Source organism: Amblyomma americanum, chromosome 11 (assembly GCF_052857255.1).
Source record: "Amblyomma americanum isolate KBUSLIRL-KWMA chromosome 11, ASM5285725v1, whole genome shotgun sequence".
In the NCBI taxonomy this organism is placed as follows: domain Eukaryota; kingdom Metazoa; phylum Arthropoda; class Arachnida; order Ixodida; family Ixodidae; genus Amblyomma; species Amblyomma americanum.
Window position 1 is genome coordinate 91,729,019 of NC_135507.1, and position 72,089 is coordinate 91,801,107.

At 45.7% G+C, this 72,089-nt stretch overlaps 3 long non-coding RNA genes across 3 annotated transcripts in view; all 3 read right to left on the reverse strand.

Annotated features, from left to right (window-relative positions):
- Positions 1–847, reverse strand: part of LOC144110998 (uncharacterized) — a 1,812-nt gene extending 965 nt beyond the window's left edge. Inside the window, exon 1 of the long non-coding RNA XR_013309962.1 lies at positions 749–847. This is a non-coding gene — a long non-coding RNA (uncharacterized LOC144110998). The remainder of the gene's footprint in view (positions 1–748) is intronic.
- Positions 848–20,148: 19,301 nt separating this feature from the next.
- On the reverse strand, positions 20,149–21,981 carry LOC144110810 (uncharacterized). The gene is made up of 2 exons (XR_013309926.1): positions 21,862–21,981; positions 20,149–20,308 (listed from the first exon to the last, which is right to left on the reverse strand). It is a non-coding gene; the product is annotated as an uncharacterized LOC144110810 (long non-coding RNA).
- Positions 21,982–51,126: 29,145 nt separating this feature from the next.
- On the reverse strand, positions 51,127–52,959 carry LOC144110865 (uncharacterized). Its single transcript, XR_013309938.1, has 2 exons — positions 52,840–52,959; positions 51,127–51,286 (listed from the first exon to the last, which is right to left on the reverse strand). It is a non-coding gene; the product is annotated as an uncharacterized LOC144110865 (long non-coding RNA).
- Positions 52,960–72,089: the final 19,130 nt, after the last annotated feature.

The window sequence follows — 72,089 nt, forward strand, 5'->3', positions numbered from 1 at the left end:
GAACTACTTTTAAGCTGCAGTCGACCACTGGCAAAAAGATGGGTCAATCTTCCGGCAACGGTGAAAACGAGCTTTGCCGGCAGAATCATTGCCACAAAAAACTGCAGGAAAGCTGTTTTTGTGGCATCCTGAGTAGACAATGAGAAGGCGAATTTCTGCCCGGAATTTCAGCTGGCCGCCAGCAGAACATTCTATCTTTCCTTAACGCATGCTATAGAAGAGTTACAAATATTTCATTTGTCTGTATTACATGTTAGCTCGAACTTTTGCTCACCTTTACATCATCTGTTAACCTCATCCGCCCACCTAATTTTCTGCCGCCCCGTGCTACGCTTTTCTTCCTTAGGAATCAAAGAATTTAGCAGGGGTCAAGTGGATGCAGCTAGCATAGAACCGGGTTAATTGGAGGAATATGCGAGAGGCTTTCGCCGTGGAGTGGGTATAGTCCGGCTGATGACGATGATATTCCTTATCCGAGCGGTCACTCTGCTGTCGGTGTCGATGGTTAACCTCCACTCATCGCGATTTACTCGCTCCAGCCGTCAGGCAGTAGCAATGTTTTGTTCATCGTATGTCCACATTGCTTACCATTCCTGAAAAATAAAATGCTTGTCTACTTCCTTCAACATTGAATTTATGTTCTTTCTCAGGCAAGCACCATGCTTTGTTCGCCATATATTATAGCGTTAAAGGTTACCGAAGCAAAATAGGTGAAGAGAATGTTGGGGATAACGAAAACCACACTTACTTTTTGTCTCTTGGTTGGTGGCTGCGTTCCGCTCTCAGTCTCGGTCTCGGGAGTGTTCGGGACGGCGCCTACTTCTGCTTCCAGAGCAAGCCGCGTTCTTTGCCGCTCCATTCCGCGCTCCGTGCCTGCATTTCATGCGACGCACTCAATTATGACAGAGTCAATCACAAATGTGACCAAAAAGTAAATGATGACACTTACTGAAACCCGAAAGGGTTACCGACGCTGGTGGCTGGCTGGCTTCCCATTCAACCGTCACCATATTGCCCCGCAGTTCTTCTATGGCGCTTTCTTTTGCTACAAGCTGCATACCAACGTCAGCGTCTAAGGCGCGGATCGCGTACACATCCCATTTTTCTTTTGCTGTGCGATGTCAGTGCGCGTTAAAGATCCCCAGGTGGTCGAAATTATTCCGGAGCCCTCCACTACGGCACCTCTCCCTTTCTTCTTTAAATCCCTCCTTTATTCCTTCCCTTACGGCACAGTTCAGGTGTCCAACGATATATAGGACAGATACTGCGCCATTTCCTTTCGCTAAAAAAACCAATTATAATTATATATTTTACAAACACGTGCGCTATTTTGGAACGGGGGTGGCTGGACTCCAACTGAACTGTTGTCACTCTAGCAAACGAAGCATGGCTGGAAGAAAGGCGACGGAGTCACAATCACATGACGGGGGTGGCGTAGCGTGTCTAAGTGCGGGAGTGGGGAGGGGTTGATGCGCAGTCACATGACAAGAACTGCGGAGTACGAACTACTCTACCGGTTCTGGGAGCTCAGAGCGCCCTTTTTCTTTTTTTTTCTTTTAGAAAGGGGGTGGAAGGCGAGCGAGCTTTCTCCTCTCAAGGCTAGAAGCGAGAGGGGAGCTGTGTACACTTTCATGCTATCTGTTCCGGCTCCCGCTTTCCATTCACAACGACGTTCTCCAGACTCCCCACCAAACTAAGAAAACCGTAGCGTCACCGAACCGAAGCTTCTCGCATTGGTTTCCGAGACGTCCATGGGACCCGCCTGATTCTTCAGCGGGTCCGCGTCCACGGCCTATGCAGTACAACCTAACACGCGTACTGCCTGTGTGCATGCCGAGAGGAGCCTGCACCTAGAATGCTTGCAGCGATAGCAAGAAAAGCAACCCAGCTGAAGAAGCGCAGAAGGATATGCGGATATGCTTCAATGTGGAAGAAAAAGGAGGGGAGAGGTAGGAGGGTGGCTGTGAGCACGCAGGAGAGGACTTGGTCGGTCTGGCAATGATGGAAAGAAAGTATCAAAAAAGACAGATATAAGGGAAAAGGAAGATGTGTTGCTAGGTTTTATGGCACATAATGAAATATTAAAAAAGAAACAAAAGACGGAATAAACGCACATTGTAAGAGGTGCACGGCGAGGTCCGGGAACGAGATACAAGAACAGACATGCAATTAAAGTTAGCGACTACAGTATTTCCCGATCAGTTTAATCCAGACGCCAAGATATTTAATCCTAGTGCCGCTGAGTTATTATTATTAATAATAATAATAATAATAATAATAATAATAATAATAATAATAATAATAATAATAATAATAATAATAATAATAATGTGTTTTTCTTTTGTTGCACCGAACTGAGCAGCCGCTAAAAATCTGCTTCCAAGAGCAGCTTGACAGGGCAGCTGCCCTGATATTTGACAGCAGACAATAAGCCACGCTTACATAAATGAATAACTATTGAACATTAGTGGTTTATTTAAATGAATAAATAAAAAGTCAAAAAAACGAATGTTGCCGGCCACGGCAATTGCTATCTAATATCTTAACCACCGCAGCTGCAGCCGGCGGAGGTTGAACAGAATTGTAAAGGGGGGTACAAAAACACACCAAGGTAAGTCAGGGAAAATACTTAACAGTAACACGCAGGAACACGTCACAAGCGGGAATAGTGTTTCGCCAGGAATATATCCTCACATAAACATTTCACGGATTAATTTAAAGAGGGGAAGTGCGAAATTTTAGCTGCTATTGATTGAGTATTGATTTTATAAGTTAGGAAGCCTGAAGCGAAACATCTGCCCGCCACTGTTTGTCGCGGACCCCGTAACGTGCCAACACTCTGAGTTGTGGGTGTCGTATGTTTTTATGTAGTCTTGCAGCGCCGCTATGAGTGGTAATGTGTTCTTTTTAGTGATGCCTTGCTTTTATATTCGCAAAAGCCTGTACTTACAAAAAAGTGTCATTTTAATCATTTTAGCTGCTTAAACATTGATCCTGTATGGCTTACATATTAGTCCTGCATGCGCGAGCTATGATGTTTTATACATATAATCTGGTAGCTCTTTTTTGAAGCATTACTTTGTGCTGTCTTCTGCTGTTCTTGTTGCCCCTACTAATGAGCAATAGTTAAGAGATGAAAAGAGTGAATTATAATAGAAAATGTTAATGGAAAGCGGAAATACTGAACAGTCTCGGCGTAAGCAACCAATTGTCCGTGCTACTTTGTGTCGACTAAGTATTCTATGTGAATTTCCATCTGAGTTCCGCAGAGGATGCAGCTCCAGTGCTTTATTTCTGGTAGTGGAAGACAACGGCCTTTGCTTTAATGACATTAAGTTTGTGCTGTTTTGCAAGCCCAATGGTCAGTTTCGGCCAAAGTTGTGTTAGCAGTCTTAATGGCCCTATGCCTGAATGACCAGAAAAAAAACGGTCTGCTGTCGTCAGCAGAAATAATGTATTTCGCAGCTGGGTATATGCGGTACAATATCAATGATGTAGAGAATGAAAAGAAGGGGTCCTAAAAGACTGCCTTGTGGAACTCCCGAGATGACAGGCTTGACTACGGAGGAGAGACCATTCATTTCTACATACTGCGCCCTATTGGCTGTTTAAGAACATGTTAAAGAGTGGGCTGTGCCACGTATACCATACCTGTCTTGTTTATTGAATAACGTTTTGTAACTGATGTTGTCGAAGGCTTTCGAAAAATCCATGAATATGCCTATAAAGATTTTTTTTTCAAAATTATCCAGTATATGTACTCTTTTTGAGTGAAAAGGCCCAGTAGACAAAGATTCGTAAAACCGAATTGAGCGGAATTTAAAATATTTTGATTAAAGAATTACATGCAGGCACGCGTGAGAAGTGCCTTTTACAAACTCTTTTGAGAAGTTAGGTAGGATATATATTGGGCGATAATAAGGTCTTTTTATCGCTTTTTTTTAATAGTGCCAACCTCTCAGACTGTTCGTTGTGTTTGAATATGCCTTGATAAACATGAGTTGCAAATCTGCCAGGCAGTTCGATATATCGAGAATAACAAATTTTACTGGCTTTACCTGAACACCTGTACCTCCCTCAGATTTGCTATTGTTAAGACCGTTGCATGCGCCAAAACCTTGCCATCTGAAATTAGATTAAAAATTATGATTGGAGTTCCCGTGTGAATAATTCTTCACTAGTACCCCTTCCCAAGATATTGATGTCAGGGCAATAGAAGAAAAAAATTGTTGAAAACTTTATTTCCCTCAACTTCTACGCCACCGAAAGTTTGGTAATTGGTGGTGGTATATATTTCCTAGATTAGTTTACAATTTCTTACATGAGACCTGTGGCAGTTGTTTATGCTTGCTGACCTTGCGATAGCAAGGACGAGTATAAGTACAAGAGCTGCACAGTGTATTAGAAATTTAGGAACTTCAGAATGAGCTATTTGATGCCTGGGAGGACCAACAAAACTGCCAAAAAATAGTACTGTTGGCATCACTTTATCCTGATTCGCAGATATTCGCAAGGCACCAAGTCCTACGGCGCCGATCGTTATAGCACGACGAAACGATATGCCACTGAGTGACCACGCACTCCAGAACGTTGCAGACCTGGTTTCCCGTTTGCCTTTTTTGTTTGTTGCTGCTATATGAGTGCTATGTTAGCGGATTTACTTGAAGCTAACATTGAGCATATGTTATTGGAGCTCCATTCATTGTCTCCTGCTTGCGCCGCCAGGTTCCGCGTTGATTGGTGGATTCCTGAATGGTGCACAGTATGTGAAAGCTCTAACAACAAAGAAAAAACGTGTGATTAAAAAACATCCTGCGCAGTGTCTTTCCGTGCTACGGGGGAATGAAATAGCATCCTGTCAGATACGATAACGTTTGCAATGCACAGGAGCGTCGTTGATAATTGTTATTATTATTTTGCCTCGAATATAAGGAAGATGAGACAATTATTATTTAGTGCAGGAATTATTAAGCATGAAAACATGAAAGGTATTGATAAAAGCAGCCATCATATTGGCAGCCGTTTGCCTTAGAGAAGTCTGTCAATACGCCTGCCAGTATGGCGCACAATATTTTCTTGTGCGTGAAATCTGCGTCTGCGGCAAAGACGTCCTCCATCCTAGCAGGGTGGCTCTCAGAGAGATCTGGTTGGGCAGGTCGCATGCGCGCCGTCGACTCCACCGTTCACAACAAGTCCTCGGATATCTGTGGAGCTGCTGGCGGGAGAGTACAATCATTGCATGCCTTTCCTAACTGGGAACCCTTGGCATCTGTAATACACAATAGAAGATGCAGAAATAGATTTTCGCTGACGTCAAACCGCGCGGCGTCCTCATGTTACTCTTAAGCTGTTGACTGGAGCCCCACTATAAGCCCGCGAACACTCGCATTTCTAGTGAGCACAAGTGTAAAGGTCAAAGACACTGCGCTCAGGTCTTTGTCATACTTCATTCTTTTTTTGAGCTTTCACATACGCTGCCTTATAGCACTGAACGCATTGAACCACCGCCCGCATGATGAGCATTTGTATTAAAGGCAAGATGACTCGGCGATTAGCACTGAGGCCGGGCAGGCTGGCACTCTGGCCATCGAAACGGCTCAACAAACACCAAGGGAGCCGCGACAAACAGACCAACAGTAGGCGCTTAGTTCCTACCGCGATATTTGCAGAGTGTCGGCGGAATAAAAGTTCGTCGAGCGAAGGCCAGACACGTGTGAGTGGGTCACGCATTCTTGAACTACGTCTGCTTATAGTAAATGCGGGCAATGATTGGTAGGTGGGGCTGATTGTACCACCGGCAATGTACTCCCGTGTGATGTTTCACTTAAGCCGGTAGAACACACTTGGATTCAGGTATGTTCCTCTGAGCTGTCATACTAATGTGTAGCAGTAAGTTAAGGTCCCTAGATCTGCGCCTTGCTGACCAATATGGCGGAAAGCCTCCTGTATGCGAGCAAAATTTGTTGTATATCAGTTATGCATGAGCCTAAATCTGCAGCCCCTGACGATATAACTATACAGACGTAATGAACACCGAGCGCTGCATCCTTATTTGGATTTTTGGATGCGTCACACTCGATGTTCATAAGTACTTGTCGTCTACATAATAGGGTGGTTATACTGTGCACGGTATTTCTTTTTAAGAATTCGATTAACACGCGAATAAACTCTGTAGCGCTGAGCGCTGTTGACCACAGGTTGTTCTACCGTGTCATTCTGTCACCTCCAAAATTGGCCACATTAACTGGCCGAATCCCCAGGTAACTTACAAGCGTCGAATGCAGATGTCCGCCAGTTTCACATTCTTATAGGCCATCAATGCTGCGTCGCAGTGGACATTGTCAAATGCGCCTTTGATATCCAGGCTGTAGGTCTCCTCTTGTCATCTCCTTTGCGCTCTTCCGTCTGCATCGTAGCTTACATAACACTTTCGGAAACTACTATATATAGGATAGTGGAACGCAAAATATCTTCAGGAACAGCGTTTCAGCCGCATTGGTTATAATATTAAAACCATGACTAATTTGCTTCCAAATAACTTGCATATTGGCAGGGTGCATCCTTCGTCTTTGCGCGGTTCTTGAGCGCGTCTCCTCTCGAGGCGCGGAAGCTGATGTAAACGGTTGAGCTGCTGACGTTCAGCCAATCGCCACACCAAGCTCGGTGGTTCTGTGTCCTTTCTGGTCCACTGGTCCTCCCTGGTTCCGTGACATCTGATACAGGTGTTGGGTAACGCACCCCATGCTCCGGGCCCCACCATCAAGCCGACACTCGAGCACGCTGAAATCTCCTACCATCATATTACACCTACCCACGTTGAGAAAGGCTAATGCCACACGACGGCAGTGTCGTTTTTAAACAACAAATACCACTTCGCAGTTAGCGTGAGCACTATGGAAAGATACAATTTATGAAAACACCGGTTAACAGCTGCTGTATTACTCCGCTATATAATTGCAACAGCATACAAAAATCGGTATGGGTATGAAATTTGGGGAGCCTATATATTTTTGCTTCAGATCAGCTTCTTGCCACGGTAGCAACAAAAGTTTCAGAAACGGACTACTTTTTTGTCGTGAACGAATTCTGCGCTGTGGTCCTGCATGTGGGCGAAGCTCCACCGCAGACTTAAGTTGTATCCGCCTATAGTGTCCTTTATTCATTTATGCATTCTGGCACTTCCCAAAAGTCACATCGTTCAGACTGAATGGCTCTGTGTTCCCTCCCTGGTGAAAAGTAGGAGAGGTCTATGATGTGCTCAACATGCTCTTTGAAGTTAAAAGGGTGTGTCATTTTTGTGTGGTTTATAATAAAAATATTTCATGCATAGTGTCTATATGGGAATGCTTACTGATGGAAAAGCAGCCAAATTCCTTCTCAGTGCAAGCTCATTATAAAGATGCCCGTAAGGCATGCCGCGCAGCTCCAATTACGGTGAAAAACTATTTGCGTACATAGCTGCAAAAAGCTTTGTAAATGATCTTGTCTGTGTTTGTAATTGTGAAGTTTTGCATTTTATGTAAGCTCCGCTGTAGACAAATCCACAACACCTGCTTTTGTGTTACGCCACACAGCTCCCATATAATTTTTTTCCATGATCATACCATTTGAGTATTCTGCACAGCTCGAATATTGCCACACATGGTGGTGTTGCCTTTTTAGGCTCAAGGACGCGCTAACTAAAACAGGGAGAGTGTAAGAAGCAATATCAACAGATGCATGTCAGATGCAGGCGCATGATTGTAAACAGTATGCCCGTATCATGGGCACACTTAAACGTAGGTGCCTTATTCCGACAGCGTGCAAGTTTAATTAAACGAATACATGTCAGCCTTCTCGGATAGCACCCTTCAGAGCATGTGTGGCTTGTTATTCAGTACACAGGAGGCTGCGACAGCAAGTGCGCTTGGTAAGAGTTTTAAAACTGCTCGGCCGAAAAGAATAGCTACATGTGTCTAAACTTTTATCCAACAACACAAAAATGGGACATTACACGAGTGACAGATAATAGCGCTGTTTATCCAAAGAGTGCTTTTGCACATATTCTAAAATTTCAAACACTGAACACAAAACAACTTTTAGAAATTTTTTCTTGCATTAAATGTAGCTTTGCACTTAATCAAGCGCTATGAAACGATCGAAAAACTGATGCGTGCATTGGAATTATTGTACATGGGCCTTGTATAGCTTCTTGTAGGTCAATACGCTGCCATATCATGGCAGCTTAGGATATATCTCTACATATCCTGGCGCAATGGTAGTGGGTTTCTATTAAGCTGGCATGGGGCGTCTTTTATTGAACCTCCATATATCGCTTCTTCGCTGCATCGCCAGGTGCCGCACAGATTGGTTAATCAGTAGATAGTGGGCAATATGTATAAGTTCTCACAAAAAAGGAAAATGAAGGAAGAAAACACCTGCGCAATGTGTTTGCACATTGCAGTGCTACTCATGGGGAGTGAATGAGACAACATCCTGACAGACACAATCGCTGTTGCATAGCATAGGAGCGTTGTTCTTAAATTATTGCTTTTAATATTTTGCCTCTACATGTGGGAAGTTCCAGATAAAATTATTAGTGCAGGCAGGAATTATTAACCATGAAAAGAGAGAAAGGTATTGCTACGAGCAGACATCATATTGGCAGTCATTTGCTTTAGCGAAGTCTGGCAATATATATACCAGCACGACGAACAATAGCTGCTTGTGCGTAAAATCTCAGTCGGCGGCAATGAAGGCCTCCATTCTTGCTCGGCGGCTATGAGAGAGATGTGGTTGGGCAGGTCGCATGCCCGCCGTCGACTCCTGTGTTCAGTGATAGCTGCACACATCAAGTACTCGGATATCCTGTGGAGCTTCTGGAGAGTGCAATCATTCCAAGCCTTTCTTTATACGGAACCCATCTCATCTTTAATTCACAATGAAAGGTGCAGCAATAGCTTTTCGCCGATGTCAAGCCGCATGGCGTTCTCACGTCACTGTTAAGCCTTGTGCTGAAGCGCCTCTACTTGCCGACGAAGATTCGCGTTCCTCGCGAACATAAGTGTAAATGTCAAAGCACTGCGCGCATTGTTTTCTTACTTCATTCTTTCTTTTCTTGTTTGAGCTTTCACTTACTGCGCACCAGGCAAGTGAATGCGTTGCAGCACCACCCGCATGATGAGGATATGTACTGACGGCACGATGATTCTGCGACTAGCACCTGGAGAGGCCCAACAATCTCCATGGGTGCGGCGGCTTTTCCGCACACTTCGGCGATGACGCCATCTTCACCAGGTTCTCCGCTGCAAGGGACCGTTAACGCTACTGTTTTAAAAGACTGGCACTCGCAATGCCACTGCGTTCTGTTTTCTTTACTCTCTTTACTACTCGCGATATGAAGAGCGGTGACTTGTTCTCGAACAAACTCACGTCAACACTTCCTTCTGCAAAAAAGAACACCGACCTGGCGGCGAACAGAAACACAGGACTCAAGGTCGGGAGGTGGACGTTTGAAAGAGAGACAGAGAGAAAAACTTTATTTGGTCCATTAAGGGTTTAGCGTTCGGTCTTCGTCTTCACCGCTGCAGATTCTTCACCTTCAAAGCAGGGTTGGGCCCCTAGTCCAAGGCTCCACTGAGTTGCGCTGCTTCGCTTGCGTGCCGCACCATTGCCCTTTGGGCAGCGAGCTCGCAGCTGTTGAGCCGGCTCTCCAACTGCTCCGCACTCGGGGTTTTGTGTTGGTAGAACGTGTAGTTTCGCTTACACTCCCAGGTTATATGGTAAAGCGTGGGGGTTGCCCCGCACCACGGGCATGTGTTCCTATACTGGGTAGGATACATTTTGCTAAGTATATGTAGGTTAAAGAATGTTCCTGTTTGCAGGCTCCGCCAACTAGCTGCTTCTTGTGCTGTGAGGTCCTTATGTGGCGGGGAGTATCTAATTCCGCTGCCTGTTTGATAGTTTAGGTATTCTGAAAATCCGATCTCCATGGTGAAGTGCTGTCCCAGGGCATATGGCCGCTCGGCTCGGTACGTGATCTCTCGAGCCAAGCTGTCTGTCCTTTCGTTTCCTTCTATCCCCGTGTGTGCCGGAATCCAGATTAATTTGTGGGTTGCTGTTCTTCTGAGGTGTACTGCTTCGCGGAGTATAGCGAAGGCAGCCCTGCAGATTCTACCTTTCGTATAGTTTCTGCAGGTCTCTTGAGTCCGTTAGGATGACCAATCATTCTTTTCGATAGCCCTCAGCCGCTGCCAGCGCAACAGCGACCTCCTCCGCTTCCGCTATCCTGACGCTACGTGTAGTTGCACAGGTGATTAGATTGTCTGCGTTATCAACTACCACCGAAGCTGTCTTGTAGTAGCTTTCTCGTCTATTCCATGGATACATGGTTGCATTCGTGAAGACTGTGTTTTATAATATGGCTAAGTACCTCTCCACATAATCTGCCCGCGCCTGTCTCCTGGCCACGTGGAGATTCGGGTCCATGTTTTTTCTAAATGGGATTGACCAGCAAGGTTTTGTGGATCTCGTCGGCTATATCGGCGGTTCGATCGAAATGCCCCCTTGAGTCGCGACCCAACCTTGTCAGGAGCGCTCGACCTGCAGACGTGTTTCTGAGTCGTTGCAGCTGTGCTTCGTGCGGTGCTTTTGCCAGCTCCACAAAGGTGTTGATAATTCCTAGCTGTAGCAGCTTCTCAATCGATGTGTTTCTTGGTAGATGGAGTGCCGTCTTGTAGGCCTTCCATAGGAATGTCTCTGCCTGTTCCGTTTCACTTTTGATCATGGAATGGTATGGCAGCGAGTAGATGACCCTACTGACTATGAGGCTTCTTACTGGTTTTAGCGTGTCTTTCATTTCATGTCTTCCATTGGAGACTCTGGTTATCATTCTGTTTACCCGTTCGGCCGACTTGCCGAGCAGGCAGAGTGTGTGGCTGCATTTTCTGCTTGCTTGCAGCCACATCCCTAGGACTCTTATCATGTTTTTCTCCGGGATGTTTCGCCCCTCTAGTTTCACTTCGAGCGGCGCGTCGGTGGGATGTCTTCTTACCCTCAATAGTTCGGAATATTCTGTAGAGCAGGCTAGTCCTCTTTTCTTCACGTATCTTTCAACGCATTTTGCTGCTCGTTGTAGCAGTTCTTGCTCTTCCCCCGGTGATCCATGGTTCACCCAGACCGTGATGTCGTCTGCGTACATCGCGTGCTCGATGTTCTGGATTCTGCTGAGTCTTCTCGCTATGCCAATCATCGCCACATTAAAGGGTATGGGCGAGATGACCGAATCTTGGGGTGTTCCTTTGCTTGGGGTGGTGAAGACGTCACTCCTCAGCTCCCCTAGTTCCACCGTGGCCGTTCTGTTGGTCAAGAAGTCTTTGACATAGTCATGGATTCTTCTTCCGCAGTTGGTGTTGTTTAGCCCCTCCATTATAGCGGCGTGGTCGACGCTGTCAAAGGCACCTTTTATGTCGAGTGCCATGACTACGTTCTTTCTTTGTTTGGGCGTTGTCTCCGGGACTTCTTCTTTAAGCTGCAGAAGTACGTCCTGCGTCGAGAGGTTCGCCCTGAAGCCGAGCATGGTGTCCGGGTAGAGCCTCTTGTTTTCTAGGTGTTCCTGGATGCGTTTCATGACGATCCTCTCGTACAGTTTTCCCAGGAAAGAAGTGAGGGAGATTGGTTTGAGGTTCTCGATCTGCAGCTTCTTGCCTGGTTTGGGGATCATGGCTACTACGGCATGCTTCCACTCAGCTATTATCTTTCCTTTTTTCCATAGTCTGTTTAGGTAGGCCGTCAACTGGTCCACCGCTTCGTCGCTTAAATTTCTTATGAGACAGTTTCTAATTCTATCTGCTCCTGCCGCTGTGTTTTTCGTAATGGCCCTCATTGCCGCGGTGGTTTCCTCTCTGGTGATGGGATTGCCTATATTTGGATTTTCACTGCCACTGCCACTACCTCTTTATATGAGGTGCACCAGCTTTCTAGAGAGATACGAACTTAAGGAGAACGCGCATCAACGTACACCGCCGCGTTTCCCGGAGGGACAGAAGTGTGCACACGACTTTCGTTCATTGAAGGAGATATGTTTCGATTAAAGCCCGGAATGGTTGTAAGGCTTTGGTCTCCTGTAGTAGCAGGGCCCACACCTGGAGTTTGTTCAAGTCAAGATTTGAGCTCTCCGAGGTCCAGGTTTATCGAGATCCCTCTGCAGTTCCACTGGAGCACACCACAACAACGTGTACTCGACATTTTCGATTAGGCTTCCAAGCGTTGTAATAGAACTGATGTCAGGTTAGAAAACTGGTTTACCATGAATCGGAGAAGGGATGTTCTTGAGCTATCATGCAGTGCTGCAGAAGACCTGGCAGGGTCTGCGGAAAACGAATGAGGGCTGTACGTAGTCGAAGGCGCTGCAGCGTTGATTGGTGTCTAGTGGGATTCCGCTGGTTGTCTACGGCGAGCAAGCAGTTCACGGCGTTGCCGTAGCTTTGCGACCTCGGCTAAAAGGCGGGAAACTTGGTCGTAAACTGCTGCCATGTCCTCACGCGGAGGTTCCAGCATGCCGTGCTTTTGTGTAGATTGAAGGCAACGGCAATCCTTGCGCACTCTATCACTGTACGACTGATGGGCAGGGGCTGCAGGTGGAGTGGGCTCAGAAAGCTCCAGCCAATCGTCTTCATCCCACTGGAGAGCCAAAAACCTGTTGATGTCTGTATCGGGGCTCTGTTTTGGTTCAGAGGCACTTGCTTACGGATCTCACGCTGAACCTTCTCAGTTGCTTTCTTTTCGCTGGGAAAGTTGGAGGTGTGATCTCGTCATCGTCAGTCTTGCAAGGTGCGCACGTGCAAGACGATGTGCCTTGCGGCCGAGCCTCATCTTGCGTTGTAAAATGGCATGATCGGTGCATGTGGCCAGGCCTGAAACAGCTGTAGCAATAGACAGCACTCGGTTTGGAAGGGCGGGGCCGCAGAGTACAGCCATGTTAGTAAAGTCGTTCTAGTTGCTGGGCCTTGTAGTGTGACGAGGTACGAGCGTACCTTTCCCATATAGTGCCCTTGGATGACACGGTTGGTTGGACAGTATAACTCACTCTGGAGGGTCGTCTGGTCTTCGGCAACGTCGACGTTGTAAACAAGAAAGCGTTGTAGGTCCAAACCTTCTTCTAGGTACACCTGGACTGCACCGAGACTCGCTTGTAATCAATATGCACTTGAGCGTTTGCAGACGTTCGACAGCAGCCAAAGTCCGGAGCCACACAGTGATGGTATTAGACTTCGTTCTAGAAGTGAAGTCAAGAAAACCTTTGGTCACAAAACACTCCTCCAGGTTCACCTGAAGAATCCTGTCGGAATGTCTGGCAGCTTTTTGGCTGCCAGAGCTTTAATGGCCACTTTATACGATACCGATCCCGATGTCGACACAACCACCTGATTGGCATATGCTGGGGAGGAAAGATTGCCTTGTGAGCTGCAGTTGGCAGAAGACGAATCCTGTGCAATGTCCGCTGATGAACGCTTTTGAGAACTGCGGGATGCCGGTGGTACGAATGGAGGTGCTGAAGACAGGTCCATTGGAGAACTCTCCACCTCACGCTGCACGGTTGAAGCCCCATCCAGCAGTGGAGGCTGGGCAGCCATTGCCGAGTTCCGCCCAGAGGGCAGATCGCTGACCAGTTGAGGTGCATTCGGAGAATGGGGGATGTGCGCTGCCGCTGATGGACCTTGAGAAGGAGCCAAGAGCTGGGGCTCAGGCTCAGTTGTCAAAAGAATTGTGGCTGAATCTCAGTTGTCAAAAGAGGTGTCGCTGAAGCCATTGTGAACGACGCCGGCAAAGCCACCTCTGCCACCGCGTCACCGATGGCCCTAGGCCTAGCCTCGGAGCCTCGGGTGGACTCATCCCGGAAGCTTGTCTGGGCACATAGCGGTGACTTGTTCCGGAGCAAACGCACGTCAACACTTGCTTCTGCAAACAAGAACAGCGACCTGGCAGCGAATAGAAACACTGAATTCATGGTTGGCAGCCGGACGTTAACCTTATTAATGCCTGTAATGATTTATCTTAGTTGCACGGAAATTCTAAAACACTCCCTGAATCGGGTCATGCCTCTCAACGTTCACGTATTTCTACTCCATAATACGGCTCACCTCTTCTGCACATAAAGATGTTATGAGAAAAATACGTGCTCCAAGGAAAAGAAGCTAGTCGCAAGAATCATCTTGAGCAAATAGTGAGCACTGCTTTCTGAACAGAGCCTCCACTGACCGCGTGGGATCCTCCATGTGGATTTCGTAGAGGCGAAACAGTCCCATCAGCAGAAAATAACCACAAGAAGTTGTAGTCTATTAACCAAACACAAAAATCATTGGGCAGGGAGTGATTATGCCCCTATGTCCTTTTTATTCCCTGTTAAGTATTCCCTTGAAGAACACAGCATTATTATACGTAACTAATGCATGATCAGTGATCGTTGTTGACACACGCGTAGATTTACTGACCATGACAGAGGTGTTCTCTCTGAGCGCAGAAGCCTATTGATGGGTATTGTTGGGCTTTTGAAGTTCAACGAATGTTGCTGCTTACCACATAGCTTACTTCCGCTTATGCGAAATTTTTAAAAACTCTGGATGAAGCTGAATGTAGTACATGCTGGAAAGAGTTTATCTCGGCCGGGACCTTTTTATCTGCCTTTTGAAGACGACGTGCCCCTAAAAAAGCGACAAATCAAGAGCGACAGAATGGGGCGCGTCAGCAGTCCACTTTGGGAGAGATTTGAACGCTCCCTCACGGCAAGTTTACTCGATACGAATGGCAAGAAAATAAAACTGCAGTGCACTTAGTCGGCTAAAAACCGCCACTACGAGAAAGAGGCGGTTGTCTGATTTGAAGAAGAAACTAACAGTGAAAGAAGTAGGGAAATAAGATCTTAATAAGGCTGAATACGCCCAACTCAACAGGAAAAAACGAGTTTTCTCCTCATTCAAGCTCCATTCCGAACGCCACGCAACTGTAGTGCAATTTTTATGTAGCGCATGCATCGTTTTGTCAGGCTCAATGCACATGGACCAAGTTTATATCTGCAAAATGTGTAAAAATTGGACCCGATGAAACACGAGAAGCATCGAGGACCCAGCCGTCGTCTGACGCTTCAGAGGCGAAATTTTTCAGTACCTGCAGGCCGCACTGCTTGTAACGTGATGATAAAGAACTGCGGAGAACCGAACATCTTCTCATTTCTATGCTAATGTCACCGGAAATAGTGGCTTGTACCTTATTATCTTAACCGAAATACCTTTGACATATCTATGTGCCGTTTATACATCTAAATGAACACAGAAACGAGTCTATGAAATACCTTTATATAACAAAATACTTTTCATATATATATATATATACATATATATATATATATATATATATATATATATAGAGAGAGAGAGAGAGCTTTGCCCCAGCCCTCCACGAAATCAAATTGAATAAGAATCTTACCTACGCGTTTTTCAGCAAGGCAGAAATAGGCGACATCATCAAAATGGACCTGCATCATTATACAACTTTGAGGAAGGAAAAAGCACGAGCATATCTGCTTTGAACCGTACGCAAGCAAAGGGGCTCAAGGATAATGCATATACTAAAGGTGAAATTGGAAAGTATTGTCGGACAGACGATTTCATTAAAGTTGGCTGGCATAAGTTCTCCCTTTGTTATCAAACTTGCAGAGGAGTCTGCAGAATACTTATACTTCCCACCAATGTATCAATAATGTTAGCATGCCGCGAACAGTGAACGTGACAGTCTAGTTGACGCAGTTATGGACGCTACCGCTCATGCACTTGTAGTAGACCCTGCCTTCTAGCAGACTCTGCAGAATTCCTGTACCCCTGATCAAGCTTGGCACGAACTATGACTTTGACGTACTTGTTGATACAGATGGCGATAGTAAGGTCTTTTTTGTGACCACATTTGCAGGGCACTCTGCAGAATTCTTCTAACATGCAGCTGCACATTAATAATGCTAGCTTTCGACGAACAATGATTGTGACGTTGTTGTGAACGCATTGGCTTATCGTAAGCTCTTGTTTTGTCACAAGGTTTTCAGAAGACTGCAGAGTTCTTGCACCCCGCAGCACTACATCAAGGATGGTTGCTTGCCGCGAGCAATGATCGTGACGTTCTTCTTGTTTCTGTTGCTGATTGTAAGTTCTTCTTTTGGGGCCAGTGTTGCAGAGGACTGTGCAGAATTCTTGTACACCGCAACACATCAATAATCTTGACATGCCGCTAACAGTGATAGTGACGCTGTTCTGGTCTTCAGTTGTTATTTTACTTGAACGAAAACAGCTGAGGACCAGAGACAAGAAAGAGGACGGAACCGGTGCTTCTTATTTCGTTTACGTGTTCCTGCGCTGTTTTCGTTCAAGAATGCGCCAAGTCGCTCAACTCGCCGTTTTACTGGACTCCTTCTTTTAGGTTCAGCCTTGTAGGGGACTCTGCAAAATTCTTGTGCCCCTGAGTGATACGGTATCAGTGATGTTAGCATCTCACGAACAATGGTCGTGAAATTCGTGTTAACGCAGCCGTTTGCATGGGGTGGCTTGAATACTGAGACCGGGAATTATAACGAGAAACAAGGCAGATCATTGACTTTCCACTTTAATTCAGGTAGGCGCGACCAAACGAAATGAAAATCATCGGTCTAATCCCTGCTATGCCTAGATTATTCCACTGCACGAATTCATGCTTGCTGACATATCTTCAGTGGCTGTAAACAACGTACAGTTTTTGAGGAATCTTTAAATCACTAAATATTGGATTTTCAGCCACCTCGCATTTCTTGTTCAAAAAGTTGTGTGTACCGTGCGGCGGCTGTAATCCTTGGCGCCTGGGCGCATGCGATAGAAACTCTCCTAGACTAGAAACCGTTTGCCTTCGCAATGTCGTTATTGTAGGCAGTGATAAAAAAAAAAAACGTTCGCAGTTTTTACTGCTTCACTTGACAATGAAGTAATACAAGTAGTACTTCCATCGACACACGAGAATTTTTGAAACTCCTCTGAGCCTCACTAGGGCACCTGTGGAGGTCCTGTAGCCTTGGTTGGCGGAACCGTGACGGACAATGGGAGATGAAAATGTAGTTGTTAAATGCATTCCTGCATTAATACACATCAGTAAGTGATGACGCCAACCTATGCAAATGAGAGAAGTAGAACATAACAAGCACAGGGAATAAGCACGCATAAGAAAAATCCAATATGCGACATCACGGAACGCGAAACAGCAGTTAAAGAACGACAAAATAGTATTTCAGGATGACAACTCAAGCCGCACCACAAAGACGAGGTGCATACAAGAAACATGCTGAGTGGGAAAAAGCAAATACATAGAAATGAAAGCCTAGGCCACGTTGATGAACAAAAATCCAACAGGAAACCGTGGAGGGGACTTGTAAAATGCAGGTGGTGAGTTGCGAGAGCATGGTTTCCCGTGTATCCTCAGGGGTATCGCCGCTGAATGACGTTGGTCAGCATTGCTCCGCCACTCATCCAAGCAAGAACACTTAACCCGGGCATAGCTGAGCCGTGTCCTGGGAAAAGGAGATCCAAGTAGAGAGGATGTAAGGCCGTTGAAATTGCTTGCCGCCGTCCTTTGTGACTGTGCCAGGGCAGCCAAGGCGCGAAACTATGGCGATACGAGGGCCTGTGCAACACTTTCCGCGATAATGTCCGGAATGGGCACAGCTTCCGGCCAGTGAGTCAAGCGATCAATTATTGCTGAAGATCTACCGGGAGTGATGGGACGCCAGAAGTGGCCCAACCAGGTCGAGATGTACAGGTGTATGGGCGAAGCGATAGCTAGGTAGCAGAAAATGCTTTGCGGGAGACTTCGAATGGTGGATCACTTTGGCGGACTGGCAAGCGAGGCACGAGCTATTCCGCTGGATAACAACGGTTTTAATGCTCGGCCAGACGCTCCGCTGAGTGACCAGGTGCTACGTATCTCGGACGCTGGGATGACAGATGTCGTGAAGGGTGTGGTAAATAGCACAATGAAAAGCGTCCCGATTTAAAAGGTGTACAGGCATTTACGTGTCGTACCATAGTGATCCGTGCAGCGCTGTGTGAGGCACCATCTGCGGACCGAGGGAAAGGGATGGTTACGCAGCAATGCTTCCGGCTCAGGGTCTTCAAACTGCGCGCGCTAGACACATTCAATCTACGGCAGATGGATGAATGCCGATGGTGGCTAAATTTCGTTATATGTGTACATGCAAACACATATTCACTTCAGCTTGTGCCGTTGAAAAGATATCAACAGCTGATACATATTTGACCAAATGCGCGTATTACAAGTGCACGTTGTCACTGGCGATATGACAGTTTTCTACGAATAATAATATATATGATGGAACTCTCCCCTAGCCGATTGCCCTCACTGGTCTGACTGTCGACGAACCTATCAATTCTGCAGTGAATGCATGAGACCGCACATTAAATCTAGGATTTGCTTAACGCCAAAGTGGCACATCCTTGCAAGCGAGCGCCAGATTCCTTCCAGCACACCTCTCTGCTTACCCGGCGCTGTGTATGTCTACCTAGTTCACAGGCATTCGCCCTTCACGAACCTTATTCGGTATACAAGCACTTGTGTTGCGGTTTCCATTTCGGCCAATCGCCGTTCCCCCGCAGTCCACACGAAGGAAGTACGGGGTTTTTGTTTCAATTGCATAAATTTGGAGTCCAGCGAGCGGTCGTGTATGCGTACGATCGCTCAGCTGGCCCTTGTGGCCGTAACGCGCTTGGTCCAAGATTTTTGTGCGGCCAAAAAACTGAGTTATATATTACTTAATTAGACGCGAAGACTTTAGCGAGCCTGAAATGCGCTATGATCCCTTACAAAAAAATTATGGAGTTTCTGCAGAATCTTTATTGCTCATTCGCATCACACAAAACATAATTTCTGTGGTGTTCATGTTGATGTTTGTGTGGAGGCCTTGTCGAAATCTTCCAGAAAATTTGCCGCCGATTGTCTGATGTGCACGTGATGACTTATTGTCTGAAGGGGAATATGATGCATCCTCTGAGGAGTTTCTGGTGAAGACTTGTGATGATTTTTTGTGGAATGTTTCCAGAAAATTTGCCGCCGATTGTCTGATGTGCACGTGCCGACTAATTGTCTGATGAGGATATGATGCATCCTCTGAGGAGTTTCTGGTGAAGACTTGTGATGATGTTTTGTAGAATGTTTCCAGAAAATTTGCTGCCGATTGTCTGATGTGCACGTGCTGAATAAACGTCTGATGAGGATATGATGAATCCATTTGAGGGATTTTTGTTAACGATGTTTTGTGGAAAGTCTGCAGGTAATTTGAAGCCGATTTTGTGATGTGGATGTGATGTCTGATCTTGTGATGTGGATGTGAGGCCCGATTTTTTGATGCAGATGTGGTGTCTGATTTTGTGATGTGAATGTGATGTCTGATTTTGTGATGTGGATGTGATGTCCGATTTTATGATGTGGATGTGATGTCAGATTTTGTGATGTGGATGTAATGCCTGATTTTGTGATGTGGATGTGAGGTCCTATTTCCTGATGTGGTTGAGATGTCTGATTTCCTGAGGTGTATGTGATGTCCGATTTCCTGATGTGGATGTGAGGTCCGATTTCCTGATGTGGATGCGAGGTCCGGTTTCCTGATGTGGATGTGATGTCCAATTTTGTGATGTGAATGTGATGTCCGATTTTGTGATGTGGATGTGATGTCCGATTTTGTGATGTGATTTTCTGATGTGGTTGTGGTGTCCGGTTTCCTGATGCGGATGTGATGTCCGATTTCTTGATGTGGTTGTGATGTCTGATTTCCTGATATGGATTCACATCCGATTTTGTCCGATTTCTTGATGTGGATGTGATGTCCGATTTTTAGATTTGGATGTGATTTCCGATTTTGTGATGTGGATTTGAGGTCACATTTCCTAGTGTGGATGTAAGCTTCGATTTTGTGGCGTGGATGTGATATCTTATTTTGCGATGTGGATGTGATGTAAAATTTTGCGATGTGGATGTGATATAAGCGCATAACGGTAGTACTCGTGCGGATCTGTATCTTTAATCAACAGTAAAGTACTCCGTGAATGCATCCATATGATCACCACAAAATAGATTAATGCCGCAGAGTACATTGATCAGGTATGAGTTTTGAGAATTTATTTTAAAACGGTAACAAATATCGTTACAAACTGTCCACGATGTCATTTGATTTCTCGGGAGACCATGGAGGAAAGGCTGTATCTAAACGGTTGTCCCGACACTCCAGGAAACTTGGAGCATGTGTACCCTGAAAAAATAAAAGCAAAACCAAGTGTAGAGCAGTTGTAGCATTGCACAAGCTCTGAATTCAGTTTCAAGGAATCAGGTCCTTGCTTTTGGCTCGGATTGTGGTTCAAGACCACAAGCAACATCTATGCAAAGAGGTAATCATGAAAAAGAGTGGAAGAAGCAAAATGTTCATTTTACTGCCTTTACCATTTCACCCATTTAAGAGGAGCACAAAGGAACATAGAAACCTAACTGGTTAATGAGTGGAAGAACCAAATGTGCATTTCACATGCCATTACCACCTAATCCATTTACCACAAGTAAACATACAAACCTAACTGAATATTACGAAGACAATACGAAGACACAATTGTCTTCGTATTGCATGCGCCACAGCCGAGAGTTTTAAAGTTCCGATTATCACGAACTTTTCCAAAATGCAGCACGATACCCTGCAGGTTATAACATTTCGTGTGCTTTCTTTTAGCCACTTAATCTCTGACAAACAAGAGGAAAAATGGAGAACCTAATGTATGCAAAAAAATTTTACAATGTATCAATTACTTACATTCTTTAAATTTACTTGAGATGACAGTAAAATGCCCCAGTACACATTTTCGTCAGTGAAGTGTAAACTCTGAGCTTGCCTTAAGACTGCTCAACAATGCTCCAACCGCAGAGGCCACTATGCTGAACGTTTTGTGGTAGTTGGTGCAGACTATTATTCATTCTTTCTATCTTCGCTGCCTCCAGGCGCAATAGTAATTTAAACTTAGCAATCCGGTGTTCTCACTAGCCGCAGATAGCCGGAAGAAATAACGGTTGAACTACTTTTAAGCTGCAGTCGACCACTGGCAAAAAGATGGGTCAATCTTCCGGCAACGGTGAAAACGAGCTTTGCCGGCAGAATCATTGCCACAAAAAACTGCAGGAAAGCTGTTTTTGTGGCATCCTGAGTAGACAATGAGAAGGCGAATTTCTGCCCGGAATTTCAGCTGGCCGCCAGCAGAACATTCTATCTTTCCTTAACGCATGCTATAGAAGAGTTACAAATATTTCATTTGTCTGTATTACATGTTAGCTCGAACTTTTGCTCACCTTTACATCATCTGTTAACCTCATCCGCCCACCTAATTTTCTGCCGCCCCGTGCTACGCTTTTCTTCCTTAGGAATCAAAGAATTTAGCAGGGGTCAAGTGGATGCAGCTAGCATAGAACCGGGTTAATTGGAGGAATATGCGAGAGGCTTTCGCCGTGGAGTGGGTATAGTCCGGCTGATGACGATGATATTCCTTATCCGAGCGGTCACTCTGCTGTCGGTGTCGATTGTTAACCTCCACTCATCGCGATTTACTAGCTCCAGCCGTCAGGCAGTAGCAATGTTTTGTTCATCGTATGTCCACATTGCTTACCATTCCTGAAAAATAAAATGCTTGTCTACTTCCTTCAACATTGAATTTATGTTCTTTCTCAGGCAAGCACCATGCTTTGTTCGCCATATATTATAGCGTTAAAGGTTACCGAAGCAAAATAGGTGAAGAGAATGTTGGGGATAACGAAAACCACACTTACTTTTTGTCTCTTGGTTGGTGGCTGCGTTCCGCTCTCAGTCTCGGTCTCGGGAGTGTTCGGGACGGCGCCTACTTCTGCTTCCAGAGCAAGCCGCGTTCTTTGCCGCTCCATTGCGCGCTCCGTGCCTGCATTTCATGCGACGCACTCAATTATGACAGAGTCAATCACAAATGTGACCAAAAAGTAAATGATGACACTTACTGAAACCCGAAAGGGTTACCGACGCTGGTGGCTGGCTGGCTTCCCATTCAACCGTCACCATATTGCCCCGCAGTTCTTCTATGGCGCTTTCTTTTGCTACAAGCTGCATACCAACGTCAGCGTCTAAGGCGCGGATCGCGTACACATCCCATTTTTCTTTTGCTGTGCGATGTCAGTGCGCGTTAAAGATCCCCAGGTGGTCGAAATTATTCCGGAGCCCTCCACTACGGCACCTCTCCCTTTCTTCTTTAAATCCCTCCTTTATTCCTTCCCTTACGGCACAGTTCAGGTGTCCAACGATATATAGGACAGATACTGCGCCATTTCCTTTCGCTAAAAAAACCAATTATAATTATATATTTTACAAACACGTGCGCTATTTTGGAACGGGGGTGGCTGGACTCCAACTGAACTGTTGTCACTCTAGCAAACGAAGCATGGCTGGAAGAAAGGCGACGGAGTCACAATCACATGACGGGGGTGGCGTAGCGTGTCTAAGTGCGGGAGTGGGGAGGGGTTGATGCGCAGTCACATGACAAGAACTGCGGAGTACGAACTACTCTACCGGTTCTGGGAGCTCAGAGCGCCCTTTTTCTTTTTTTTTTCTTTTAGAAAGGGGGTGGAAGGCGAGCGAGCTTTCTCCTCTCAAGGCTAGAAGCGAGAGGGGAGCTGTGTACACTTTCATGCTATCTGTTCCGGCTCCCGCTTTCCATTCACAACGACGTTCTCCAGACTCCCCACCAAACTAAGAAAACCGTAGCGTCACCGAACCGAAGCTTCTCGCATTGGTTTCCGAGACGTCCATGGGACCCGCCTGATTCTTCAGCGGGTCCGCGTCCACGGCCTATGCAGTACAACCTAACACGCGTACTGCCTGTGTGCATGCCGAGAGGAGCCTGCACCTAGAATGCTTGCAGCGATAGCAAGAAAAGCAACCCAGCTGAAGAAGCGCAGAAGGATATGCGGATATGCTTCAAAGTGGAAGAAAAAGGAGGGGAGAGGTAGGAGGGTGGCTGTGAGCACGCAGGAGAGGACTTGGTCGGTCTGGCAATGATGGAAAGAAAGTATCAAAAAAGACAGATATAAGGGAAAAGGAAGATGTGTTGCTAGGTTTTATGGCACATAATGAAATATTAAAAAAGAAACAAAAGACGGAATAAACGCACATTGTAAGAGGTGCACGGCGAGGTCCGGGAACGAGATACAAGAACAGACATGCAATTAAAGTTAGCGACTACAGTATTTCCCGATCAGTTTAATCCAGACGCCAAGATATTTAATCCTAGTGCCGCTGAGTTATTATTAATAATAATAATAATAATAATAATAATAATAATAATAATAATAATAATAATAATAATAATAATAATAATAATAATAATAATAATAATAATAATAATAATAATGTGTTTTTCTTTTGTTGCACCGAACTGAGCAGCCGCTAAAAATCTGCTTCCAAGAGCAGCTTGACAGGGCAGCTGCCCTGATATTTGACAGCAGACAATAAGCCACGCTTACATAAATGAATAACTATTGAACATTAGTGGTTTATTTAAATGAATAAATAAAAAGTCAAAAAAACGAATGTTGCCGGCCACGGCAATTGCTATCTAATATCTTAACCACCGCAGCTGCAGCCGGCGGAGGTTGAACAGAATTGTAAAGGGGGGTACAAAAACACACCAAGGTAAGTCAGGGAAAATACTTAACAGTAACACGCAGGAACACGTCACAAGCGGGAATAGTGTTTCGCCAGGAATATATCCTCACATAAACATTTCACGGATTAATTTAAAGAGGGGAAGTGCGAAATTTTAGCTGCTATTGATTGAGTATTGATTTTATAAGTTAGGAAGCCTGAAGCGAAACATCTGCCCGCCACTGTTTGTCGCGGACCCCGTAACGTGCCAACACTCTGAGTTGTGGGTGTCGTATGTTTTTATGTAGTCTTGCAGCGCCGCTATGAGTGGTAATGTGTTCTTTTTAGTGATGCCTTGCTTTTATATTCGCAAAAGCCTGTACTTACAAAAAAGTGTCATTTTAATCATTTTAGCTGCTTAAACATTGATCCTGTATGGCTTACATATTAGTCCTGCATGCGCGAGCTATGATGTTTTATACATATAATCTGGTAGCTCTTTTTTGAAGCATTACTTTGTGCTGTCTTCTGCTGTTCTTGTTGCCCCTACTAATGAGCAATAGTTAAGAGATGAAAAGAGTGAATTATAATAGAAAATGTTAATGGAAAGCGGAAATACTGAACAGTCTCGGCGTAAGCAACCAATTGTCCGTGCTACTTTGTGTCGACTAAGTATTCTATGTGAATTTCCATCTGAGTTCCGCAGAGGATGCAGCTCCAGTGCTTTATTTCTGGTAGTGGAAGACAACGGCCTTTGCTTTAATGACATTAAGTTTGTGCTGTTTTGCAAGCCCAATGGTCAGTTTCGGCCAAAGTTGTGTTAGCAGTCTTAATGGCCCTATGCCTGAATGACCAGAAAAAAAACGGTCTGCTGTCGTCAGCAGAAATAATGTATTTCGCAGCTGGGTATATGCGGTACAATATCAATGATGTAGAGAATGAAAAGAAGGGGTCCTAAAAGACTGCCTTGTGGAACTCCCGAGATGACAGGCTTGACTACGGAGGAGAGACCATTCATTTCTACATACTGCGCCCTATTGGCTGTTTAAGAACATGTTAAAGAGTGGGCTGTGCCACGTATACCATACCTGTCTTGTTTATTGAATAACGTTTTGTAACTGATGTTGTCGAAGGCTTTCGAAAAATCCATGAATATGCCTATAAAGATTTTTTTTTCAAAATTATCCAGTATATGTACTCTTTTTGAGTGAAAAGGCCCAGTAGACAAAGATTCGTAAAACCGAATTGAGCGGAATTTAAAATATTTTGATTAAAGAATTACATGCAGGCACGCGTGAGAAGTGCCTTTTACAAACTCTTTTGAGAAGTTAGGTAGGATATATATTGGGCGATAATAAGGTCTTTTTATCGCTTTTTTTTAATAGTGCCAACCTCTCAGACTGTTCGTTGTGTTTGAATATGCCTTGATAAACATGAGTTGCAAATCTGCCAGGCAGTTCGATATATCGAGAATAACAAATTTTACTGGCTTTACCTGAACACCTGTACCTCCCTCAGATTTGCTATTGTTAAGACCGTTGCATGCGCCAAAACCTAGCCATCTGAAATTAGATTAAAAATTATGATTGGAGTTCCCGTGTGAATAATTCTTCAGTAGTACCCCTTCCCAAGATATTGATGTCAGGGCAATAGAAGAAAAAAATTGTTGAAAACTTTATTTCCCTCAACTTCTACGCCACCGAAAGTTTGGTAATTGGTGGTGGTATATATTTCCTAGATTAGTTTACAATTTCTTACATGAGACCTGTGGCAGTTGTTTATGCTTGCTGACCTTGCGATAGCAAGGACGAGTATAAGTACAAGAGCTGCACAGTGTATTAGAAATTTAGGAACTTCAGAATGAGCTATTTGATGCCTGGGAGGACCAACAAAACTGCCAAAAAGTAGTACTGTTGGCATCACTTTATCCTGATTCGCAGATATTCGCAAGGCACCAAGTCCTACGGCGCCGATCGTTATAGCACGACGAAACGATATGCCACTGAGTGACCACGCACTCCAGAACGTTGCAGACCTGGTTTCCCGTTTGCCTTTTTTGTTTGTTGCTGCTATATGAGTGCTATGTTAGCGGATTTACTTGAAGCTAACATTGAGCATATGTTATTGGAGCTCCATTCATTGTCTCCTGCTTGCGCCGCCAGGTTCCGCGTTGATTGGTGGATTCCTGAATGGTGCACAGTATGTGAAAGCTCTAACAACAAAGAAAAAACGTGTGATTAAAAAACATCCTGCGCAGTGTCTTTCCGTGCTACGGGGGAATGAAATAGCATCCTGTCAGATACGATAACGTTTGCAATGCACAGGAGCGTCGTTGATAATTGTTATTATTATTTTGCCTCGAATATAAGGAAGATGAGACAATTATTATTTAGTGCAGGAATTATTAAGCATGAAAACATGAAAGGTATTGATAAAAGCAGCCATCATATTGGCAGCCGTTTGCCTTAGAGAAGTCTGTCAATACGCCTGCCAGTATGGCGCACAATATTTTCTTGTGCGTGAAATCTGCGTCTGCGGCAAAGACGTCCTCCATCCTAGCAGGGTGGCTCACAGAGAGATCTGGTTGGGCAGGTCGCATGCGCGCCGTCGACTCCACCGTTCACAACAAGTCCTCGGATATCTGTGGAGCTGCTGGCGGGAGAGTACAATCATTGCATGCCTTTCCTAACTGGGAACCCTTGGCATCTGTAATACACAATAGAAGATGCAGAAATAGATTTTCGCTGACGTCAAACCGCGCGGCGTCCTCATGTTACTCTTAAGCTGTTGACTGGAGCCCCACTATAAGCCCGCGAACACTCGCATTTCTAGTGAGCACAAGTGTAAAGGTCCAAGACACTGCGCTCAGGTCTTTGTCATACTTCATTCTTTTTTTGAGCTTTCACATACGCTGCCTTATAGCACTGAACGCATTGAACCACCGCCCGCATGATGAGCATTTGTATTAAAGGCAAGATGACTCGGCGATTAGCACTGAGGCCGGGCAGGCTGGCACTCTGGCCATCGAAACGGCTCAACAAACACCAAGGGAGCCGCGACAAACAGACCAACAGTAGGCGCTTAGTTCCTACCGCGATATTTGCAGAGTGTCGGCGGAATAAAAGTTCGTCGAGCGAAGGCCAGACACGTGTGAGTGGGTCACGCATTCTTGAACTACGTCTGCTTATAGTAAATGCGGGCAATGATTGGTAGGTGGGGCTGATTGTACCACCGGCAATGTACTCCCGTGTGATGTTTCACTTAAGCCGGTAGAACACACTTGGATTCAGGTATGTTCCTCTGAGCTGTCATACTAATGTGTAGCAGTAAGTTAAGGTCCCTAGATCTGCGCCTTGCTGACCAATATGGCGGAAAGTCTCCTGTATGCGAGCAAAATTTGTTGTATATCAGTTATGCATGAGCCTAAATCTGCAGCCCCTGACGATATAACTATACAGACGTAATGAACACCGAGCGCTGCATCCTTATTTGGATTTTTGGATGCGTCACACTCGATGTTCATAAGTACTTGTCGTCTACATAATAGGGTGGTTATACTGTGCACGGTATTTCTTTTTAAGAATTTGATTAACACGCGAATAAACTCTGTAGCGCTGAGCGCTGTTGACCACAGGTTGTTCTACCGTGTCATTCTGTCACCTCCAAAATTGGCCACATTAACTGGCCGAATCCCCAGGTAACTTACAAGCGTCGAATGCAGATGTCCGCCAGTTTCACATTCTTATAGGCCATCAATGCTGCGTCGCAGTGGACATTGTCAAATGCGCCTTTGATATCCAGGCTGTAGGTCTCCTCTTGTCATCTCCTTTGCGCTCTTCCGTCTGCATCGTAGCTTACATAACACTTTCGGAAACTACTATATATAGGATAGTGGAACGCAAAATATCTTCAGGAACAGCGTTTCAGCCGCATTGGTTATAATATTAAAACCATGACTAATTTGCTTCCAAATAACTTGCATATTGGCAGGGTGCATCCTTCGTCTTTGCGCGGTTCTTGAGCGCGTCTCCTCTCGAGGCGCGGAAGCTGATGTAAACGGTTGAGCTGCTGACGTTCAGCCAATCGCCACACCAAGCTCGGTGGTTCTGTGTCCTTTCTGGTCCACTGGTCCTCCCTGGTTCCGTGACATCTGATACAGGTGTTGGGTAACGCACCCCATGCTCCGGGCCCCACCATCAAGCCGACACTCGAGCACGCTGAAATCTCCTACCATCATATTACACCTACCCACGTTGAGAAAGGCTAATGCCACACGACGGCAGTGTCGTTTTTAAACAACAAATACCACTTCGCAGTTAGCGTGAGCACTATGGAAAGATACAATTTATGAAAACACCGGTTAACAGCTGCTGTATTACTCCGCTATATAATTGCAACAGCATACAAAAATCGGTATAGGTATGAAATTTGGGGAGCCTATATATTTTTGCTTCAGATCAGCTTCTTGCCACGGTAGCAACAAAAGTTTCAGAAACGGACTACTTTTTTGTCGTGAACGAATTCTGCGCTGTGGTCCTGCATGTGGGCGAAGCTCCACCGCAGACTTAAGTTGTATCCGTCTATAGTGTCCTTTATTCATTTATGCATTCTGGCACTTCCCAAAAGTCACATCGTTCAGACTGAATGGCTCTGTGTTCCCTCCCTGGTGAAAAGTAGGAGAGGTCTATGATGTGCTCAACATGCTCTTTGAAGTTAAAAGGGTGTGTCATTTTTGTGTGGTTTATAATAAAAATATTTCATGCATAGTGTCTATATGGGAATGCTTACTGATGGAAAAGCAGCCAAATTCCTTCTCAGTGCAAGCTCATTATAAAGATGCCCTTAAGGCATGCCGCGCAGCTCCAATTACGGTGAAAAACTATTTGCGTACATAGCTGCAAAAAGCTTTGTAAATGATCTTGTCTGTGTTTGTAATTGTGAAGTTTTGCATTTTATGTAAGCTCCGCTGTAGACAAATCCACAACACCTGCTTTTGTGTTACGCCACACAGCTCCCATATAATTTTTTTCCATGATCATACCATTTGAGTATTCTGCACAGCTCGAATATTGCCACACATGGTGGTGTTGCCTTTTTAGGCTCAAGGACGCGCTAACTAAAACAGGGAGAGTGTAAGAAGCAATATCAACAGATGCATGTCAGATGCAGGCGCATGATTGTAAACAGTATGCCCGTATCATGGGCACACTTAAACGTAGGTGCCTTATTCCGACAGCGTGCAAGTTTAATTAAACGAATACATGTCAGCCTTCTCGGATAGCACCCTTCAGAGCATGTGTGGCTTGTTATTCAGTACACAGGAGGCTGCGACAGCAAGTGCGCTTGGTAAGAGTTTTAAAACTGCTCGGCCGAAAAGAATAGCTACATGTGTCTAAACTTTTATCCAACAACACAAAAATGGGACATTACACGAGTGACAGATAATAGCGCTGTTTATCCAAAGAGTGCTTTTGCACATATTCCAAAATTTCAAACACTGAACACAAAACAACTTTTAGAAATTTTTTCTTGCATTAAATGTAGCTTTGCACTTAATCAAGCGCTATGAAACGATCGAAAAACTGATGCGTGCATTGGAATTATTGTACATGGGCCTTGTATAGCTTCTTGTAGGTCAATACGCTGCCATATCATGGCAGCTTAGGATATATCTCTACATATCCTGGCGCAATGGTAGTGGGTTTCTATTAAGCTGGCATGGGGCGTCTTTTATTGAACCTCCATATATCGCTTCTTCGCTGCATCGCCAGGTGCCGCACAGATTGGTTAATCAGTAGATAGTGGGCAATATGTATAAGTTCTCACAAAAAAGGAAAATGAAGGAAGAAAACACCTGCGCAATGTGTTTGCACATTGCAGTGCTACTCATGGGGAGTGAATGAGACAACATCCTGACAGACACAATCGCTGTTGCATAGCATAGGAGCGTTGTTCTTAAATTATTGCTTTTAATATTTTGCCTCTACATGTGGGAAGTTCCAGATAAAATTATTAGTGCAGGCAGGAATTATTAACCATGAAAAGAGAGAAAGGTATTGCTACGAGCAGACATCATATTGGCAGTCATTTGCTTTAGCGAAGTCTGGCAATATATATACCAGCACGACGAACAATAGCTGCTTGTGCGTAAAATCTCAGTCGGCGGCAATGAAGGCCTCCATTCTTGCTCGGCGGCTATGAGAGAGATGTGGTTGGGCAGGTCGCATGCCCGCCGTCGACTCCTGTGTTCAGTGATAGCTGCACACATCAAGTACTCGGATATCCTGTGGAGCTTCTGGAGAGTGCAATCATTCCAAGCCTTTCTTTATACGGAACCCATCTCATCTTTAATTCACAATGAAAGGTGCAGCAATAGCTTTTCGCCGATGTCAAGCCGCATGGCGTTCTCACGTCACTGTTAAGCCTTGTGCTGAAGCGCCTCTACTTGCCGACGAAGATTCGCGTTCCTCGCGAACATAAGTGTAAATGTCAAAGCACTGCGCGCATTGTTTTCTTACTTCATTCTTTCTTTTCTTGTTTGAGCTTTCACTTACTGCGCACCAGGCAAGTGAATGCGTTGCAGCACCACCCGCATGATGAGGATATGTACTGACGGCACGATGATTCTGCGACTAGCACCTGGAGAGGCCCAACAATCTCCATGGGTGCGGCGGCTTTTCCGCACACTTCGGCGATGACGCCATCTTCACCAGGTTCTCCGCTGCAAGGGACCGTTAACGCTACTGTTTTAAAAGACTGGCACTCGCAATGCCACTGCGTTCTGTTTTCTTTACTCTCTTTACTACTCGCGATATGAAGAGCGGTGACTTGTTCTCGAACAAACTCACGTCAACACTTCCTTCTGCAAAAAAGAACACCGACCTGGCGGCGAACAGAAACACAGGACTCAAGGTCGGGAGGTGGACGTTTGAAAGAGAGACAGAGAGAAAAACTTTATTTGGTCCATTAAGGGTTTAGCGTTCGGTCTTCGTCTTCACCGCTGCAGATTCTTCACCTTCAAAGCAGGGTTGGGCCCCTAGTCCAAGGCTCCACTGAGTTGCGCTGCTTCGCTTGCGTGCCGCACCATTGCCCTTTGGGCAGCGAGCTCGCAGCTGTTGAGCCGGCTCTCCAACTGCTCCGCACTCGGGGTTTTGTGTTGGTAGAACGTGTAGTTTCGCTTACACTCCCAGGTTATATGGTAAAGCGTGGGGGTTGCCCCGCACCACGGGCATGTGTTCCTATACTGGGTAGGATACATTTTGCTAAGTATATGTAGGTTAAAGAATGTTCCTGTTTGCAGGCTCCGCCAACTAGCTGCTTCTTGTGCTGTGAGGTCCTTATGTGGCGGGGAGTATCTAATTCCGCTGCCTGTTTGATAGTTTAGGTATTCTGAAAATCCGATCTCCATGGTGAAGTGCTGTCCCAGGGCATATGGCCGCTCGGCTCGGTACGTGATCTCTCGAGCCAAGCTGTCTGTCCTTTCGTTTCCTTCTATCCCCGTGTGTGCCGGAATCCAGATTAATTTGTGGGTTGCTGTTCTTCTGAGGTGTACTGCTTCGCGGAGTATAGCGAAGGCAGGCCTGCAGATTCTACCTTTCGTATAGTTTCTGCAGGTCTCTTGAGTCCGTTAGGATGACCAATCATTCTTTTCGATAGCCCTCAGCCGCTGCCAGCGCAACAGCGACCTCCTCCGCTTCCGCTATCCTGACGCTACGTGTAGTTGCACAGGTGATTAGATTGTCTGCGTTATCAACTACCACCGAAGCTGTCTTGTAGTAGCTTTCTCGTCTATTCCATGGATACATGGTTGCATTCGTGAAGACTGTGTTTTATAATATGGCTAAGTACCTCTCCACATAATCTGCCCGCGCCTGTCTCCTGGCCACGTGGAGATTCGGGTCCATGTTTTTTCTAAATGGGATTGACCAGCAAGGTTTTGTGGATCTCGTCGGCTATATCGGCGGTTCGATCGAAATGCCCCCTTGAGTCGCGACCCAACCTTGTCAGGAGCGCTCGACCTGCAGACGTGTTTCTGAGTCGTTGCAGCTGTGCTTCGTGCGGTGCTTTTGCCAGCTCCACAAAGGTGTTGATAATTCCTAGCTGTAGCAGCTTCTCAATCGATGTGTTTCTTGGTAGATGGAGTGCCGTCTTGTAGGCCTTCCATAGGAATGTCTCTGCCTGTTCCGTTTCACTTTTGATCATGGAATGGTATGGCAGCGAGTAGATGACCCTACTGACTATGAGGCTTCTTACTGGTTTTAGCGTGTCTTTCATTTCATGTCTTCCATTGGAGACTCTGGTTATCATTCTGTTTACCCGTTCGGCCGACTTGCCGAGCAGGCAGAGTGTGTGGCTGCATTTTCTGCTTGCTTGCAGCCACATCCCTAGGACTCTTATCATGTTTTTCTCCGGGATGTTTCGCCCCTCTAGTTTCACTTCGAGCGGCGCGTCGGTGGGATGTCTTCTTACCCTCAATAGTTCGGAATATTCTGTAGAGCAGGCTAGTCCTCTTTTCTTCACGTATCTTTCAACGCATTTTGCTGCTCGTTGTAGCAGTTCTTGCTCTTCCCCCGGTGATCCATGGTTCACCCAGACCGTGATGTCGTCTGCGTACATCGCGTGCTCGATGTTCTGGATTCTGCTGAGTCTTCTCGCTATGCCAATCATCGCCACATTAAAGGGTATGGGCGAGATGACCGAATCTTGGGGTGTTCCTTTGCTTGGGGTGGTGAAGACGTCACTCCTCAGCTCCCCTAGTTCCACCGTGGCCGTTCTGTTGGTCAAGAAGTCTTTGACATAGTCATGGATTCTTCTTCCGCAGTTGGTGTTGTTTAGCCCCTCCATTATAGCGGCGTGGTCGACGCTGTCAAAGGCACCTTTTATGTCGAGTGCCATGACTACGTTCTTTCTTTGTTTGGGCGTTGTCTCCGGGACTTCTTCTTTAAGCTGCAGAAGTACGTCCTGCGTCCGAACCGAAGCTTCTCGCATTGGTTTCCGAGACGTCCATGGGACCCGCCTGATTCTTCAGCGGGTCCGCGTCCACGGCCTATGCAGTACAACCTAACACGCGTACTGCCTGTGTGCATGCCGAGAGGAGCCTGCACCTAGAATGCTTGCAGCGATAGCAAGAAAAGCAACCCAGCTGAAGAAGCGCAGAAGGATATGCGGATATGCTTCAAAGTGGAAGAAAAAGGAGGGGAGAGGTAGGAGGGTGGCTGTGAGCACGCAGGAGAGGACTTGGTCGGTCTGGCAATGATGGAAAGAAAGTATCAAAAAAGACAGATATAAGGGAAAAGGAAGATGTGTTGCTAGGTTTTATGGCACATAATGAAATATTAAAAAAGAAACAAAAGACGGAATAAACGCACATTGTAAGAGGTGCACGGCGAGGTCCGGGAACGAGATACAAGAACAGACATGCAATTAAAGTTAGCGACTACAGTATTTCCCGATCAGTTTAATCCAGACGCCAAGATATTTAATCCTAGTGCCGCTGAGTTATTATTAATAATAATAATAATAATAATAATAATAATAATAATAATAATAATAATAATAATAATAATAATAATAATAATAATAATAATAATAATAATAATAATAATAATAATAATAATGTGTTTTTCTTTTGTTGCACCGAACTGAGCAGCCGCTAAAAATCTGCTTCCAAGAGCAGCTTGACAGGGCAGCTGCCCTGATATTTGACAGCAGACAATAAGCCACGCTTACATAAATGAATAACTATTGAACATTAGTGGTTTATTTAAATGAATAAATAAAAAGTCAAAAAAACGAATGTTGCCGGCCACGGCAATTGCTATCTAATATCTTAACCACCGCAGCTGCAGCCGGCGGAGGTTGAACAGAATTGTAAAGGGGGGTACAAAAACACACCAAGGTAAGTCAGGGAAAATACTTAACAGTAACACGCAGGAACACGTCACAAGCGGGAATAGTGTTTCGCCAGGAATATATCCTCACATAAACATTTCACGGATTAATTTAAAGAGGGGAAGTGCGAAATTTTAGCTGCTATTGATTGAGTATTGATTTTATAAGTTAGGAAGCCTGAAGCGAAACATCTGCCCGCCACTGTTTGTCGCGGACCCCGTAACGTGCCAACACTCTGAGTTGTGGGTGTCGTATGTTTTTATGTAGTCTTGCAGCGCCGCTATGAGTGGTAATGTGTTCTTTTTAGTGATGCCTTGCTTTTATATTCGCAAAAGCCTGTACTTACAAAAAAGTGTCATTTTAATCATTTTAGCTGCTTAAACATTGATCCTGTATGGCTTACATATTAGTCCTGCATGCGCGAGCTATGATGTTTTATACATATAATCTGGTAGCTCTTTTTTGAAGCATTACTTTGTGCTGTCTTCTGCTGTTCTTGTTGCCCCTACTAATGAGCAATAGTTAAGAGATGAAAAGAGTGAATTATAATAGAAAATGTTAATGGAAAGCGGAAATACTGAACAGTCTCGGCGTAAGCAACCAATTGTCCGTGCTACTTTGTGTCGACTAAGTATTCTATGTGAATTTCCATCTGAGTTCCGCAGAGGATGCAGCTCCAGTGCTTTATTTCTGGTAGTGGAAGACAACGGCCTTTGCTTTAATGACATTAAGTTTGTGCTGTTTTGCAAGCCCAATGGTCAGTTTCGGCCAAAGTTGTGTTAGCAGTCTTAATGGCCCTATGCCTGAATGACCAGAAAAAAAACGGTCTGCTGTCGTCAGCAGAAATAATGTATTTCGCAGCTGGGTATATGCGGTACAATATCAATGATGTAGAGAATGAAAAGAAGGGGTCCTAAAAGACTGCCTTGTGGAACTCCCGAGATGACAGGCTTGACTACGGAGGAGAGACCATTCATTTCTACATACTGCGCCCTATTGGCTGTTTAAGAACATGTTAAAGAGTGGGCTGTGCCACGTATACCATACCTGTCTTGTTTATTGAATAACGTTTTGTAACTGATGTTGTCGAAGGCTTTCGAAAAATCCATGAATATGCCTATAAAGATTTTTTTTTCAAAATTATCCAGTATATGTACTCTTTTTGAGTGAAAAGGCCCAGTAGACAAAGATTCGTAAAACCGAATTGAGCGGAATTTAAAATATTTTGATTAAAGAATTACATGCAGGCACGCGTGAGAAGTGCCTTTTACAAACTCTTTTGAGAAGTTAGGTAGGATATATATTGGGCGATAATAAGGTCTTTTTATCGCTTTTTTTTAATAGTGCCAACCTCTCAGACTGTTCGTTGTGTTTGAATATGCCTTGATAAACATGAGTTGCAAATCTGCCAGGCAGTTCGATATATCGAGAATAACAAATTTTACTGGCTTTACCTGAACACCTGTACCTCCCTCAGATTTGCTATTGTTAAGACCGTTGCATGCGCCAAAACCTAGCCATCTGAAATTAGATTAAAAATTATGATTGGAGTTCCCGTGTGAATAATTCTTCAGTAGTACCCCTTCCCAAGATATTGATGTCAGGGCAATAGAAGAAAAAAATTGTTGAAAACTTTATTTCCCTCAACTTCTACGCCACCGAAAGTTTGGTAATTGGTGGTGGTATATATTTCCTAGATTAGTTTACAATTTCTTACATGAGACCTGTGGCAGTTGTTTATGCTTGCTGACCTTGCGATAGCAAGGACGAGTATAAGTACAAGAGCTGCACAGTGTATTAGAAATTTAGGAACTTCAGAATGAGCTATTTGATGCCTGGGAGGACCAACAAAACTGCCAAAAAGTAGTACTGTTGGCATCACTTTATCCTGATTCGCAGATATTCGCAAGGCACCAAGTCCTACGGCGCCGATCGTTATAGCACGACGAAACGATATGCCACTGAGTGACCACGCACTCCAGAACGTTGCAGACCTGGTTTCCCGTTTGCCTTTTTTGTTTGTTGCTGCTATATGAGTGCTATGTTAGCGGATTTACTTGAAGCTAACATTGAGCATATGTTATTGGAGCTCCATTCATTGTCTCCTGCTTGCGCCGCCAGGTTCCGCGTTGATTGGTGGATTCCTGAATGGTGCACAGTATGTGAAAGCTCTAACAACAAAGAAAAAACGTGTGATTAAAAAACATCCTGCGCAGTGTCTTTCCGTGCTACGGGGGAATGAAATAGCATCCTGTCAGATACGATAACGTTTGCAATGCACAGGAGCGTCGTTGATAATTGTTATTATTATTTTGCCTCGAATATAAGGAAGATGAGACAATTATTATTTAGTGCAGGAATTATTAAGCATGAAAACATGAAAGGTATTGATAAAAGCAGCCATCATATTGGCAGCCGTTTGCCTTAGAGAAGTCTGTCAATACGCCTGCCAGTATGGCGCACAATATTTTCTTGTGCGTGAAATCTGCGTCTGCGGCAAAGACGTCCTCCATCCTAGCAGGGTGGCTCACAGAGAGATCTGGTTGGGCAGGTCGCATGCGCGCCGTCGACTCCACCGTTCACAACAAGTCCTCGGATATCTGTGGAGCTGCTGGCGGGAGAGTACAATCATTGCATGCCTTTCCTAACTGGGAACCCTTGGCATCTGTAATACACAATAGAAGATGCAGAAATAGATTTTCGCTGACGTCAAACCGCGCGGCGTCCTCATGTTACTCTTAAGCTGTTGACTGGAGCCCCACTATAAGCCCGCGAACACTCGCATTTCTAGTGAGCACAAGTGTAAAGGTCCAAGACACTGCGCTCAGGTCTTTGTCATACTTCATTCTTTTTTTGAGCTTTCACATACGCTGCCTTATAGCACTGAACGCATTGAACCACCGCCCGCATGATGAGCATTTGTATTAAAGGCAAGATGACTCGGCGATTAGCACTGAGGCCGGGCAGGCTGGCACTCTGGCCATCGAAACGGCTCAACAAACACCAAGGGAGCCGCGACAAACAGACCAACAGTAGGCGCTTAGTTCCTACCGCGATATTTGCAGAGTGTCGGCGGAATAAAAGTTCGTCGAGCGAAGGCCAGACACGTGTGAGTGGGTCACGCATTCTTGAACTACGTCTGCTTATAGTAAATGCGGGCAATGATTGGTAGGTGGGGCTGATTGTACCACCGGCAATGTACTCCCGTGTGATGTTTCACTTAAGCCGGTAGAACACACTTGGATTCAGGTATGTTCCTCTGAGCTGTCATACTAATGTGTAGCAGTAAGTTAAGGTCCCTAGATCTGCGCCTTGCTGACCAATATGGCGGAAAGTCTCCTGTATGCGAGCAAAATTTGTTGTATATCAGTTATGCATGAGCCTAAATCTGCAGCCCCTGACGATATAACTATACAGACGTAATGAACACCGAGCGCTGCATCCTTATTTGGATTTTTGGATGCGTCACACTCGATGTTCATAAGTACTTGTCGTCTACATAATAGGGTGGTTATACTGTGCACGGTATTTCTTTTTAAGAATTCGATTAACACGCGAATAAACTCTGTAGCGCTGAGCGCTGTTGACCACAGGTTGTTCTACCGTGTCATTCTGTCACCTCCAAAATTGGCCACATTAACTGGCCGAATCCCCAGGTAACTTACAAGCGTCGAATGCAGATGTCCGCCAGTTTCACATTCTTATAGGCCATCAATGCTGCGTCGCAGTGGACATTGTCAAATGCGCCTTTGATATCCAGGCTGTAGGTCTCCTCTTGTCATCTCCTTTGCGCTCTTCCGTCTGCATCGTAGCTTACATAACACTTTCGGAAACTACTATATATAGGATAGTGGAACGCAAAATATCTTCAGGAACAGCGTTTCAGCCGCATTGGTTATAATATTAAAACCATGACTAATTTGCTTCCAAATAACTTGCATATTGGCAGGGTGCATCCTTCGTCTTTGCGCGGTTCTTGAGCGCGTCTCCTCTCGAGGCGCGGAAGCTGATGTAAACGGTTGAGCTGCTGACGTTCAGCCAATCGCCACACCAAGCTCGGTGGTTCTGTGTCCTTTCTGGTCCACTGGTCCTCCCTGGTTCCGTGACATCTGATACAGGTGTTGGGTAACGCACCCCATGCTCCGGGCCCCACCATCAAGCCGACACTCGAGCACGCTGAAATCTCCTACCATCATATTACACCTACCCACGTTGAGAAAGGCTAATGCCACACGACGGCAGTGTCGTTTTTAAACAACAAATACCACTTCGCAGTTAGCGTGAGCACTATGGAAAGATACAATTTATGAAAACACCGGTTAACAGCTGCTGTATTACTCCGCTATATAATTGCAACAGCATACAAAAATCGGTATAGGTATGAAATTTGGGGAGCCTATATATTTTTGCTTCAGATCAGCTTCTTGCCACGGTAGCAACAAAAGTTTCAGAAACGGACTACTTTTTTGTCGTGAACGAATTCTGCGCTGTGGTCCTGCATGTGGGCGAAGCTCCACCGCAGACTTAAGTTGTATCCGTCTATAGTGTCCTTTATTCATTTATGCATTCTGGCACTTCCCAAAAGTCACATCGTTCAGACTGAATGGCTCTGTGTTCCCTCCCTGGTGAAAAGTAGGAGAGGTCTATGATGTGCTCAACATGCTCTTTGAAGTTAAAAGGGTGTGTCATTTTTGTGTGGTTTATAATAAAAATATTTCATGCATAGTGTCTATATGGGAATGCTTACTGATGGAAAAGCAGCCAAATTCCTTCTCAGTGCAAGCTCATTATAAAGATGCCCTTAAGGCATGCCGCGCAGCTCCAATTACGGTGAAAAACTATTTGCGTACATAGCTGCAAAAAGCTTTGTAAATGATCTTGTCTGTGTTTGTAATTGTGAAGTTTTGCATTTTATGTAAGCTCCGCTGTAGACAAATCCACAACACCTGCTTTTGTGTTACGCCACACAGCTCCCATATAATTTTTTTCCATGATCATACCATTTGAGTATTCTGCACAGCTCGAATATTGCCACACATGGTGGTGTTGCCTTTTTAGGCTCAAGGACGCGCTAACTAAAACAGGGAGAGTGTAAGAAGCAATATCAACAGATGCATGTCAGATGCAGGCGCATGATTGTAAACAGTATGCCCGTATCATGGGCACACTTAAACGTAGGTGCCTTATTCCGACAGCGTGCAAGTTTAATTAAACGAATACATGTCAGCCTTCTCGGATAGCACCCTTCAGAGCATGTGTGGCTTGTTATTCAGTACACAGGAGGCTGCGACAGCAAGTGCGCTTGGTAAGAGTTTTAAAACTGCTCGGCCGAAAAGAATAGCTACATGTGTCTAAACTTTTATCCAACAACACAAAAATGGGACATTACACGAGTGACAGATAATAGCGCTGTTTATCCAAAGAGTGCTTTTGCACATATTCCAAAATTTCAAACACTGAACACAAAACAACTTTTAGAAATTTTTTCTTGCATTAAATGTAGCTTTGCACTTAATCAAGCGCTATGAAACGATCGAAAAACTGATGCGTGCATTGGAATTATTGTACATGGGCCTTGTATAGCTTCTTGTAGGTCAATACGCTGCCATATCATGGCAGCTTAGGATATATCTCTACATATCCTGGCGCAATGGTAGTGGGTTTCTATTAAGCTGGCATGGGGCGTCTTTTATTGAACCTCCATATATCGCTTCTTCGCTGCATCGCCAGGTGCCGCACAGATTGGTTAATCAGTAGATAGTGGGCAATATGTATAAGTTCTCACAAAAAAGGAAAATGAAGGAAGAAAACACCTGCGCAATGTGTTTGCACATTGCAGTGCTACTCATGGGGAGTGAATGAGACAACATCCTGACAGACACAATCGCTGTTGCATAGCATAGGAGCGTTGTTCTTAAATTATTGCTTTTAATATTTTGCCTCTACATGTGGGAAGTTCCAGATAAAATTATTAGTGCAGGCAGGAATTATTAACCATGAAAAGAGAGAAAGGTATTGCTACGAGCAGACATCATATTGGCAGTCATTTGCTTTAGCGAAGTCTGGCAATATATATACCAGCACGACGAACAATAGCTCCTTGTGCGTAAAATCTCAGTCGGCGGCAATGAAGGCCTCCATTCTTGCTCGGCGGCTATGAGAGAGATGTGGTTGGGCAGGTCGCATGCCCGCCGTCGACTCCTGTGTTCAGTGATAGCTGCACACATCAAGTACTCGGATATCCTGTGGAGCTTCTGGAGAGTGCAATCATTCCAAGCCTTTCTTTATACGGAACCCATCTCATCTTTAATTCACAATGAAAGGTGCAGCAATAGCTTTTCGCCGATGTCAAGCCGCATGGCGTTCTCACGTCACTGTTAAGCCTTGTGCTGAAGCGCCTCTACTTGCCGACGAAGATTCGCGTTCCTCGCGAACATAAGTGTAAATGTCAAAGCACTGCGCGCATTGTTTTCTTACTTCATTCTTTCTTTTCTTGTTTGAGCTTTCACTTACTGCGCACCAGGCAAGTGAATGCGTTGCAGCACCACCCGCATGATGAGGATATGTACTGACGGCACGATGATTCTGCGACTAGCACCTGGAGAGGCCCAACAATCTCCATGGGTGCGGCGGCTTTTCCGCACACTTCGGCGATGACGCCATCTTCACCAGGTTCTCCGCTGCAAGGGACCGTTAACGCTACTGTTTTAAAAGACTGGCACTCGCAATGCCACTGCGTTCTGTTTTCTTTACTCTCTTTACTACTCGCGATATGAAGAGCGGTGACTTGTTCTCGAACAAACTCACGTCAACACTTCCTTCTGCAAAAAAGAACACCGACCTGGCGGCGAACAGAAACACAGGACTCAAGGTCGGGAGGTGGACGTTTGAAAGAGAGACAGAGAGAAAAACTTTATTTGGTCCATTAAGGGTTTAGCGTTCGGTCTTCGTCTTCACCGCTGCAGATTCTTCACCTTCAAAGCAGGGTTGGGCCCCTAGTCCAAGGCTCCACTGAGTTGCGCTGCTTCGCTTGCGTGCCGCACCATTGCCCTTTGGGCAGCGAGCTCGCAGCTGTTGAGCCGGCTCTCCAACTGCTCCGCACTCGGGGTTTTGTGTTGGTAGAACGTGTAGTTTCGCTTACACTCCCAGGTTATATGGTAAAGCGTGGGGGTTGCCCCGCACCACGGGCATGTGTTCCTATACTGGGTAGGATACATTTTGCTAAGTATATGTAGGTTAAAGAATGTTCCTGTTTGCAGGCTCCGCCAACTAGCTGCTTCTTGTGCTGTGAGGTCCTTATGTGGCGGGGAGTATCTAATTCCGCTGCCTGTTTGATAGTTTAGGTATTCTGAAAATCCGATCTCCATGGTGAAGTGCTGTCCCAGGGCATATGGCCGCTCGGCTCGGTACGTGATCTCTCGAGCCAAGCTGTCTGTCCTTTCGTTTCCTTCTATCCCCGTGTGTGCCGGAATCCAGATTAATTTGTGGGTTGCTGTTCTTCTGAGGTGTACTGCTTCGCGGAGTATAGCGAAGGCAGGCCTGCAGATTCTACCTTTCGTATAGTTTCTGCAGGTCTCTTGAGTCCGTTAGGATGACCAATCATTCTTTTCGATAGCCCTCAGCCGCTGCCAGCGCAACAGCGACCTCCTCCGCTTCCGCTATCCTGACGCTACGTGTAGTTGCACAGGTGATTAGATTGTCTGCGTTATCAACTACCACCGAAGCTGTCTTGTAGTAGCTTTCTCGTCTATTCCATGGATACATGGTTGCATTCGTGAAGACTGTGTTTTATAATATGGCTAAGTACCTCTCCACATAATCTGCCCGCGCCTGTCTCCTGGCCACGTGGAGATTCGGGTCCATGTTTTTTCTAAATGGGATTGACCAGCAAGGTTTTGTGGATCTCGTCGGCTATATCGGCGGTTCGATCGAAATGCCCCCTTGAGTCGCGACCCAACCTTGTCAGGAGCGCTCGACCTGCAGACGTGTTTCTGAGTCGTTGCAGCTGTGCTTCGTGCGGTGCTTTTGCCAGCTCCACAAAGGTGTTGATAATTCCTAGCTGTAGCAGCTTCTCAATCGATGTGTTTCTTGGTAGATGGAGTGCCGTCTTGTAGGCCTTCCATAGGAATGTCTCTGCCTGTTCCGTTTCACTTTTGATCATGGAATGGTATGGCAGCGAGTAGATGACCCTACTGACTATGAGGCTTCTTACTGGTTTTAGCGTGTCTTTCATTTCATGTCTTCCATTGGAGACTCTGGTTATCATTCTGTTTACCCGTTCGGCCGACTTGCCGAGCAGGCAGAGTGTGTGGCTGCATTTTCTGCTTGCTTGCAGCCACATCCCTAGGACTCTTATCATGTTTTTCTCCGGGATGTTTCGCCCCTCTAGTTTCACTTCGAGCGGCGCGTCGGTGGGATGTCTTCTTACCCTCAATAGTTCGGAATATTCTGTAGAGCAGGCTAGTCCTCTTTTCTTCACGTATCTTTCAACGCATTTTGCTGCTCGTTGTAGCAGTTCTTGCTCTTCCCCCGGTGATCCATGGTTCACCCAGACCGTGATGTCGTCTGCGTACATCGCGTGCTCGATGTTCTGGATTCTGCTGAGTCTTCTCGCTATGCCAATCATCGCCACATTAAAGGGTATGGGCGAGATGACCGAATCTTGGGGTGTTCCTTTGCTTGGGGTGGTGAAGACGTCACTCCTCAGCTCCCCTAGTTCCACCGTGGCCGTTCTGTTGGTCAAGAAGTCTTTGACATAGTCATGGATTCTTCTTCCGCAGTTGGTGTTGTTTAGCCCCTCCATTATAGCGGCGTGGTCGACGCTGTCAAAGGCACCTTTTATGTCGAGTGCCATGACTACGTTCTTTCTTTGTTTGGGCGTTGTCTCCGGGACTTCTTCTTTAAGCTGCAGAAGTACGTCCTGCGTCGAGAGGTTCGCCCTGAAGCCGAGCATGGTGTCCGGGTAGAGCCTCTTGTTTTCTAGGTGTTCCTGGATGCGTTTCATGACGATCCTCTCGTACAGTTTTCCCAGGAAAGAAGTGAGGGAGATTGGTTTGAGGTTCTCGATCTGCAGCTTCTTGCCTGGTTTGGGGATCATGGCTACTACGGCATGCTTCCACTCAGCTATTATCTTTCCTTTTTTCCATAGTCTGTTTAGGTAGGCCGTCAACTGGTCCACCGCTTCGTCGCTTAAATTTCTTATGAGACAGTTTCTAATTCTATCTGCTCCTGCCGCTGTGTTTTTCGTAATGGCCCTCATTGCCGCGGTGGTTTCCTCTCTGGTGATGGGATTGCCTATATTTGGATTTTCACTGCCACTGCCACTACCTCTTTATATGAGGTGCACCAGCTTTCTAGAGAGATACGAACTTAAGGAGAACGCGCATCAACGTACACCGCCGCGTTTCCCGGAGGGACAGAAGTGTGCACACGACTTTCGTTCATTGAAGGAGATATGTTTCGATTAAAGCCCGGAATGGTTGTAAGGCTTTGGTCTCCTGTAGTAGCAGGGCCCACACCTGGAGTTTGTTCAAGTCAAGATTTGAGCTCTCCGAGGTCCAGGTTTATCGAGATCCCTCTGCAGTTCCACTGGAGCACACCACAACAACGTGTACTCGACATTTTCGATTAGGCTTCCAAGCGTTGTAATAGAACTGATGTCAGGTTAGAAAACTGGTTTACCATGAATCGGAGAAGGGATGTTCTTGAGCTATCATGCAGTGCTGCAGAAGACCTGGCAGGGTCTGCGGAAAACGAATGAGGGCTGTACGTAGTCGAAGGCGCTGCAGCGTTGATTGGCGTCTAGTGGGATTCCGCTGGTTGTCTACGGCGAGCAAGCAGTTCACGGCGTTGCCGTAGCTTTGCGACCTCGGCTAAAAGGCGGGAAACTTGGTCGTAAACTGCTGCCATGTCCTCACGCGGAGGTTCCAGCATGCCGTGCTTTTGTGTAGATTGAAGGCAACGGCAATCCTTGCGCACTCTATCACTGTACGACTGATGGGCCGGGGCTGCAGGTGGAGTGGGCTCAGAAAGCTCCAGCCAATCGTCTTCATCCCACTGGAGAGCCAAAAACCTGTTGATGTCTGTATCGGGGCTCTGTTTTGGTTCAGAGGCACTTGCTTACGGATCTCACGCTGAACCTTCTCAGTTGCTTTCTTTTCGCTGGGAAAGTTGGAGGTGTGATCTCGTCATCGTCAGTCTTGCAAGGTGCGCACGTGCAAGACGATGTGCCTTGCGGCCGAGCCTCATCTTGCGTTGTAAAATGGCATGATCGGTGCATGTGGCCAGGCCTGAAACAGCTGTAGCAATAGACAGCACTCGGTTTGGAAGGGCGGGGCCGCAGAGTACAGCCATGTTAGTAAAGTCGTTCTAGTTGCTGGGCCTTGTAGTGTGACGAGGTACGAGCGTACCTTTCCCATATAGTGCCCTTGGATGACACGGTTGGTTGGACAGTATAACTCACTCTGGAGGGTCGTCTGGTCTTCGGCAACGTCGACGTTGTAAACAAGAAAGCGTTGTAGGTCCAAACCTTCTTCTAGGTACACCTGGACTGCACCGAGACTCGCTTGTAATCAATATGCACTTGAGCGTTTGCAGACGTTCGACAGCAGCCAAAGTCCGGAGCCACACAGTGATGGTATTAGACTTCGTTCTAGAAGTGAAGTCAAGAAAACCTTTGGTCACAAAACACTCCTCCAGGTTCACCTGAAGAATCCTGTCGGAATGTCTGGCAGCTTTTTGGCTGCCAGAGCTTTAATGGCCACTTTATACGATACCGATCCCGATGTCGACACAACCACCTGATTGGCATATGCTGGGGAGGAAAGATTGCCTTGTGAGCTGCAGTTGGCAGAAGACGAATCCTGTGCAATGTCCGCTGATGAACGCTTTTGAGAACTGCGGGATGCCGGTGGTACGAATGGAGGTGCTGAAGACAGGTCCATTGGAGAACTCTCCACCTCACGCTGCACGGTTGAAGCCCCATCCAGCAGTGGAGGCTGGGCAGCCATTGCCGAGTTCCGCCCAGAGGGCAGATCGCTGACCAGTTGAGGTGCATTCGGAGAATGGGGGATGTGCGCTGCCGCTGATGGACCTTGAGAAGGAGCCAAGAGCTGGGGCTCAGGCTCAGTTGTCAAAAGAATTGTGGCTGAATCTCAGTTGTCAAAAGAGGTGTCGCTGAAGCCATTGTGAACGACGCCGGCAAAGCCACCTCTGCCACCGCGTCACCGATGGCCCTAGGCCTAGCCTCGGAGCCTCGGGTGGACTCATCCCGGAAGCTTGTCTGGGCACATAGCGGTGACTTGTTCCGGAGCAAACGCACGTCAACACTTGCTTCTGCAAACAAGAACAGCGACCTGGCAGCGAATAGAAACACTGAATTCATGGTTGGCAGCCGGACGTTAACCTTATTAATGCCTGTAATGATTTATCTTAGTTGCACGGAAATTCTAAAACACTCCCTGAATCGGGTCATGCCTCTCAACGTTCACGTATTTCTACTCCATAATACGGCTCACCTCTTCTGCACATAAAGATGTTATGAGAAAAATACGTGCTCCAAGGAAAAGAAGCTAGTCGCAAGAATCATCTTGAGCAAATAGTGAGCACTGCTTTCTGAACAGAGCCTCCACTGACCGCGTGGGATCCTCCATGTGGATTTCGTAGAGGCGAAACAGTCCCATCAGCAGAAAATAACCACAAGAAGTTGTAGTCTATTAACCAAACACAAAAATCATTGGGCAGGGAGTGATTATGCCCCTATGTCCTTTTTATTCCCTGTTAAGTATTCCCTTGAAGAACACAGCATTATTATACGTAACTAATGCATGATCAGTGATCGTTGTTGACACACGCGTAGATTTACTGACCATGACAGAGGTGTTCTCTCTGAGCGCAGAAGCCTATTGATGGGTATTGTTGGGCTTTTGAAGTTCAACGAATGTTGCTGCTTACCACATAGCTTACTTCCGCTTATGCGAAATTTTTAAAAACTCTGGATGAAGCTGAATGTAGTACATGCTGGAAAGAGTTTATCTCGGCCGGGACCTTTTTATCTGCCTTTTGAAGACGACGTGCCCCTAAAAAAGCGACAAATCAAGAGCGACAGAATGGGGCGCGTCAGCAGTCCACTTTGGGAGAGATTTGAACGCTCCCTCACGGCAAGTTTACTCGATACGAATGGCAAGAAAATAAAACTGCAGTGCACTTAGTCGGCTAAAAACCGCCACTACGAGAAAGAGGCGGTTGTCTGATTTGAAGAAGAAACTAACAGTGAAAGAAGTAGGGAAATAAGATCTTAATAAGGCTGAATACGCCCAACTCAACAGGAAAAAACGAGTTTTCTCCTCATTCAAGCTCCATTCCGAACGCCACGCAACTGTAGTGCAATTTTTATGTAGCGCATGCATCGTTTTGTCAGGCTCAATGCACATGGACCAAGTTTATATCTGCAAAATGTGTAAAAATTGGGCCCGATGAAACACGAGAAGCATCGAGGACCCAGCCGTCGTCTGACGCTTCAGAGGCGAAATTTTTCAGTACCTGCAGGCCGCACTGCTTGTAACGTGATGATAAAGAACTGCGGAGAACCGAACATCTTCTCATTTCTATGCTAATGTCACCGGAAATAGTGGCTTGTACCTTATTATCTTAACCGAAATACCTTTGACATATCTATGTGCCGTTTATACATCTAAATGAACACAGAAACGAGTCTATGAAATACCTTTATATAACAAAATACTTTTCATATATATATATATATACATATATATATATATATATATATAGAGAGAGAGAGAGAGAGCTTTGCCCCAGCCCTCCACGAAATCAAATTGAATAAGAATCTTACCTACGCGTTTTTCAGCAAGGCAGAAATAGGCGACATCATCAAAATGGACCTGCATCATTATACAACTTTGAGGAAGGAAAAAGCACGAGCATATCTGCTTTGAACCGTACGCAAGCAAAGGGGCTCAAGGATAATGCATATACTAAAGGTGAAATTGGAAAGTATTGTCGGACAGACGATTTTATTAAAGTTGGCTGGCATAAGTTCTCCCTTTATTATCAAACTTGCAGAGGAGTCTGCAGAATACTTATACTTCCCACCAATGTATCAATAATGTTAGCATGCCGCGAACAGTGAACGTGACAGTCTAGTTGACGCAGTTATGGACGCTACCGCTCATGCACTTGTAGTAGACCCTGCCTTCTAGCAGACTCTGCAGAATTCCTGTACCCCTGATCAAGCTTGGCACGAACTATGACTTTGACGTACTTGTTGATACAGATGGCGATAGTAAGGTCTTTTTTGTGACCACATTTGCAGGGCACTCTGCAGAATTCTTCTAACATGCAGCTGCACATTAATAATGCTAGCTTTCGACGAACAATGATTGTGACGTTGTTGTGAACGCATTGGCTTATCGTAAGCTCTTGTTTTGTCACAAGGTTTTCAGAAGACTGCAGAGTTCTTGCACCCCGCAGCACTACATCAAGGATGGTTGCTTGCCGCGAGCAATGATCGTGACGTTCTTCTTGTTTCTGTTGCTGATTGTAAGTTCTTCTTTTGGGGCCAGTGTTGCAGAGGACTGTGCAGAATTCTTGTACACCGCAACACATCAATAATCTTGACATGCCGCTAACAGTGATAGTGACGCTGTTCTGGTCTTCAGTTGTTATTTTACTTGAACGAAAACAGCTGAGGACCAGAGACAAGAAAGAGGACGGAACCGGTGCTTCTTATTTCGTTTACGTGTTCCTGCGCTGTTTTCGTTCAAGAATGCGCCAAGTCGCTCAACTCGCCGTTTTACTGGACTCCTTCTTTTAGGTTCAGCCTTGTAGGGGACCCTGCAAACTTCTTGTGCTCCTGAGTGATACGGTATCAGTGATGTTAGCATCTCACGAACAATGGTCGTGAAATTCGTGTTAACGCAGCCGTTTGCATGGGGTGGCTTGAATACTGAGACCGGGAATTATAACGAGAAACAAGGCAGATCATTGACTTTCCACTTTAATTCAGGTAGGCGCGACCAAACGAAATGAAAATCATCGGTCTAATCCCTGCTATGCCTAGATTATTCCACTGCACGAATTCATGCTTGCTGACATATCTTCAGTGGCTGTAAACAACGTACAGTTTTTGAGGAATCTTTAAATCACTAGATATTGGATTTTCAGCCACCTCGCATTTCTTGTTCAAAAAGTTGTGTGTACCGTGCGGCGGCTGTAATCCTTGGCGCCTGGGCGCATGCGATAGAAACTCTCCTAGACTAGAAACCGTTTGCCTTCGCAATGTCGTTATTGTAGGCAGTGATAAAAAAACGTTCGCAGTTTTTACTGCTTCACTTGACAATGAAGTAATACTTACAAGTAGTACTTCCATCGACACACGAGAATTTTTGAAACTCCTCTGAGCCTCACTAGGGCACCTGTGGAGGTCCTGTAGCCTTGGTTGGCGGAACCGTGACGGACAATGGGAGATGAAAATGTAGTTGTTAAATGCATTCCTGCATTAATACACATCAGTAAGTGATGACGCCAACCTATGCAAATGAGAGAAGTAGAACATAACAAGCACAGGGAATAAGCACGCATAAGAAAAATCCAATATGCGACATCACGGAACGCGAAACAGCAGTTAAAGAACGACAAAATAGTATTTCAGGATGACAACTCAAGCCGCACCACAAAGACGAGGTGCATACAAGAAACATGCTGAGTGGGAAAAAGCAAATACATAGAAATGAAAGCCTAGGCCACGTTGATGAACAAAAATCCAACAGGAAACCGTGGAGGGGACTTGTAAAATGCAGGTGGTGAGTTGCGAGAGCATGGTTTCCCGTGTATCCTCAGGGGTATCGCCGCTGAATGACGTTGGTCAGCATTGCTCCGCCACTCATCCAAGCAAGAACACTTAACCCGGGCATAGCTGAGCCGTGTCCTGGGAAAAGGAGATCCAAGTAGAGAGGATGTAAGGCCGTTGAAATTGCTTGCCGCCGTCCTTTGTGACTGTGCCAGGGCAGCCAAGGCGCGAAACTATGGCGATACGAGGGCCTGTGCAACACTTTCCGCGATAATGTCCGGAATGGGCACAGCTTCCGGCCAGTGAGTCAAGCGATCAATTATTGCTGAAGATCTACCGGGAGTGATGGGACGCCAGAAGTGGCCCAACCAGGTCGAGATGTACAGGTGTATGGGCGAAGCGATAGCTAGGTAGCAGAAAATGCTTTGCGGGAGACTTCGAATGGTGGATCACTTTGGCGGACTGGCAAGCGAGGCACGAGCTATTCCGCTGGATAACAACGGTTTTAATGCTCGGCCAGACGCTCCGCTGAGTGACCAGGTGCTACGTATCTCGGACGCTGGGATGACAGATGTCGTGAAGGGTGTGGTAAATAGCACAATGAAAAGCGTCCCGATTTAAAAGGTGTACAGGCATTTACGTGTCGTACCATAGTGATCCGTGCAGCGCTGTGTGAGGCACCATCTGCGGACCGAGGGAAAGGGATGGTTACGCAGCAATGCTTCCGGCTCAGGGTCTTCAAACTGCGCGCGCTAGACACATTCAATCTACGGCAGATGGATGAATGCCGATGGTGGCTAAATTTCGTTATATGTGTACATGCAAACACATATTCACTTCAGCTTGTGCCGTTGAAAAGATATCAACAGCTGATACATATTTGACCAAATGCGCGTATTACAAGTGCACGTTGTCACTGGCGATATGACAGTTTTCTACGAATAATAATATATATGATGGAACTCTCCCCTAGCCGATTGCCCTCACTGGTCTGACTGTCGACGAACCTATCAATTCTGCAGTGAATGCATGAGACCGCACATTAAATCTAGGATTTGCTTAACGCCAAAGTGGCACATCCTTGCAAGCGAGCGCCAGATTCCTTCCAGCACACCTCTCTGCTTACCCGGCGCTGTGTATGTCTACCTAGTTCACAGGCATTCGCCCTTCACGAACCTTATTCGGTATACAAGCACTTGTGTTGCGGTTTCCATTTCGGCCAATCGCCGTTCCCCCGCAGTCCACACGAAGGAAGTACGGGGTTTTTGTTTCAATTGCATAAATTTGGAGTCCAGCGAGCGGTCGTGTATGCGTACGATCGCTCAGCTGGCCCTTGTGGCCGTAACGCGCTTGGTCCAAGATTTTTGTGCGGCCAAAAAACTGAGTTATATATTACTTAATTAGACGCGAAGACTTTAGCGAGCCTGAAATGCGCTATGATCCCTTACAAAAAAATTATGGAGTTTCTGCAGAATCTTTATTGCTCATTCGCATCACACAAAACATAATTTCTGTGGTGTTCATGTTGATGTTTGTGTGGAGGCCTTGTCGAAATCTTCCAGAAAATTTGCCGCCGATTGTCTGATGTGCACGTGATGACTTATTGTCTGAAGGGGAATATGATGCATCCTCTGAGGAGTTTCTGGTGAAGACTTGTGATGATTTTTTGTGGAATGTTTCCAGAAAATTTGCCGCCGATTGTCTGATGTGCACGTGCCGACTAATTGTCTGATGAGGATATGATGCATCCTCTGAGGAGTTTCTGGTGAAGACTTGTGATGATGTTTTGTAGAATGTTTCCAGAAAATTTGCTGCCGATTGTCTGATGTGCACGTGCTGAATAAACGTCTGATGAGGATATGATGAATCCATTTGAGGGATTTTTGTTAACGATGTTTTGTGGAAAGTCTGCAGGTAATTTGAAGCCGATTTTGAATGTGGATGTGATGTCTGATCTTGTGATGTGGATGTGAGGCCCGATTTTTTGATGCAGATGTGGTGTCTGATTTTGTGATGTGAATGTGATGTCTGATTTTGTGATGTGGATGTGATGTCCGATTTTATGATGTGGATGTGATGTCAGATTTTGTGATGTGGATGTAATGCCTGATTTTGTGATGTGGATGTGAGGTCCTATTTCCTGATGTGGTTGAGATGTCTGATTTCCTGAGGTGTATGTGATGTCCGATTTCCTGATGTGGATGTGAGGTCCGATTTCCTGATGTGGATGCGAGGTCCGGTTTCCTGATGTGGATGTGATGTCCAATTTTGTGATGTGAATGTGATGTCCGATTTTGTGATGTGGATGTGATGTCCGATTTTGTGATGTGATTTTCTGATGTGGTTGTGGTGTCCGGTTTCCTGATGCGGATGTGATGTCCGATTTCTTGATGTGGTTGTGATGTCTGATTTCCTGATATGGATTCACATCCGATTTTGTCCGATTTCTTGATGTGGATGTGATGTCCGATTTTTAGATTTGGATGTGATTTCCGATTTTGTGATGTGGATTTGAGGTCACATTTCCTAGTGTGGATGTAAGCTTCGATTTTGTGGCGTGGATGTGATATCTTATTTTGCGATGTGGATGTGATGTAAAATTTTGCGATGTGGATGTGATATAAGCGCATAACGGTAGTACTCGTGCGGATCTGTATCTTTAATCAACAGTAAAGTACTCCGTGAATGCATCCATATGATCACCACAAAATAGATTAATGCCGCAGAGTACATTGATCAGGTATGAGTTTTGAGAATTTATTTTAAAACGGTAACAAATATCGTTACAAACTGTCCACGATGTCATTTGATTTCTCGGGAGACCATGGAGGAAAGGCTGTATCTAAACGGTTGTCCCGACACTCCAGGAAACTTGGAGCATGTGTACCCTGAAAAAATAAAAGCAAAACCAAGTGTAGAGCAGTTGTAGCATTGCACAAGCTCTGAATTCAGTTTCAAGGAATCAGGTCCTTGCTTTTGGCTCGGATTGTGGTTCAAGACCACAAGCAACATCTATGCAAAGAGGTAATCATGAAAAAGAGTGGAAGAAGCAAAATGTTCATTTTACTGCCTTTACCATTTCACCCATTTAAGAGGAGCACAAAGGAACATAGAAACCTAACTGGTTAATGAGTGGAAGAACCAAATGTGCATTTCACATGCCATTACCACCTAATCCATTTACCACAAGTAAACATACAAACCTAACTGAATATTACGAAGACAATACGAAGACACAATTGTCTTCGTATTGCATGCGCCACAGCCGAGAGTTTTAAAGTTCCGATTATCACGAACTTTTCCAAAATGCAGCACGATACCCTGCAGGTTATAACATTTCGTGTGCTTTCTTTTAGCCACTTAATCTCTGACAAACAAGAGGAAAAATGGAGAACCTAATGTATGCAAAAAAATTTTACAATGTATCAATTACTTACATTCTTTAAATTTACTTGAGATGACAGTAAAATGCCCCAGTACACATTTTCGTCAGTGAAGTGTAAACTCTGAGCTTGCCTTAAGACTGCTCAACAATGCTCCAACCGCAGAGGCCACTATGCTGAACGTTTTGTGGTAGTTGGTGCAGACTATTATTCATTCTTTCTATCTTCGCTGCCTCCAGGCGCAATAGTAATTTAAACTTAGCAATCCGGTGTTCTCACTAGCCGCAGATAGCCGGAAGAAATAACGGTTGAACTACTTTTAAGCTGCAGTCGACCACTGGCAAAAAGATGGGTCAATCTTCCGGCAACGGTGAAAACGAGCTTTGCCGGCAGAATCATTGCCACAAAAAACTGCAGGAAAGCTGTTTTTGTGGCATCCTGAGTAGACAATGAGAAGGCGAATTTCTGCCCGGAATTTCAGCTGGCCGCCAGCAGAACATTCTATCTTTCCTTAACGCATGCTATAGAAGAGTTACAAATATTTCATTTGTCTGTATTACATGTTAGCTCGAACTTTTGCTCACCTTTACATCATCTGTTAACCTCATCCGCCCACCTAATTTTCTGCCGCCCCGTGCTACGCTTTTCTTCCTTAGGAATCAAAGAATTTAGCAGGGGTCAAGTGGATGCAGCTAGCATAGAACCGGGTTAATTGGAGGAATATGCGAGAGGCTTTCGCCGTGGAGTGGGTATAGTCCGGCTGATGACGATGATATTCCTTATCCGAGCGGTCACTCTGCTGTCGGTGTCGATGGTTAACCTCCACTCATCGCGATTTACTCGCTCCAGCCGTCAGGCAGTAGCAATGTTTTGTTCATCGTATGTCCACATTGCTTACCATTCCTGAAAAATAAAATGCTTGTCTACTTCCTTCAACATTGAATTTATGTTCTTTCTCAGGCAAGCACCATGCTTTGTTCGCCATATATTATAGCGTTAAAGGTTACCGAAGCAAAATAGGTGAAGAGAATGTTGGGGATAACGAAAACCACACTTACTTTTTGTCTCTTGGTTGGTGGCTGCGTTCCGCTCTCAGTCTCGGTCTCGGGAGTGTTCGGGACGGCGCCTACTTCTGCTTCCAGAGCAAGCCGCGTTCTTTGCCGCTCCATTGCGCGCTCCGTGCCTGCATTTCATGCGACGCACTCAATTATGACAGAGTCAATCACAAATGTGACCAAAAAGTAAATGATGACACTTACTGAAACCCGAAAGGGTTACCGACGCTGGTGGCTGGCTGGCTTCCCATTCAACCGTCACCATATTGCCCCGCAGTTCTTCTATGGCGCTTTCTTTTGCTACAAGCTGCATACCAACGTCAGCGTCTAAGGCGCGGATCGCGTACACATCCCATTTTTCTTTTGCTGTGCGATGTCAGTGCGCGTTAAAGATCCCCAGGTGGTCGAAATTATTCCGGAGCCCTCCACTACGGCACCTCTCCCTTTCTTCTTTAAATCCCTCCTTTATTCCTTCCCTTACGGCACAGTTCAGGTGTCCAACGATATATAGGACAGATACTGCGCCATTTCCTTTCGCTAAAAAAACCAATTATAATTATATATTTTACAAACACGTGCGCTATTTTGGAACGGGGGTGGCTGGACTCCAACTGAACTGTTGTCACTCTAGCAAACGAAGCATGGCTGGAAGAAAGGCGACGGAGTCACAATCACATGAGGGGGGTGGCGTAGCGTGTCTAAGTGCGGGAGTGGGGAGGGGTTGATGCGCAGTCACATGACAAGAACTGCGGAGTACGAACTACTCTACCGGTTCTGGGAGCTCAGAGCGCCCTTTTTCTTTTTTTTTTCTTTTAGAAAGGGGGTGGAAGGCGAGCGAGCTTTCTCCTCTCAAGGCTAGAAGCGAGAGGGGAGCTGTGTACACTTTCATGCTATCTGTTCCGGCTCCCGCTTTCCATTCACAACGACGTTCTCCAGACTCCCCACCAAACTAAGAAAACCGTAGCGTCACCGAACCGAAGCTTCTCGCATTGGTTTCCGAGACGTCCATGGGACCCGCCTGATTCTTCAGCGGGTCCGCGTCCACGGCCTATGCAGTACAACCTAACACGCGTACTGCCTGTGTGCATGCCGAGAGGAGCCTGCACCTAGAATGCTTGCAGCGATAGCAAGAAAAGCAACCCAGCTGAAGAAGCGCAGAAGGATATGCGGATATGCTTCAAAGTGGAAGAAAAAGGAGGGGAGAGGTAGGAGGGTGGCTGTGAGCACGCAGGAGAGGACTTGGTCGGTCTGGCAATGATGGAAAGAAAGTATCAAAAAAGACAGATATAAGGGAAAAGGAAGATGTGTTGCTAGGTTTTATGGCACATAATGAAATATTAAAAAAGAAACAAAAGACGGAATAAACGCACATTGTAAGAGGTGCACGGCGAGGTCCGGGAACGAGATACAAGAACAGACATGCAATTAAAGTTAGCGACTACAGTATTTCCCGATCAGTTTAATCCAGACGCCAAGATATTTAATCCTAGTGCCGCTGAGTTATTATTATTATTAATAATAATAATAATAATAATAATAATAATAATAATAATAATAATAATAATAATAATAATAATAATAATAATAATAATGTGTTTTTCTTTTGTTGCACCGAACTGAGCAGCCGCTAAAAATCTGCTTCCAAGAGCAGCTTGACAGGGCAGCTGCCCTGATATTTGACAGCAGACAATAAGCCACGCTTACATAAATGAATAACTATTGAACATTAGTGGTTTATTTAAATGAATAAATAAAAAGTCAAAAAAACGAATGTTGCCGGCCACGGCAATTGCTATCTAATATCTTAACCACCGCAGCTGCAGCCGGCGGAGGTTGAACAGAATTGTAAAGGGGGGTACAAAAACACACCAAGGTAAGTCAGGGAAAATACTTAACAGTAACACGCAGGAACACGTCACAAGCGGGAATAGTGTTTCGCCAGGAATATATCCTCACATAAACATTTCACGGATTAATTTAAAGAGGGGAAGTGCGAAATTTTAGCTGCTATTGATTGAGTATTGATTTTATAAGTTAGGAAGCCTGAAGCGAAACATCTGCCCGCCACTGTTTGTCGCGGACCCCGTAACGTGCCAACACTCTGAGTTGTGGGTGTCGTATGTTTTTATGTAGTCTTGCAGCGCCGCTATGAGTGGTAATGTGTTCTTTTTAGTGATGCCTTGCTTTTATATTCGCAAAAGCCTGTACTTACAAAAAAGTGTCATTTTAATCATTTTAGCTGCTTAAACATTGATCCTGTATGGCTTACATATTAGTCCTGCATGCGCGAGCTATGATGTTTTATACATATAATCTGGTAGCTCTTTTTTGAAGCATTACTTTGTGCTGTCTTCTGCTGTTCTTGTTGCCCCTACTAATGAGCAATAGTTAAGAGATGAAAAGAGTGAATTATAATAGAAAATGTTAATGGAAAGCGGAAATACTGAACAGTCTCGGCGTAAGCAACCAATTGTCCGTGCTACTTTGTGTCGACTAAGTATTCTATGTGAATTTCCATCTGAGTTCCGCAGAGGATGCAGCTCCAGTGCTTTATTTCTGGTAGTGGAAGACAACGGCCTTTGCTTTAATGACATTAAGTTTGTGCTGTTTTGCAAGCCCAATGGTCAGTTTCGGCCAAAGTTGTGTTAGCAGTCTTAATGGCCCTATGCCTGAATGACCAGAAAAAAAACGGTCTGCTGTCGTCAGCAGAAATAATGTATTTCGCAGCTGGGTATATGCGGTACAATATCAATGATGTAGAGAATGAAAAGAAGGGGTCCTAAAAGACTGCCTTGTGGAACTCCCGAGATGACAGGCTTGACTACGGAGGAGAGACCATTCATTTCTACATACTGCGCCCTATTGGCTGTTTAAGAACATGTTAAAGAGTGGGCTGTGCCACGTATACCATACCTGTCTTGTTTATTGAATAACGTTTTGTAACTGATGTTGTCGAAGGCTTTCGAAAAATCCATGAATATGCCTATAAAGATTTTTTTTTCAAAATTATCCAGTATATGTACTCTTTTTGAGTGAAAAGGCCCAGTAGACAAAGATTCGTAAAACCGAATTGAGCGGAATTTAAAATATTTTGATTAAAGAATTACATGCAGGCACGCGTGAGAAGTGCCTTTTACAAACTCTTTTGAGAAGTTAGGTAGGATATATATTGGGCGATAATAAGGTCTTTTTATCGCTTTTTTTTAATAGTGCCAACCTCTCAGACTGTTCGTTGTGTTTGAATATGCCTTGATAAACATGAGTTGCAAATCTGCCAGGCAGTTCGATATATCGAGAATAACAAATTTTACTGGCTTTACCTGAACACCTGTACCTCCCTCAGATTTGCTATTGTTAAGACCGTTGCATGCGCCAAAACCTAGCCATCTGAAATTAGATTAAAAATTATGATTGGAGTTCCCGTGTGAATAATTCTTCAGTAGTACCCCTTCCCAAGATATTGATGTCAGGGCAATAGAAGAAAAAAATTGTTGAAAACTTTATTTCCCTCAACTTCTACGCCACCGAAAGTTTGGTAATTGGTGGTGGTATATATTTCCTAGATTAGTTTACAATTTCTTACATGAGACCTGTGGCAGTTGTTTATGCTTGCTGACCTTGCGATAGCAAGGACGAGTATAAGTACAAGAGCTGCACAGTGTATTAGAAATTTAGGAACTTCAGAATGAGCTATTTGATGCCTGGGAGGACCAACAAAACTGCCAAAAAGTAGTACTGTTGGCATCACTTTATCCTGATTCGCAGATATTCGCAAGGCACCAAGTCCTACGGCGCCGATCGTTATAGCACGACGAAACGATATGCCACTGAGTGACCACGCACTCCAGAACGTTGCAGACCTGGTTTCCCGTTTGCCTTTTTTGTTTGTTGCTGCTATATGAGTGCTATGTTAGCGGATTTACTTGAAGCTAACATTGAGCATATGTTATTGGAGCTCCATTCATTGTCTCCTGCTTGCGCCGCCAGGTTCCGCGTTGATTGGTGGATTCCTGAATGGTGCACAGTATGTGAAAGCTCTAACAACAAAGAAAAAACGTGTGATTAAAAAACATCCTGCGCAGTGTCTTTCCGTGCTACGGGGGAATGAAATAGCATCCTGTCAGATACGATAACGTTTGCAATGCACAGGAGCGTCGTTGATAATTGTTATTATTATTTTGCCTCGAATATAAGGAAGATGAGACAATTAATATTTAGTGCAGGAATTATTAAGCATGAAAACATGAAAGGTATTGATAAAAGCAGCCATCATATTGGCAGCCGTTTGCCTTAGAGAAGTCTGTCAATACGCCTGCCAGTATGGCGCACAATATTTTCTTGTGCGTGAAATCTGCGTCTGCGGCAAAGACGTCCTCCATCCTAGCAGGGTGGCTCTCAGAGAGATCTGGTTGGGCAGGTCGCATGCGCGCCGTCGACTCCACCGTTCACAACAAGTCCTCGGATATCTGTGGAGCTGCTGGCGGGAGAGTACAATCATTGCATGCCTTTCCTAACTGGGAACCCTTGGCATCTGTAATACACAATAGAAGATGCAGAAATAGATTTTCGCTGACGTCAAACCGCGCGGCGTCCTCATGTTACTCTTAAGCTGTTGACTGGAGCCCCACTATAAGCCCGCGAACACTCGCATTTCTAGTGAGCACAAGTGTAAAGGTCAAAGACACTGCGCTCAGGTCTTTGTCATACTTCATTCTTTTTTTGAGCTTTCACATACGCTGCCTTATAGCACTGAACGCATTGAACCACCGCCCGCATGATGAGCATTTGTATTAAAGGCAAGATGACTCGGCGATTAGCACTGAGGCCGGGCAGGCTGGCACTCTGGCCATCGAAACGGCTCAACAAACACCAAGGGAGCCGCGACAAACAGACCAACAGTAGGCGCTTAGTTCCTACCGCGATATTTGCAGAGTGTCGGCGGAATAAAAGTTCGTCGAGCGAAGGCCAGACACGTGTGAGTGGGTCACGCATTCTTGAACTACGTCTGCTTATAGTAAATGCGGGCAATGATTGGTAGGTGGGGCTGATTGTACCACCGGCAATGTACTCCCGTGTGATGTTTCACTTAAGCCGGTAGAACACACTTGGATTCAGGTATGTTCCTCTGAGCTGTCATACTAATGTGTAGCAGTAAGTTAAGGTCCCTAGATCTGCGCCTTGCTGACCAATATGGCGGAAAGCCTCCTGTATGCGAGCAAAATTTGTTGTATATCAGTTATGCATGAGCCTAAATCTGCAGCCCCTGACGATATAACTATACAGACGTAATGAACACCGAGCGCTGCATCCTTATTTGGATTTTTGGATGCGTCACACTCGATGTTCATAAGTACTTGTCGTCTACATAATAGGGTGGTTATACTGTGCACGGTATTTCTTTTTAAGAATTCGATTAACACGCGAATAAACTCTGTAGCGCTGAGCGCTGTTGACCACAGGTTGTTCTACCGTGTCATTCTGTCACCTCCAAAATTGGCCACATTAACTGGCCGAATCCCCAGGTAACTTACAAGCGTCGAATGCAGATGTCCGCCAGTTTCACATTCTTATAGGCCATCAATGCTGCGTCGCAGTGGACATTGTCAAATGCGCCTTTGATATCCAGGCTGTAGGTCTCCTCTTGTCATCTCCTTTGCGCTCTTCCGTCTGCATCGTAGCTTACATAACACTTTCGGAAACTACTATATATAGGATAGTGGAACGCAAAATATCTTCAGGAACAGCGTTTCAGCCGCATTGGTTATAATATTAAAACCATGACTAATTTGCTTCCAAATAACTTGCATATTGGCAGGGTGCATCCTTCGTCTTTGCGCGGTTCTTGAGCGCGTCTCCTCTCGAGGCGCGGAAGCTGATGTAAACGGTTGAGCTGCTGACGTTCAGCCAATCGCCACACCAAGCTCGGTGGTTCTGTGTCCTTTCTGGTCCACTGGTCCTCCCTGGTTCCGTGACATCTGATACAGGTGTTGGGTAACGCACCCCATGCTCCGGGCCCCACCATCAAGCCGACACTCGAGCACGCTGAAATCTCCTACCATCATATTACACCTACCCACGTTGAGAAAGGCTAATGCCACACGACGGCAGTGTCGTTTTTAAACAACAAATACCACTTCGCAGTTAGCGTGAGCACTATGGAAAGATACAATTTATGAAAACACCGGTTAACAGCTGCTGTATTACTCCGCTATATAATTGCAACAGCATACAAAAATCGGTATGGGTATGAAATTTGGGGAGCCTATATATTTTTGCTTCAGATCAGCTTCTTGCCACGGTAGCAACAAAAGTTTCAGAAACGGACTACTTTTTTGTCGTGAACGAATTCTGCGCTGTGGTCCTGCATGTGGGCGAAGCTCCACCGCAGACTTAAGTTGTATCCGCCTATAGTGTCCTTTATTCATTTATGCATTCTGGCACTTCCCAAAAGTCACATCGTTCAGACTGAATGGCTCTGTGTTCCCTCCCTGGTGAAAAGTAGGAGAGGTCTATGATGTGCTCAACATGCTCTTTGAAGTTAAAAGGGTGTGTCATTTTTGTGTGGTTTATAATAAAAATATTTCATGCATAGTGTCTATATGGGAATGCTTACTGATGGAAAAGCAGCCAAATTCCTTCTCAGTGCAAGCTCATTATAAAGATGCCCGTAAGGCATGCCGCGCAGCTCCAATTACGGTGAAAAACTATTTGCGTACATAGCTGCAAAAAGCTTTGTAAATGATCTTGTCTGTGTTTGTAATTGTGAAGTTTTGCATTTTATGTAAGCTCCGCTGTAGACAAATCCACAACACCTGCTTTTGTGTTACGCCACACAGCTCCCATATAATTTTTTTCCATGATCATACCATTTGAGTATTCTGCACAGCTCGAATATTGCCACACATGGTGGTGTTGCCTTTTTAGGCTCAAGGACGCGCTAACTAAAACAGGGAGAGTGTAAGAAGCAATATCAACAGATGCATGTCAGATGCAGGCGCATGATTGTAAACAGTATGCCCGTATCATGGGCACACTTAAACGTAGGTGCCTTATTCCGACAGCGTGCAAGTTTAATTAAACGAATACATGTCAGCCTTCTCGGATAGCACCCTTCAGAGCATGTGTGGCTTGTTATTCAGTACACAGGAGGCTGCGACAGCAAGTGCGCTTGGTAAGAGTTTTAAAACTGCTCGGCCGAAAAGAATAGCTACATGTGTCTAAACTTTTATCCAACAACACAAACATGGGACATTACACGAGTGACAGATAATAGCGCTGTTTATCCAAAGAGTGCTTTTGCACATATTCTAAAATTTCAAACACTGAACACAAAACAACTTTTAGAAATTTTTTCTTGCATTAAATGTAGCTTTGCACTTAATCAAGCGCTATGAAACGATCGAAAAACTGATGCGTGCATTGGAATTATTGTACATGGGCCTTGTATAGCTTCTTGTAGGTCAATACGCTGCCATATCATGGCAGCTTAGGATATATCTCTACATATCCTGGCGCAATGGTAGTGGGTTTCTATTAAGCTGGCATGGGGCGTCTTTTATTGAACCTCCATATATCGCTTCTTCGCTGCATCGCCAGGTGCCGCACAGATTGGTTAATCAGTAGATAGTGGGCAATATGTATAAGTTCTCACAAAAAAGGAAAATGAAGGAAGAAAACACCTGCGCAATGTGTTTGCACATTGCAGTGCTACTCATGGGGAGTGAATGAGACAACATCCTGACAGACACAATCGCTGTTGCATAGCATAGGAGCGTTGTTCTTAAATTATTGCTTTTAATATTTTGCCTCTACATGTGGGAAGTTCCAGATAAAATTATTAGTGCAGGCAGGAATTATTAACCATGAAAAGAGAGAAAGGTATTGCTACGAGCAGACATCATATTGGCAGTCATTTGCTTTAGCGAAGTCTGGCAATATATATACCAGCACGACGAACAATAGCTGCTTGTGCGTAAAATCTCAGTCGGCGGCAATGAAGGCCTCCATTCTTGCTCGGCGGCTATGAGAGAGATGTGGTTGGGCAGGTCGCATGCCCGCCGTCGACTCCTGTGTTCAGTGATAGCTGCACACATCAAGTACTCGGATATCCTGTGGAGCTTCTGGAGAGTGCAATCATTCCAAGCCTTTCTTTATACGGAACCCATCTCATCTTTAATTCACAATGAAAGGTGCAGCAATAGCTTTTCGCCGATGTCAAGCCGCATGGCGTTCTCACGTCACTGTTAAGCCTTGTGCTGAAGCGCCTCTACTTGCCGACGAAGATTCGCGTTCCTCGCGAACATAAGTGTAAATGTCAAAGCACTGCGCGCATTGTTTTCTTACTTCATTCTTTCTTTTCTTGTTTGAGCTTTCACTTACTGCGCACCAGGCAAGTGAATGCGTTGCAGCACCACCCGCATGATGAGGATATGTACTGACGGCACGATGATTCTGCGACTAGCACCTGGAGAGGCCCAACAATCTCCATGGGTGCGGCGGCTTTTCCGCACACTTCGGCGATGACGCCATCTTCACCAGGTTCTCCGCTGCAAGGGACCGTTAACGCTACTGTTTTAAAAGACTGGCACTCGCAATGCCACTGCGTTCTGTTTTCTTTACTCTCTTTACTACTCGCGATATGAAGAGCGGTGACTTGTTCTCGAACAAACTCACGTCAACACTTCCTTCTGCAAAAAAGAACACCGACCTGGCGGCGAACAGAAACACAGGACTCAAGGTCGGGAGGTGGACGTTTGAAAGAGAGACAGAGAGAAAAACTTTATTTGGTCCATTAAGGGTTTAGCGTTCGGTCTTCGTCTTCACCGCTGCAGATTCTTCACCTTCAAAGCAGGGTTGGGCCCCTAGTCCAAGGCTCCACTGAGTTGCGCTGCTTCGCTTGCGTGCCGCACCATTGCCCTTTGGGCAGCGAGCTCGCAGCTGTTGAGCCGGCTCTCCAACTGCTCCGCACTCGGGGTTTTGTGTTGGTAGAACGTGTAGTTTCGCTTACACTCCCAGGTTATATGGTAAAGCGTGGGGGTTGCCCCGCACCACGGGCATGTGTTCCTATACTGGGTAGGATACATTTTGCTAAGTATATGTAGGTTAAAGAATGTTCCTGTTTGCAGGCTCCGCCAACTAGCTGCTTCTTGTGCTGTGAGGTCCTTATGTGGCGGGGAGTATCTAATTCCGCTGCCTGTTTGATAGTTTAGGTATTCTGAAAATCCGATCTCCATGGTGAAGTGCTGTCCCAGGGCATATGGCCGCTCGGCTCGGTACGTGATCTCTCGAGCCAAGCTGTCTGTCCTTTCGTTTCCTTCTATCCCCGTGTGTGCCGGAATCCAGATTAATTTGTGGGTTGCTGTTCTTCTGAGGTGTACTGCTTCGCGGAGTATAGCGAAGGCAGCCCTGCAGATTCTACCTTTCGTATAGTTTCTGCAGGTCTCTTGAGTCCGTTAGGATGACCAATCATTCTTTTCGATAGCCCTCAGCCGCTGCCAGCGCAACAGCGACCTCCTCCGCTTCCGCTATCCTGACGCTACGTGTAGTTGCACAGGTGATTAGATTGTCTGCGTTATCAACTACCACCGAAGCTGTCTTGTAGTAGCTTTCTCGTCTATTCCATGGATACATGGTTGCATTCGTGAAGACTGTGTTTTATAATATGGCTAAGTACCTCTCCACATAATCTGCCCGCGCCTGTCTCCTGGCCACGTGGAGATTCGGGTCCATGTTTTTTCTAAATGGGATTGACCAGCAAGGTTTTGTGGATCTCGTCGGCTATATCGGCGGTTCGATCGAAATGCCCCCTTGAGTCGCGACCCAACCTTGTCAGGAGCGCTCGACCTGCAGACGTGTTTCTGAGTCGTTGCAGCTGTGCTTCGTGCGGTGCTTTTGCCAGCTCCACAAAGGTGTTGATAATTCCTAGCTGTAGCAGCTTCTCAATCGATGTGTTTCTTGGTAGATGGAGTGCCGTCTTGTAGGCCTTCCATAGGAATGTCTCTGCCTGTTCCGTTTCACTTTTGATCATGGAATGGTATGGCAGCGAGTAGATGACCCTACTGACTATGAGGCTTCTTACTGGTTTTAGCGTGTCTTTCATTTCATGTCTTCCATTGGAGACTCTGGTTATCATTCTGTTTACCCGTTCGGCCGACTTGCCGAGCAGGCAGAGTGTGTGGCTGCATTTTCTGCTTGCTTGCAGCCACATCCCTAGGACTCTTATCATGTTTTTCTCCGGGATGTTTCGCCCCTCTAGTTTCACTTCGAGCGGCGCGTCGGTGGGATGTCTTCTTACCCTCAATAGTTCGGAATATTCTGTAGAGCAGGCTAGTCCTCTTTTCTTCACGTATCTTTCAACGCATTTTGCTGCTCGTTGTAGCAGTTCTTGCTCTTCCCCCGGTGATCCATGGTTCACCCAGACCGTGATGTCGTCTGCGTACATCGCGTGCTCGATGTTCTGGATTCTGCTGAGTCTTCTCGCTATGCCAATCATCGCCACATTAAAGGGTATGGGCGAGATGACCGAATCCTGGGGTGTTCCTTTGCTTGGGGTGGTGAAGACGTCACTCCTCAGCTCCCCTAGTTCCACCGTGGCCGTTCTGTTGGTCAAGAAGTCTTTGACATAGTCATGGATTCTTCTTCCGCAGTTGGTGTTGTTTAGCCCCTCCATTATAGCGGCGTGGTCGACGCTGTCAAAGGCACCTTTTATGTCGAGTGCCATGACTACGTTCTTTCTTTGTTTGGGCGTTGTCTCCGGGACTTCTTCTTTAAGCTGCAGAAGTACGTCCTGCGTCGAGAGGTTCGCCCTGAAGCCGAGCATGGTGTCCGGGTAGAGCCTCTTGTTTTCTAGGTGTTCCTGGATGCGTTTCATGACGATCCTCTCGTACAGTTTTCCCAGGAAAGAAGTGAGGGAGATTGGTTTGAGGTTCTCGATCTGCAGCTTCTTGCCTGGTTTGGGGATCATGGCTACTACGGCATGCTTCCACTCAGCTATTATCTTTCCTTTTTTCCATAGTCTGTTTAGGTAGGCCGTCAACTGGTCCACCGCTTCGTCGCTTAAATTTCTTATGAGACAGTTTCTAATTCTATCTGCTCCTGCCGCTGTGTTTTTCGTAATGGCCCTCATTGCCGCGGTGGTTTCCTCTCTGGTGATGGGATTGCCTATATTTGGATTTTCTTCTCCAAGGTAGTTTTCTTCGTAGCCCTTGGGCTCATCTCTGCCGTAGCATTTGGTTCTGGCTTCATCGAGTTGCTGCTCGTTTGTTCCTTGATATTGGTGCACTAGTCTCTGTATGGCTTTTCCGCTCTCTGCTTTAGTCTTAGTAGGATCCATTAAAGCCTTTAGAATCCGCCACAATTTAGCCGTGCTGAGTGTTCTATTCAGCGAAGTGCTGAACTCTTGCCAACCTTGCCTGACTAAATGTGTTGCGTACTCTTCTGCTTGGGATGTTACCTTGGCTATCATCTTCTTTAGCTTCCTATTAAATTTCTGTTTCTTCTACCTCTTAATAAGACCGCGTCTTGCCTCCCATAGCCTGAGTAACCGCTTGTGCATCTCTGGTGGCTCTTCTGTACGATATACCTCCTTGGTATATATTTCCCAAGCGGTTGGCACCACTCTCCTATCGAGGTGATGTTGCCCTCTAGTTGCTGGCAGAGGTGCCTAAAGGCGTCCCAGTCCGTTAGGCGGGCCGTGCCAATTTTTTCCTTGAATTTATCTGCTGCGGTGCTTATTCTTACGATGTGGTGGTCGCTGCCAAGGTTTTCTAGCAGATTCTCCCATTCCGTTTGTTTTGATCCTTTGACAAAGGATAGGTCAGACACGTGTCCGCGCTGACGCTGTTACCCTGCCTAGTTGGTTGATTTTCGTCTGTGAGGAGCTCGCATCTGATGCTTTCTGCAGCTACGCAGATATTACGACCCTTCTTTTTGTCTCTGACGTAGCCCCAGCTCGGGCTCTTAGCGTTAAAGTCTCCTGCTATAATTAGGGTGTTCTGCCCGGCAAGCCTTCTCGCCCCGGCGAAGAGCTTCATAAAGTCCGCTTTCTTCTGCCTTGGGGGACTATATATGTTTACTATGAAGGTACTCCTAGCTTTTCTTTTCTTTTTAGGTATAACTTCTGTTATTACGCGTTCAATCTGTGAATCCTCGATCACGTCATGGGCTATGGCTACAATTTTGTTGCTTACAAGGGTTGCGGTTCGTCCGCTCTCCTGGCACTTATACCCCCGCAACGTGGGTGTGCAATTAGTTTCTTGAAGCATGATTATATCTAGCGGTATGTTTTTGGTTTAAATGAACTGCTGCAGGAGTCCTTGCTTCCGCCTGAAGCCCCTGCAGTTCCATTGCCAAATCTCTAATTGGTCTTGTCCTGCCATGTTGCTGAGTTACTAGTGTTTGTCCCTTGAGTTTCTTGTCCAAATCTTCTTTCGTTATATAGCCTATCTCTGTCACCATTAATGGTTTTTATGGGTGTTTTGGCTCTTTACGTAGTTTCTGAAGCTCTGATCTTGTAGTGCTGCCTTCTGCTGCATCTCCTGCATTTGAGTTTGTATGGCTGCCATGAAGTTGCGTACTTCATCTTTAAAGCTCTGCTCTTCTGAATGTTGCTGTTCGGGCTGCTCGGCCGGCGGCGGCGGCGACCTGACGGGCGAACGCCCTGCCTGCCTTTGCCATTGCAGCTCCCTGATTAGGTCGTCAATTATTTTCCTAAGCTGGCGCGTCTCTTCACGGCTGAGTTCTAACCCTCGTTTTAACGCTTTGTTTTTTTTCTATGATTCTATCATAGTTTGCCTGCATGTTGTAGTCGAGGGTTTGACGGCATACCGTCTGGTAAGGAATCATGGTGATGCATATTGCTGGTCACTGGCCAAAGTCAAAAGATGAAAAAACGTTTCGGGAGCACTACGGCTCCCTTGTTCACTATGAAGCCATCGGCGCACGGCAGTTCTTGTGTAACACCCAGTAGCGTTTTTAATGAATTAGCAGAGAGATTGAGATAGAGAAGATCCATGCTAAATCATTACAAACGCTACTGGGTGCTACAAAAGAACGGATCCGTGCGCCGATTGCTTCATATTGAACAAGGGAGCCGTAGTGCTCCAGAAACGTCTTTTCATCTTTTTACTTTGGCCAGTGACCAGCAATCTGCATTGCCGGCATGTTGTTGTGATTTGTGTAGTTTTGCCCCGAGTGCGGAACTAGTGTATTTCGGAGGGCCCGCTCCCCAGCTCACCTTGACTCCGCTGCTCTTCTGCGGTTGTTGCTGCTGCCCCTGCCACTGGCCCGGGCCGCCGGTCTGCTTCGCCAAGGGAGGGTAGGATTCGTCCCTGGTGGCGCCTCGACTCTGGCTGATGCCCCGGTTACGGCTCCGTCACCGTGATTTGTGTCCGCTGCCATTGCCGCCCTGGCCCTGGTCCGAGTCTTCCTCCCCGAACCAACGTGGCCTCCGTGCTCGACTCGGGCTCCGACTGCGTCGCTGGCCTTTCTAGGTTGGTCTTTCTCGCAGCTCCTCTGCCGTTTTGAGGCGCTGCTTACAGTCCCTGGTGCCTGTCACGTGGTCGCCCCCGCAGATCAGGCACCTGGGGCTGCACTGGTGCTGCTCCGTCGGATTTTCTTCGCCGCACTGCTTGCAAGACTTGGTCTCAGGAGTCGGGCAGACTTCTGACCGATGGCCTTGCTGACAGCAGATTTATCATACTTGTCGGTCAGTACGGGTAGCACCACATTTCGCCACCATAATAAAGGACTTGTCTGGGAGTGATGGGGCCGTCGAAGGTTACCACCGCAGTGCTTGATTTTTTTTCCCAGCATGCGGGCTGCAAGGATCTTGACGCCTTGCGTCCTGACGCGTAGATTTGCTTTGAGTTCCTGCGGCGTGGTCCCTGGGTCCACCCCGTGGATAACTCCCTGCTGCGTGTCTTCCGGCGCCGCAACGTGAGCGTTGACTGCGTAACTGCGGTCCCCGAATGTCCCCAGGGTAATCTTTCGCAGGACATGGGCCACTTCCTCGCTGTCTATGCTGATGATTATAATGTTGGATCCGTTACGCAGTCTCAAAATAAAGTCTTCTCCCTTACATCTCGAGCTTGTGGCCGCGACGACCGCCCGAGCGACTTTGTGCGTCTGTAGATTTTTAACTTTGAGCCCCTTCGGCCGGAGCGCGATTTTAGGTCGTCGTTGGGGAGTGGAGGTAGTCTTCTCCGCATCGCTTGTCCTCGCAGCTGCTGCTGCCTCGGCGCAGCTGGCGCGCCAGCTGCGCTGCTCTCCTCAGTTAGGCCTAGCGTCGCTGTTTATTGCCACCATTGCACCGTTAGAACTTATTACTGCCTCTAAAGTTTTATCTTCGTTGCACGGAAATTCCAAACCGCTCCCTCCAGCCTCTCAACGTTCACGTATTTCTACTCTGTCATACGCGTCACTGCCTTCCGCACAGGAAGATGTTGTGAGACAACTACGTGCGCGAAGGAAAAGCAACCAGTCACGAGGTTCATCTTGCGCGTATAGTGAGCACTGCTTGGTGAAGAAAGCCTCCACTGACCGCATGAGATCCATCGTGTGGATTTTCTACACGCGAAACAGTCCTATCGGCAGAAAATAATCACAAGAAGTGGTAGTCTTTTAAACAGAGGCAAAAATCCTAGAGCAGTGCGTGATTATGCCCCTGTGCCCTATTATGCCCATTAAGCATGCTCCTGGAGAACGCAGCATCATTATACGAATCTAATAAATGGTCAATGATCATTGATCATTTTTGGCACAGGCGTAAATATACTGACCATAGCAGCGATGTTTCCTTTGAGAGCAGAAGCCTCTTGACGGGTGTTATTGGAGTTTACAAGTTTAGCGAATGTTGCTGCTGACCACATAGATTACATCCGCTTATGTGAAAATGTGAGAAATTCTGGATAAAGCTGAAGGTACTACATGGGGAAGGAGTTTATCTCGGTCAGATCCCTTTTTATCCGCCTTTTGAAGATGGCGTGCCCGTAAACAAAGGACAAAGAAACAGTGACCAAATGAGGTGGGTCAGCACTCCACTTTGGGAGAGATTTGAACGCTCCTTCGCGGCAAGTCTAATCGATTCAAATATCAAAAGACGGAAGTGCACTTAGTCGGCTACAAACACTCACTATGGGAAAGGGGCGGTTGGTTGATTTGAACAAGAAAAAAATAGCAAAAGAAGTAGGGAATAAGATCTTTATTATTGCTGCCCGCGCTGAACTCAACACGAAGAAACTGATTTTCTCCTCGTGCAGGGTCCATCCCGAACGTCAAGCAATCGCGGTGAAATTTTTGTGTAGCGCTTGCATCTTTTTTCCCTGCTTCATACAACACTTCTAATAAATACACGCAGTTTGGAACCGCAAAATGTGCAACCTTTGTGCCCAAAGAAACAAGGGGAGGACCCGAGGATCCAGCCGGCATCTGGCGCTTCAAACACGATATTTGTCAGTACCTGTAGGCCCCAGTGCTGTTAACCTGACGATGAGGAACCGCAAAGAACCCGACGTCTCCAAATTTCCAGCTAATGTCATCGGAATGAGTGGCTTGTACCTTAATATCCCAGCGGAAATGTTGTTGATACATCAAAGTGCCGTTGACATATCTTTATCTACATAGGTACTACTGGGGACAAAAGAATGCGGGACGCCAGTTCTAGGAAAAACGTTTACTGTAGCTGCACCTCTCTTCCCACTCGTCTGATAGTGTATGAAGGAATAAAAAGCCTATATGCTCCTTCCTCTCTTCACATTATCAGGCGACTGAGTATAGGGGTGTAGCAGCAATAAACGTTTTTCCTACAACTCGCATCCCGCAACCTTTTGTCTTTGGTAGTAGGCATCTTGGTTAAGAGCCATGCCCGAGACCCCAACGAAATCAATTTGAATAAAAACAATGCCATCGCGTTATTAAAAAAAAAGAAACAGAAGTGGGCGACATGATCGAATGAACCAGAACCATTGTACATTAGTGAGAAAGAAGCACGAGCATCTTTGCTTCGAACAGTACGTAAATAAAGGGACTCAAGGATAATGCGAATAATAAAGGTGCATTTTTAAAGCATTGTCGGACGGATGATTTCATTAAAGTTGTTTGGCATAGGTTCTCAGTCTATGATCAGACTTGTAGGAGACTCAGCAGAATTCTTGTGCTTTCCAACAATGCATCAATAAACTAGGCATACCGCGAATAAAGATTGGGATGCTCTAGTTGACGCACTTATTGACGTCAATGCCTATGCACTTCTACGGGACCATGCCTTATTGCTTAGTCTGCAAAATTTTGTACCCCTGAGCAAGCTTGCCGTGAACAATGATCTTGATGCGCTTGTTGCTATACTTGATGATCATAAGGTCTTGTTTTGGGACGACATTTGCTGGGCACTCTGCAGAATTCTTCTAACACGCAGCTGCACATCAATCATGCTTCCTTGCCACGGACAATGATGGTATCGGTCTTATGGATACATTCGCTGGTCGTAAGCTCGTGTTTTGTCAGCACGTTTGCAGAGGACTCTGCAGAATTTTTGTACCCCGCGGCACTACATCAACTATGTTTGCTTGCCGCGAGCAATGATCGTGACATTCTTGTTCATGCTCTTGCTGATAGTAAGCTCTTGCTTTGAACCAGAGTTGCAGTGGGCTCTGCAGAAGTCTTCTATAAAGCAGCAAATCAATAATCTTATCTTGCCGCTAAGAATGACGGTGACGTTCTTCTTGTCTTGAATTCTTATTTTACTTGAAAAAAGAGCAGAGGACGAGGCACAAGGAAAAAGACGGAACAGGCTTCTTCTTTCTTTTCCCTTTTCCTCCGATGTTTTTGTTCAAGTATGTGCCAACCCGCTCAACGCGCCGTTTTACTAAGGTTCTTATTTCAGGTTCAGCCTTGTAGGGGACTCTGCAAAATTCTTCTGCGCCTTAGTGATTTAGTATCACTGATGCTAGCATCTCACTAACAACGGCCGTGAAACTCGTGTTAACACAGCCGTTTGCCTGAGCGGACTTGGACACTGAGACAGGGAACTAGACCAAGAGACACCGCACATGTCTCATTTTCAACTATAATCAAGATAGGCGAGATCAAACGGATAAATATTAAGCCGCCGCAGTGGCTTAGTGGTTATGGCGCTCGGCTGCCGGCCCGAAAGACGCGGGTTCGATCCCGGACGCGGCGGTCGAATTTCGATGGAGGCGAAATTCTAGAGGCCCTTGTGCTGTGCGATGTCAGTGCACGTAAAATAACCTCAGGTGGTCGAAATTTCCGGAGCCCTTCACTACGGCGTTTCTCATAGCCTGAGTCGCCTTTGGACGTTAAGCCCCATAAACTAACCAACCAATAAATATTAGTCGTCTAATCTGTGCTACGCTTAGATTATTCCACTGCAGGAATTCATGCACGCTGACACATGTTTAGTTGCCATAAACAAAGTACAGTTCTTCAGGAAACCTTAAATCACTAGATACCAGATTTTCGGCCACCTCGCGTTTTTGTTCAAACGGTTGTGTACTGCGTGGCGACTGCAATTCTTGGCGCCGGGGCGCACGCGCTAGAATCTGTCCCAGACTAACAACATTGTGCCTTCGCAATGTCCTTATTGTAGGTAGTAATGAAAAAATACCGCTCGCAGTATAATTCATTTAGTTGTCTTTCGAGTAAAAAGTGATCATAACGCTGTCGAACATTGTATGCACACATTGTAAACATACGCTGCTCTGGACGCGAACTAATGAACGCTAGATTGTGATGAATAATAATGTCTTTTGTTCGATTATGCGGATAAATATTTACGAGCAGCCGCTTGAATAGGGTGTTCTGCCTGGAGTACAAAAGGTAGGAAAGCTGATTCCACCGCGAGAATGTGGTAAAAAGAAGTTTTGAACCAATCATCTGCAGCTTTCTCTCTCGGGATTATTTTGCAGCTTCTTGGATACAATGTATTTACTCCCGATAATGGCTTTCTTGAATCGAACAGCCTCTCCTCCGATTGCAACGTGGTTTTCATAAACCATTGTCATGTCAGTACCAACTTCTATCCTTCCCACTGAAGTTGCATGTCAATCTTAAATGGAATTCACTTGAGGATTGTGTCTTCGTAAATTGCGCCAGTGATTTTGATAACCTGTATCATAGCTTAATGCCCTACAGATTTAAACAGCTTCACGTCTACCGGAAATTGTCACCACGCTTGATGTTCCTTCAAACATTGTTTACAGTTCATTTCAGTTAAACATCTGACCTCATAGCTTAGCGTGAGTCGTATTGTTGCTCCTGCAAATTCCGTGTTCGGCCCGAGTCTTATCCTCGTGTCCATCGAGCATCTATCTACATTCCTGCATTCCGTGTCACATTCACTTGTGCACTGCCTATCGCGTGATATTTAGGGGAATAGCATCCGATAGAAACATGCTAACACTTTAGTCTTACAACGAGTCTGTGTGACTGTGGAGAAAATTATGGCTATATTTGCTGGTTTGGGCAGCGCACCATGACATGGAGTTAAAGAAAGGTAGACTAACGCAGAGCAGACCAGCAAATGAGCTTTATTAGGCTAGTGAAAACCTAAATGAGAAGCTTGAAAGTCTTCTCCTTAGGTTGAAGTCAAACGTGATGTGACACGCACTATCTAAAACCAGACTCCACCAGCTTGTGTAAGCAAAAAGAAGGAGCGCAAAATCTCTGAGAAATGTTGAGCTGCGTAGGAGCGTCTGCATCAGTACATAAAAAAACTTAAACGATCAATATTACACATAAAAAGAATGCAGAAAAGTGACGCCCTGAAAATTGATTACTTAACTGCGTGTGTGCGAATATGTCGCCTGCTGCAAACAATGCTATTTCTTAAGGAATGGTATAGAAGCTGTGTTGACACACTCGTCTGTTTTCTGTTTTGTGGCTTTTGCTTGCAGAATGTGTATTCTGATCTGATCACTGCACCCACGCATAATTGTTGTCCTGGGAAACCACGGCAAACAACTTTTGCGCTTGCCTCAATACAAGCTAGAGTTCCCTCTAGCAGATTTGTCAAGTGCGTTTTATATCTTCTTATTGCGTTCAACGAGCTGGTCTTTAAAGCACGTTTGACCTATGCACAATTGTGGCTGCTACATAGAATGTGATGAATCACTCCTTTTTCGCAGTGTACAAAAGAAATGTGGGCCGTATTCTCTGCGTTAATAATTTTCCAATTGCGCACATATTTGGTCATCACTTACTGGTCACTTACATATACCCATGGCTTTCAAGTGTCCTTG